Genomic DNA, 72089 nt, shown 5'->3' with positions numbered 1-72089 from the left:
AACTAAATAAATAGAAAAAGCAGTACAGGGAAAAGTGTGTTAGTGAGGGAGGGGACTGTTGTTTGCTTACCTCTGACCTTCATCTGCTCGCTCCAGTACAGATGACCAATTTTATTAGTTTTATCTGATTGCTTAGTTTCTTTACACACATAAAAATAACAGAGATTTTTTTTTTCTCTCCGGTTCATAAAAGGTGGCATGCTAGACACAATTTGCACATTGCTTTCTTAACTTCTGTTTGGCAAAATACATTATGAACAATGCAGCAGTGGACATTCCTGTCATGTCTTGTTTTTCTATTGGATGTGTAAGAAGTGGTAGCATTTTAGTTCAGGATTTTGGTCTAGGGCAGTGAGCTGAATCTCAGTGCATCTCCACTTCTGTTGCTGTGGGGTAAGTGTGTGATTGGGTATCTTAATAATTTTGTCTAGAACATAGGGAGAATGGAGTGAAGCTAACGGTATAATTGGTAAAGAAGCAGCATTCACTCATATTAGCCAGAATAAGGGGGAAGTTGGTCACTTTTGTGGTTTGAATAATGTTTTTATTTTCCCACCAAATACTTAATTATCATTTACCACATTTTTACTTCTAGGTGTTAAGATTTTCATTAAAAAAATTCTAATTTTAATAAAATTGGGATTGCATAGTTGGAGAGATTTATCTGCATTAATTCAGCTTTTTGGAATGTCATTATTAAATGTTTTGGGTTTGGGGGCACAAATTCTATGTTTAATATTTCTTACCGTTCCATAAACCAAAAACCAAACCCACTGCTGTGGGTCCGTTCCGACTCATAGAGACCCTGTAGGACTGAGTAGGGTTTCCAAGGCTGGAATCTTGTCGGAAGCAGACTGCCACAGCTTTCCCCGGCAGAGTGGCTGGTGGGTTCCAACCGCTGACCTTTCCGTTAGCAGTTGAGGGCTTAACCACCGTGCCACCAGGGCTTCTTTAATGTTCCGTAGGTACTTGAAGAAAAATTTGTTTTTAGAATATAGAATTTCATATATATCATTGGATTTATCTTACATAGCTCTGAAGTTTTTAAACTGTTTCTCATTTTTTCCACTTTATCTCCTGGAGTTGGGAGGTATTATTAAAGCCCCCCACCATGATATTTCTATCTATGTTCCTATAGTTTCTGTTTGTAAATTTTGATGCTGTGTAATTTGGTGGAGTGATAGCAACGGCATCTGAAATTCACTTTGGATTGTGTCTTTGTCATATTTAATATTTTTCCCCAGTATTCAGCTCTGTCTGATATTAAGTTGGAGACCTTTGCTTCCTCTCTGTTAGCATTTCCAGATAGGCCTTTGCTTGTATGCTGTCATCTTTCAGACCTCTTTTTCATTTCCTCTCTACAGCAGCGGAAAGCTGCATTTTGTGTTACGTTGTGATATAGGTGCTGCTTTTTTTTTTTTATATCTTACACTATATATTATGTATTTTTGCTTTGTTTTATATTCTTTCTGGTAATTCGGAAGGCTTGAGCTCATTTTTGTTTGGTGCTTTTAGTGTCTCCTTTTTAACTTTATTCTAATCGCTTAAACAATTTATTAAATTTGCACTGTGAATAATGATGAAAGTTCTATTCTTCCACTTAAAGGATTCTTTTATTTCTTGGACGTGGACGTCTGTTTTTGTTTTGCTTTGTATTATCCTTTAAACATCCTTATTTCCGTTATTTCCGTTTGATGTTGCTCACTTGTCTTAATCTGGTCTTTACTTTCGTGTTTTGGTAGTGTCTTTCCTTTCAGGAAGGTCTTCATTTCTTTGTTGCTTTTTTTTTTTTTCACTTAGGTCTGCCAATTTATTTTTCAAAAATGTAAATAGCCATTTCCTTACTCCACCTATTCATTATTTCTTCCTTGGATTCTTATATCTCTGTTTGTTTTAAGGAGTTAATTGTTTTAGTGAATTCCTTGAATTCATAGTGGGTGTGTGCCAGGTGTAACCTGTTGTCGCCTAGTTGATTCTGCTCCTTAGAAGCCTTATGGGGCAGTTCTACTCTGTCCTGTAGGGTTGCTATGGGCTGGAATTGAGTAGATAGTAACGGTTAGGTAGGTAGTATGTGCAACGTGTGGGATTGCCTTACGTGGCCTTCGTTCTTGGTTCTTTCAGGCTGGACCAACGCCTGTGATACAGTGAGCTCCCTTTAGTGGCCTTTTGCCCTTGGTGTTTGAAAATTGACCTTAGGGTATTTCCTAAGTTGTTGACTACCCCTGAGGGTTTGTTAGTTTTGCCTGGTCTGGCTAGGGAACCCCTTCAGGTAATTGAGAAGTAGCTTGCCCGTTAACTGGCAAAGGAGCAAGAGGACTAGCTCATAAAGGCCCTGTAACATGGAGGCTCAGATGGAGTTTTCTGTTTGACAAGTGCCAGGAGGCATGGTGCATCCTTTGGAACATGGAAGCCTGTCCTGGAAACCCTCCAATCTGGTTAAAAGTTGTACCAGATGGAGCTGTACTGGTTAAGAGCTGGGCAGACTGGAGAGCAGCAGGCAGCCAAGAGCAGAGAAACAGAGGCAGTGCCCAGCCAAGAGTGCTTGAGGTGGTGGCACATGGCTGAGGGTGAGGGACAGGAGGTGCTGTGCCAGGAGAGCCATCCAACGTCCTGACCGAAAGCTGGTCCAACAGAGAGCTGTCTGAGGACCTGATTGAGAGCGGCTCTGATGACAGCTCTCTGAAATTTTGACGGAGCGCTATAAGAGCTCGGAGAACTCTTAAGAGCTGCACTGGCAAGGGGCATCTCTACTCCAAGAACTGCACTGGCAGGGAGAAATTCTGCTCCAAGAGTGATACAGAGCATTTTCTGTTTGGTGAGAGTGAACATCTGTTCTTGGGAGGGTACGCATGTCCTCTTGAGATGTTGCCGCTCCGAGTTGGGACCCCTCCTGAACCTCACCCTGTGCATATTTTCAATATCCACTTCTGTTATATTAAAGCTTACCACAGGTGTGTTTCCAGAGAGCTCTGTAAATCATTCCAGTGAATTATCAGACCTAAATGGAGTAGTTGAGGCTGGTTGGTCTGAAGTAGAGGGAGTTAGGTGGACTCTGAGCTTGTGGCTGGCACTCATTGACCTAGACTGGGTGTCTAGAGATGAGCTGACCTCACCCTGGGTGACTAAGGATGAGATGACCTAGGCCTGGGTGTCTAGGGATGAGATAGAAAGGCTACCTGGGCAACTGGGGTCTGAACTGACCAGGGAAGGGAAGCTAAGATATCCAAGTGACGAGTATGGAATAGAATGGAATATACCACACAATTTGACATCAGAGGTGAGTGGGTGATCTTAGTCTTCCTGGACTAGTTTGCACAGTTGATGCTGTGAGCGGGATAGGATTGCTGAGTGCAAATTCCTGCTACACACAAAATGTTTTCCTTTTTACTGTGTGGCAGTGTATTTCCAGTGTGTTTTCTCAATCTCTCGTTTTTTCCATCATTTTTGATTATAGTGTCTTTATACACCAGGAGGTGTTTACTATTATCTTTCAGTGAGATTTATTTCTGGACAAACTGTTTCCAGTAAGTGTGTTTGGTGAGGAGTCAAAACCATGCTCCGAACTAACGTAATACCTTCCTGATTCCTCATTAAGTTCTTGATGGTAGGGTATTTTGTGTGTGGAGGTTGGTGTGTGTGGGGTGTGAACATGTAGTTTGTGAAAGAGAAAAATTAGAGCACATGTGTTCTTTTCGAGTATACAGGGAACATTTTCAAGGAAATACCAGTGTTCTAAACCCCAGAAACAGAATTAGTGCATCACAAAGAAGCAGACTATAATCTCTGAATACAATTAAATGAAAAAACCAAAAAGATAGCTTTCAGTCATAATTTTAGAAATCGAAAACCACAAGTATCGATATACCGTGTCTCTCCTGAGTGCTCATTCCCTCCTTGAATCTAGTGACCTGCTGTGTTTATGACTCCTAACTTTCATCTCCACACTGTCTCTCCATCTAGGTGACTGGTGTACATCCTTGTGTATGTTCTGTCATCTAAATCACAATATGTGCAAAATTTAATTCAGTGTTCCTTTCCTCCTTCCACATCCTTTTTCTCTAGTCTTCAGACCCATTTATGGCACCAGAATCTACACAGCTGCACAAAACTGACAACTGAGAATTAAATTTGAGTTCCTTTTTCTCATCTTCACGATTGAGATCAGTTCTGCCCTGTTAACAAGTAATACCAATTACTTCTACATCCTTGTTAATACTATAGTCTTGCTTTAGGTATTTATGTTCTCTCATGTGAATTGTAGAGTAGGTCTCCTGACCGGCCTTTCGGTCTTGCGCATTTTAAGTTATCCTCTATGTTTCAGAATAATCTATCTTTTAGTAATATATTTTTAAAGTTTTTATTCTAAAATAATGGTATATTCATGAGGGGTTGGGATAAATAGTACAGAGAGTCTCCCCTGCTCCAAACCCTGCGTCCAGTTTCCCCCAGTGCTGACATACTGTATAAATATCAAAACCAGACCTGACTCAGATTTCACCAGTTTTACATGCACTCATTTGTGTGTGTGTGTATTTGTTGTTGTTTTTAGGTGCCATCAAGTGGATTCCAACTTGTAGCAACACTATGTACAACAGAGCAAAACACTGCCCAGTCGTGCGCCATCCTCGCTATCATTGCTACATTTGAGCCCATTGTTGCGGCCACTGTGTCAGCACATCTCATCAAGGGCCTTCCTCTTTTTCGCTGACCCTCTACCTTACCAAGCATGATGTCATTCTTCAGGGACTGGTCCCTCCTGATAACATGTCCAAAGTACATGAGATGAAGTCTTCCATCCTTACTTCCAAGGATCACGCTGGCTGTACTTCTTCTGAGACAGACTTGTTCCTTTTTCTGGCAGTCCATGTTATATCTAATATTCTTTGCCAACACCGTAATTCAAAGCCATCAATTCTTCTGGGTTCCTTATTCATTCTCCAGCTTTTACATGCATCTGAGGTGATTGAAAATGCTTTGGCTTGGGTCAGGCACACCTCAGTCCTCAGAGTGGTATCTTTGCTTTTTAACACTTTAAAGAGGTCTTTTGTAGCAGATTTGCCCAGTGCGATATGTTGTTTGATTTCATGAGCGCTGCTTCTATGGGTGTTGATTGTATTTCCAAGTAAAATGAAACCCTTGACAACTTCGATCTTTTCCCCATTTATCTTGATGTTGCTTGTTGGTCCAGTTGTCAGGATTTTTGTTTTCTTTACGTTGAGGTGTAACCCATACCGAAGACTGCGGTCTTTGATCTTCATCAGTAAGTACTTCATGTCCTCTTCATTTTCAGCAAGTAAGGTCGTGTCATCTGCATATATCAGGTGGTTTATGAGTTTTCCTCCAATCCTGACGTCCCATTCTTCTTCATATAAACCAGCTTCTCAGATTATTTGCTCAGCATACAGACTGAATAAGTATGGTGAAAGGATACAACCTTGACACGTCTTTCCTGATTTTAAACCACTCAGCATCCCCTTGTTCTGTTCGAATGACTGCCTCTTGGTCTATGTGTAGGGTCTGAATGATCACAATTAAGTGTCCTGGAATTCTCATTCTTTGCAGTGTTATCTGTGATTTGTTATAATCCACACAGTCAAGTGCCTTTGCATACTCAGTAAAACACAGGTAAACCTCTGGTTTCAGCCAGAATCCATCTCACATAAGCAATGATATCCCTCATTCCACGTCCTCTTCTGAATCCGGCTTGAATTTCTGGCAGTTCCCTGTCTATGTACTGCTGCAACTGCTTTTGAATGATCTTCAGCAAAATTTTACTTGTGTGTGATATTAATGATATTGTTCAGTAATTTCCATATCCTGTTGAATCACCTGGAAACCCTGGTGGTGTAGTGGTTAAGTGCTACAGCATTTACCAGAAGGTCAGCAGTTCCAATCTACCGGCTGTTCCTTAGAAACTATGGGGCCATTCTACTGTGTCCTATAGGGTTGTTATGAGTTGGAATCGACTCGACAGCAACAGGTTTTGGGTTGAATCACCTTTCTTTGGAATAGTCACAAATACGGATCTCTTCTAGTTGGCTGGCCAAGTAGCTATCTTCCAAATTTCTTGGCATAGACAAGTGAGAGCTTCACTGGATGAATGGAAATGGGGAACCCAAGATCGAGAAGGGGAGAGTGTTGACAGGTCTTGGGGTTGGCAAACAATGTCACAAAACAATATATGTATTAATTGTTTAATGAGAAACTGAAACCCTAGTGGCATAGTTGTTAAGAGCTATGGCTGCTAACCAAAAGGTCGGTAGTTCCAATCCACCAGGTGCTCCTTGGAAACTCTATGGGGCAGTTCTACTCTGTCCTATAGGGTCACTATGAGTTGGAATTTACTTGACAGCAATGGGGAATGGGTAATTTGCTCCATAAACTTTCACCTAAAGTACAGTAAAAAAGTAAAATAAAGGTAGCCCTTGGCCATCTGCCTGAAAAACACACACACACATTTTATTATGAAAAGATTTAAATATGTACAGAAATAGAATAGTGTAAGAAACCCTTATTCCTCCATACTGTCACTCAGGTTCAGTAGTCATCAGTATTCTACCAGTCTTATTTCATCTAAAACTACTTTCCTCCTACTAGAGTTAAAAGAAACCTTAGACACCATATTTTATCATAAATACTTTTGTACGTATGTATAATAATTCTTTCCCCTTCTTTATGATTGACTTAACGAGTAGGCCATTTTCCCATATCTAAAACAACAGTAATTCCTTAATATCAATACCCAGTTTGATTACATTTCTCTAATAAAAGTACCACATGTGTCTTTGTAATGTCGGTTTGTTTTAATTAAGACCCAGGCAGGGTCCGCAGATCTCATTTGGTTAGTGTGCTTCTTTTTTCTCATTGGATGAGGAAGACCAAAGAAGAATTGATGCGTTTGAACGATGGTGTTGGTGAAGAATATTGAATATACTGTGGACTACCATAAGAATGAACCAATCTGTTTTGGAAGAAGTACGGCCAGAATGCTCATTAGAAGCAAGGATGATGAGACTTTTTCTCACTTACTTTGGACATGTTGTCAGGAGGGACCAGTCCCTGGAAAAGGACATCATGCTTGGTTGAGGATCAGCAAAAAAAAGGAAGACCCTCAACAAGATGGATTGACATAGTGGCTGCAACAATGGGCTCAAACATAGCAATAGTAGGCTTGGACCAGGCAGTGTTTCGTTCTCTTGTACATAGGGTCACAATGAGTCAGAAGTGACTCAATGGCGTGTAACAACAGCAACAATATCGAAAAGATTCCCCTTCATACTATTTATTATGTAATTTATTTATTTTATTGTGCTTTAAGTGAAAGTTTACAAGTCAGTTTCTCATACGAAAACTTATGCACACGTTGTTATGTGACCCTAGTTGCTCTTCCTATAATGTGACAGCACACTCCTCTCTACCTGTATTTCCTGTGTCCATTCAACCAGCTACTGCCCCCCTCTGCCTTCTCACCTCGCCTCCATATAGGAGCTGCCCACTTAGTCTTACGTGTCTGCTTGAGCTAAGAAGTACAGTCCTCACCAGTATCATTTTATGTCTTATAGTCCAGTCTAATCTTTGTCTGAAGAGTTGGTTTGGGGAGTTGTTTTAGTTTTGGGCTAACAGAGAGTCCAGGGGCCAGTCACAGTCAGACCATTAAGTCTGGTCTTTTTACTAGAATTTGAGTTCTGCACCCCACTTTTCTCTGGCTCCATCAGGGACTCTGTGTTGTGTTCCCTGGCGGGGCAGTCACTGGTGGTTACTGGGCACCATCTAGTTCTTCTGGTCTCGTGCTGAGGGAGCCTCAGGTTTACGTGGCCCTTTCTGTCTCTTGGGTTCATATTTTCCTTGTGTCTTTGGTGTTCTTCATTCTTCTTTGCTCCAAGTGGGTTGGGACCAGTTGTTTGCTAGCTTTTAAGACCCCAGATGCCACTCACCAAAGTGGTATGCAGAACATTTTCTTAATAAACTTTGTTGTGCCAATTGACCTAGATGTCCCCCGAAACCGTGGTCCCCAGATCTTTGACCCTTCCTACCTTTTCCCTCGAAGTGTTTGGTTGAATTCAGGACACTTCTTAGCTTTTGGTTTAGTCCAGTTGTGCTGACTTCCCCTGTATTTGTAATTTATTTTTTGAAGAAACTAGTCATTTGGATTTGGCTGATATTGTTGGTCTTGATATTGTTCAGTATGTTCCTCTGTTCTTCACATTGCCTATGAATTGAATGGTAGTTAGATCTGTAGGCTTGATGAGATTCAGGTTTGATTTTTGTTTTGGCAAGAATACTTCTAATGTGATATAATGAAATTAATTATTGTGTCATGTCAGGAGGCATGTAATAACGGGTTAACTCTTGTTGTGATGTTAAGATTGATTAGTGGGTGCATATATTATCAGCTGATATCCATTATAAGCTTCCCTTCAGCCTTTCACCTATACATTTGAGCATACATTCGTGATTATTGTCTAAATCCATCATTTCATTGTGTTGTTCAGTGCTGTCGAGTCGGTTCTGACTCATAGCAGCCCTGTGTATAACCGAAAGAAACACTTCCCAGTCCTGCGCCGTCGTTACAGTTGTTGTTATGCTCGAGCCCATTGTTGCAGCCACTGTGTTAGTCCATCTTGTGGAGGGTCTTCCTCTTTTTTGCTGACCCTATCTCATTAGGAGTTAACAAAATAATATTCTACTTCTATTCTAACTTCTTCATTTGTTAGTCAGAATCACTCTATAAAGAAGAACTTTTTCTCACCAGATACTTGGCTATCCTTCAGTACACTTATAGAAAAAAAACTTGTAGATACAAATCTGATTATCTTAATTCTTTTACTTAAAGTGTAAGAATCTGTACTTGTTCTATGATAGGTTTTCCCCAAAGCCACCTTCCTGACACATCATGCAGTCTGTTCCCCGATATACAGCACGATTTGCTGTTCCCCAGACTTACGTCTTTTTCTATCTGTAGTATTTGCTTTGTCTTTTCTGGGAAATATCTCCCCACCCTCACTCTGTATCAGACTTCTCATCTTACAGCTTAAACTCCTTCACTGTAGAGAGTGTAAACTTACTCCATGTAGAATGTACTTTTCCCTCTTTTGAGCCCTCAGTGTGCCTCACCTTTTAAAACCTAGTGAACTTGTGTCTCTTTTTTATCTTTAAACTTCAGTCTTGTTTATCTTCCAAGTCTTTTCAAGTTGCTAGAAGACTAGAAACTAATAATTCATTTCTGTGTTTCCAGGAGTAGCATAATGATTGATCCTAAATTGCTCAGAAGCTAGTATCACAGGTTGTTCATTCGGTTGCAAGAAGATGTCAAGAGATTTCAGTCTTCAGGTTTACATAATTTCGGTCTTTTTAAATTTACTGAGACTTGTTTTGTGGCCTAGGAACCTCCTAAAAGAGCTGTAACGTGGGTGGGTTGCTGTCACCCTGAAAAGAGTGACAGGCCCGGAAGGGGCTCGGCGGCAGAGTTGGCGGCTGCAGGCTCAGAAGAGGCCCTGCGGCAGAGTGGTGGTGACAGACGGCAGGGCCAAGAGAAGCTTGTCTTTTTGGTTCTCTGGCCCTTGGTTTTTCTAGCACTGACTAACCATTTGTTTGAGTCTTTGGAGGGACATAAAGATAATTTTCTCTGCAGGAAGCCTTTCCAGATTGTGCTGTTGCAAAGCCTGGGGGAAACAAAAAAACCAAACTCGTGGTAGAGTCGATTCCAACTCATAGTGACCTTATAGGACAGAGCAGAACTGCCCCCATAGGGTTTCCGAGGAGCGCCTGGTGGATTGGAACCTTTTGGTTTGCAGCCTTAGCTCTTAACCATTATGCCACCAGGGTTTCCTGCCTGTCCTGGGAGTCAGCCAGCCATTCTGGGAGTGTGTGCTGCTCTTCCCTGTCCTGTGGTGGGGCCTCAGGCAGTTCCTTGGTTGATAAAATGTTCTGATCTGATTTCATAGGTTTTAGGTATTTGGGAAAGGTTTAAGTCTCTGAAGGTGTGCTCAGAGAATCACCCTATTTTTATATCCGTTGAGTTTCAACATGTCTCTTTTGTTATGGAGCCTGTAGGCAATACGTTTCCTTCTCCCCCTTTTTTTAGTCTTGCTGGACTGGGAGGGGACTGATTTCTTCTGAGGATCTCACTTTTTGTCTCTTTTCCTGGCTCCATCCAGACTGATGTTAAGACTTCGAAATAACGGACCTAAGTTTCTCTACTGCTGTCCTAGCCCTAGGGAGCACGGTTGCCTGTTTGTATTTCACAGGGCGGTTGTTCTGCCCAACATTGGCTGTTTCTAGCTCAGAATTACATGTGGCCTGGACAGGTCATAGTGATGGAGAGAAAGATTTTCCTGCCTTGTAGTCTTGCTCTTCCGTCTGCCTTCACCCTGGTGTTTTATTTCTTAGATTAGTCACTAGAGGTCTGAGTCTATCAGTTCCACCGTATCGTTTGTGCTATTTTGTTTCTTAAATTGTTGGGTAATGGAGACACTCAACTACCTATGTCGCCATCTTGGGGGAGGAGCCTCAATCTTCAGTTTTGAACAAAGAATAATTGACTAATACACAAGGAATAGCAGAAGATGTTTCTTAGATGTCTTTATTCCACAAAATACGAAAAACTAGATATTTGATATGCATTGTATATGAAATATCATTAAAAACAATTCCTGTATTACACTCATGTATGTTTTGTCAAAACTTCAAATGGTACACTAAAGATTTGTGTATGAAAATTTTACCTAAAAAGTAGTAAGCAAATGTTAAACTCTAGTTAATGATTTGCATTCTGTAGTATTTAGAGAGAAAGGATACCAGCATCCGCAGTTTATACTGAAATGCATCAAAAAAGTAAAGTGATGGATAAAGGGATGGGTAGATGTGCGATCCGTTTTTTATCTGTCAGTTTGTTGTACTGTGGAGGCTTGCGTCCTGTTGTGATGGCAGAAGTTATGCCACTGGTATTTCAAATATCAGTAGGTTCACCCACGGTGGACAGGTTTCAATAGAACTTCCAGGCTAAGACAAAGCTGGAAGAAATGCCTGAAGATACGCTTCTGAAAATTAGCCAGTAAAAATCTTTTGGGTCACAACAGAATATTATCTGATATAGTGCTGGAAGACGAGCACCCTAGATTGAAAGGCACTATACAATAGTTGCAACAGAGTTCTCAAACATACCAGCGATTGTGAAGATGGCACAGGACTGAGTGATGTTTTGTTCTATTGTACGTAAGGCTGCCATGAGTCAGAGCTGACTTGATGGCACCTAACAACAGCAGATGTGTGTGAGTAGAGTAAAATGTTGATGATAGATCCTAGACAGTGGGTATACAGGTGTTCACTGTGTAATTCTGTTAAATTTTCTGTAACTTTGAAAGGTTTCATAATAAAATGTTGGGAAAAGGGGAGGTGAACTTTTAGTAAACCCGAACCAATCCTGTTACTGTCAAGTTGATTCTTAATCATAGCTACCCTGCAGGACAGGGTAGAACTGCCCCCATAGGGTTTCCAGGGAGTGGCTGGTGGATTTGAACTGCTGACCTTTTGGTTAGCAGCCAAGCTCTTAACCACTGTGCCGCCAGGGCTCCTGACAACAAAAACAAAATCCACATTCCATATTCGTAAATATCATTTCTCCATCCCCCAAAGACGACTGCTCACATTGAACAGGAATGTACTATTACAGGAATTAGTGTCCTTCAAGGATGTGGCTGTAGATTTCAGCAGAGAGGAGTGGCAGTACTTAGACCCTGATCAGAGAAACCTGTACCGAGATGTGATGTTGGAGACTTACAGCCACCTGCTTTCAGTAGGTAAGTAACCTGGATAGAGACGGCCTCTTGGAGAGTGCTTCCATTCTTTGTTGCTGAATGCTCTGGGGCATCGGAAGTATATGACGATTTTGTCCTTGATTTGCCCAGATTTCATCATCCCTTTGGGGAACTACCCAGAGTTAGCTGAACTGCCTGGATTAAGGGCACAGTCCTGTAGACTGCCAAGTTTGCCCAAGACTTATGACATCAACTACAAGATTTTAGCCAAACTGCATGGTTAGAGGGCACAGTGTACCGACAAGACTGCCCTTGCTTCAGACATCAGCCAGAAGTTCATGATCCCCAGGCCACCCTCACTTCAGAGCAGCTGGCCATAAATTCAGGGGTCCCTACAGACTGCCTCAGGTTTGATAATTCACTAGAACAACTTAAAAAACTCAGGAAAGCACTATACTTAAAATTAGTTTTATTATAGCAAAAAGATACAAATCAAAACCAACTAAAGGAAGAGATTCACAGGACAGAATCTGAGAGGGTTCCAAACATGAAGCTTCCATGTCTTTGGGAATGTATTAACCCTCCTAGTACTGATGTGTATCTATACACATGGAATATTGCCCACTCAGAAAGCTCACCCAAGCTGCAGTGTCTGGAATTTTTATTGAGGCTTTTTTGTGTAGGCACAATTGATTTAATTATTTCCCATGTGATTGAAATCAGTCTCCAGCCCACTTCCCTCTCTGAAGTTGGGGTGATATAATGTAGCTCAAAGTCTCAACTCTCTAATCACATCATTGGTCTTTCCTGTCTGGCCAGTTCCTACCCTAAGACTATCAGTTTGACCAGCCCTATCATGAGTCATATTGTTAGCATCAACTATTGAGTATGGTCTGAGGGACCCTCTGTGAATAACAAAGACACTACTGTCATTCAGGAAATTTCAAGGATGTAGAGGTTACCCCCCAGGAGCCAGGACAAAGGCCAGACCTCTTTTTGGGTGAAGTTAAATTCTTCACCACACAGACACAGAGTACTGTATTCCCAGGGATAAATGGTTACTTTTCCAAAAACAAAGCATTGAAGAACAAGGCTTTATTGATTGGCCTCTGAGACATATTTAGGTGGATCCAATCCTTTGTCATTTTTCATGAATAGGGTATCAGGGTCCCAAACCAGATTTCTTCACGGTGGAGCAAGGAAAGGAGCAGGGTGAGAGCCCTCATCAGAGCTGTCCAGGTGAGTGAGTGTGACCCAGGCCGATGGGAGATAGGGGAGTAAATATTAGTTGTCCTGAGAAAGGCTGCTACCTTTAAAATGCTATTAAGATGGTTTTTCTGGAAGGTTCTAAATTTTTAGTATTTCTTGAGGACCTTTGACACTGGCCTCAGATAATTAAATGCCTTCTACATGGATGACCTTTGTCATTTCCAACTTTCTTCTTGCTTTGGCTTTTTGGGTTCTGGATCACATGCCAGCCTGCCTATCTTACTTTCTAAATACCTTACTTTCTTTGTTATGCTCCTTTTCTCTAACTTTTTTTTTTCTTTCTACCTTCCCCATATTCCTACATTCTTTCCTTACACATTCAGGCAGTCATGGATCTGCTTTCTTTCAAAATTGCCATGCATCACACTCCCACTCCTGCTAAACCCTTTTCATTTCTTTCTTACTGTGCGATGCCTCAGAACTTCATCTCCAACCAGATTTTCTTTCCGTTTTCTTTGTAGCCACTGCCATGAGATTTCTCACTTTCCCCGCCTTCCTCATGCCTTTCCTCTAATCTATGGCTTAAAGATCACTGTCATGTAACCTTGGAGAGTACTTTTCTGCTGCGTTTGACATTATTGATCATCCTTCCTGACACTTCCTTCCACTGTGGCTTGAGTGATTTCACATTGACTGTGGTCTCTGGCTGGTTGGTTGATTTTTGTTATTACTCTATTTCTGTGCTTCACGTGACAAGTTTGCGTTAATCATAGTCCTCAGTTCAGGAAACACTATCATCATCAGTCTAGGTGAGGAGTCTCTCTTATTTTATTCCTTGATTTATTCCCTTTTCTCTTTGTACCCCATACCTGTGTCTCTTTCCACTGTAGGCAATTGTTCTATGAGTTTCATATGATTAAAACGTATGTATTGATAATGTGTATATATATGTTTTTTTGATATATATTTTGACTTATAAATGCTCTTATAAAATCTAAAATGATTTAGGGATATGTATCATTAGTTTAAATAATTGTTACTGTGCTGTATATTTTGTTCTTTGTTTTATTCTTTCTACTTCTGTTTGTGTTGCAATGTTTTCATCTAGTTGATTTCCTCTAACTGTTGCACTGTATTCCAGAATGTTTCCTATCACCACCATTACGACCCTTCTCATCCAATGACTCACCCTCACCCTCGTCTCTTATTTTCAGCCTGGATGAGCCATATGTACCTTCTCCTCTGGCCTTTGCTAGCAGTTCTCTAAGCTAAAATCATCTACTCCTTCTCCTTTGAGAAGAGGAATTTGGGTTTGAAACCCAGCAGCAGGGAATTTGTATAAAAGCTTCTTTCCATATTGAGAGGGAAGGTAGTAATACAAATAAGGTTTTTATTGTATCTCATTCTAGAAGAATTGCAGCAGATTGGTGACCAGATAGAGAACTATCAGGAAAAAGAAAAGAAATCTTTAAGTCATGTTGTTTTCATGAAGAAGATCTTGAATACAGAGAAGGATTATGAACATAAGGACATAAGAAAAATAATTCATGTGAGCCCAAACCTTATTCCTTCCCAAGAAGGAACCTATCAACATGACTCATTTGGAAATGGGTTGAAATGTAATTTACGTTTACACAGTCATAATAGAAACAGCACATCAAAGAATGTTAATAAGATTGTCAAGTATGGTAAAATTTCTTCAAATATGGATCATGAAAATACTCCAACAGGAGAGAAATTAGGGGACTATAATCAATGTGGAAAAATCTTCAGCTATAAACAAGCACCTTCCCAACATCAGAAAATTCATACTAAGGAGAAACCCGATGAACATGCTGAATTTGGAAAGGTCTTCACTCAGAAGTTGCAATTCAAGGTACGTCGGAAGTTTCACACAGGAGAAAAACTCTATATATGTATTGAATGTGGGAAGGCTTTTGCACAGAAGCGAGACTATATTACACACCAGAAAATTCACACTAGAGAGAAGTCCTTTAAGTGCGATGAATGTGGAAAAGCCTTTTTCCATATGTCTTCTCTCTTCAGGCATCAGAGAATTCATACTGGAAAAAAACCCTATAAATGCAGTGAATGTGGAAAAGGCTTCTTTTATAGTTCAGATCTCAGTATACATTGGAAAATTCACACTGGAGAGAGACACCATGAATGCAGTGATTGTGGCAAAGCATTCATGCAAAAGTCCACTCTCAAGATGCATCAAAAAATTCATACAGGAGAGAGATCCTTTATATGTATTGAATGTGGACAAGCCTTCATCCAGAAGACACACTTGATTGCACACAGAAGAATTCATACTGGAGAAAAGCCATACGTATGCAATGACTGTGGGAAATCCTTTGCTTCCAAATCACAACTCCAGGTACATCAACGAATTCACACAAGAATAAAGCCCTGTATATCTACTGAATGTGGGAAGGTCTTCAACAGCAGTTCCCAGCTCATTACACATAAGAAAGCTCAAATTAGAGAGAAGTCTTCTATCTGTACTGAATGTGGGAAGGCCTTTACCTACAGGTCAGAGCTAATTACACATCAGAGGATTCACACTGGAGAGAAACCCTATGAATGCAGTTATTGTGGAAAAGCCTTCGCTCAGAAGTCAGCACTCACAGTTCATCAGAGAATTCATACTGGAGAAAAATCATATTTATGCATGAAATGTGGGCTGGCCTTCATCCAGAAGGCCCACTTGATTGCACATCAAATAATTCATACTGGAGAGAAACCTTATAAATGTGGTTACTGTGAGAAATCATTTACTTCCAAGTCACAACTCCATGTGCATAAACGAATTCACACAGGAGAGAAGCCCTATATGTGCACTAGATGTGGGAAGGCCTTCGCCAGTAGGTCAAATCTCATTACACATCAGAAAACTCATACAGGAGAGAAATCTTACAGATGTCACAAATGTGGAAAGGCCTTCACTCAACAATCAGACTTGATTACACATCAGAGAATTCATACTGGAGAGAAACCTCATGAGTGCACTACCTGTGGAAAAGCCTTCACCCAGAAGTCACACCTCAATATACATGAGCAAATTCATAGTGGAGAGAGACAGTATGAATGCCATGAATGCGGGAAAGCCTTCAACCAGAAATCAGTACTCAGTGTGCATCAGAAAATTCATACTGGAGAGAAACCCCATGTATGCCCTGAGTGTGGAAAAGCCTTCATCCGGAAGTCAAACTTCATTACCCATCAGAGAATCCATACTGGAGAGAAGCCTTATGAATGCAGTGATTGTGGGAAATCCTTCACTTCGAAATCTCAGCTCCAAGTGCATCAACAAATTCACACAGGAGAGAAACCCTATGTTTGTGTTGAGTGTGGGAAAGCCTTTAGTGGCAGGTCAAATCTCAGTAAGCACCAGAAAACTCACACTGGAGAAAAGCCCTACGTCTGTTTTGAATGTGGGAAAACATTCAGGCAGAATTCAGAATTGATTACACATGAGAGAATTCATACAGGAGAAAAACCTTATGAATGCAGTGACTGTGGGAAATCTTTCACTAAGAAATCACAGCTCCAAGTGCATCAGCGAATTCACACAGGAGAGAAGCCCTACATTTGTACTGAGTGTGGGAAGGCCTTCACTGATAGGTCAAATTTGAATAAACACCAGACAACGCATACTGGAGACAAACCCTTCAAGTGTGTCATCTGTGGGAAAGGTTTCTTTCAGAAATCTGTGCTCGATGTGCATCAGAATATTCACACTTGAGAGAAACTAAGAAAACCGAGGTCAGGTCTGATTGTACATTGTTGAATTCATGCAATATAAAAAGTATGTATGTTATTGTAGGTAGAGGTGCTTCCATCCGGATGTCACACGTGACTATTCAGAAGAGGGACTCTAAGAGGACACTGAATGAGGGGGAATCTTCCCACATTGTCACTAGCATCATAAAATCTTGGGCCAGTCATCTTGGGAAGGAAATGAAAATATGGTGGATCATTATTGTCAAATTCTTCATAGAAAAGATTAAATTATGTTAATGATAATCGTGTTAGTCTAGAATGGGTACAACGCCAACAAGTGGAATGGTAGAACAATATACACAATAGGGATAAACTCTTAAGTTCTTTGGGGTGTATGTTGCAGAACATACTGTCTGCCAGAGTTGTATGTTTTCATTCTTCTGTTTAACACAGCTATGCATACATATCCAATCCCTCACTGAGTATTTTTATCAAGGAAGAGATACCACAATAAATGAAAAAATTCTTCATGTATACAGACAATACCCTCATAGTGTCTGATGACCCCAGTTAGCTCCAAGCATCATGACTTGTAATCCCCCTCATTACCCATCAGTTGGGTGTCTTAGACTTACATGAGCCCCCAGTGCATTTTCTTTTGATGCCTAATACTTCCGACAGCCAATTTCTTGTGACAATGCCTGATGCCTGCCCATTAGTGCTAAACACCATGTCTTCTTACTGCTGTTATCTCCCAGACAGTGTCTGGTGACACTAATTTAGCTCACAGCATAGTCTCTTGTGAACTACTACACTCAAGAGGGCTTCAGTGATAAAAGTATTTTCAGATCACCTGGGTCAACTGTTTACCCCTGTCTCCCTTCTGCTGTCACAGTTCTCCCAACTCATTCTCCTTAAAGTCCTGACCTGCGTAATTAAAATAACAAATCAGTAACTCAAAGCAAACCCCAACATATATTCTGTCCCTCTTCATGCCATATACTCCACAAAAACCATCTTTATGTGCTACACACAGCAGGTCCTACCGCAGGGTTTTTGTATTTGCTGTGTCCTTTATTATATCTGAGTGGTTTCCTCACTTATGTCTTTACTCCAGTGTCACAGAGGCCTTGCTGCTCTTCCTGCCTGGTTTAAAATTCCGATCATCCATGCACCCCCCCTCCTTTATTGTTCTTCATGTACTGCCATGACACCCTGCTTTGTGTCTCCCCCACTAGAACTTTTGGCCTGTTTTGTTCACTGCTTTGATCCTAGACCCATGCCTTATATACAGCAGGCACTCCATAAATGAATGTTGTGGAGTATTGACCCCTACTCATCCTGTGACCCTTCTCTGATTTTTCTATATTGCAGCATAAGAGGCTCCAGTGGAGACAACCAACTTGCCTAAAACCTACCAGGCTGTTTCACCTCCAGGCTTTACCTGGGCTGTGCCCCTTCCTATCCCTAAAGTTGAAAAGTCATTGTAAAAAGTTTGACCTGATGCCAATCCATTTAAAGAAGGGAAAACAAAGCAGAGGAAATCCCAAGGGGATGCTCAGTGTTCCAGTATCCCCATCAGGATTCCCAAATCCCATGGTCAGCTTCAGAGTGACTGGAAAAAAGGCTTTGCCTGCCCTAGAACCTCATCCTGCCTTGACCAATGTGCCCTCGGAGCCAGAGGGCAGATGGGAGTGGGCCTTCCTCAGAAGTTAGGTTGGCCCGAGACTGGAGTGGGAACAGCCTCACAGATGTGAACAGCATCTGGGAAGCTGCACCAGAAGAAGGATGTATCCCTAGGCCAGTCTGTTGGTGATGCCAGGAGTGGCATACAGGCATGCAGGATGTGCAGAGATGGTCTTCCCTTTGCTATGAACAGATAAGCAAGGTGGGTAGCTGGAGGAAAGCTACTGGTATCCCAGCATGAGATTTGCTTCCCAGCAACTCTGACAATTGTACTGAAGTAGGCACCACAGGGGAGGTAGTTTCTCCAGCTGATTTTTAACCCATTATATCATTAATCAGGAACTGCAGGTGTACAAACTTAATCTTATAGCTAGAAAATGGGAGGGAGTGTTCTTTCTGGTCATGCACCCATGTTATACTGTTTGAGTCTGAACAAAGACGCAGCAGTATGGTAACAGGATGGTCAGACCAGGTGCTGCTGAACAAAAGTCCTTTCCTCACCCCCTTTCCCTGTTCCCGTGCATTCTAAGGTAAACCCCTAGACCCCTTTGCCTCGTGGTCTTTCATGTGCAGTGTATCTTGGGGCCTTAATGTGTGCAGAAGAGATTTCCTCTGTTAACTCACCCTGAGGTCTGAGGTGGACTGACCTCATAATGAATCTTACTAAATTCATCTGTATCTTAACCCCTATGTAAGTAAGTAAAAACTTGTAATCTCATCACTGGGTAATGTCAATTAATTACCGAGAGGTACAGCCCTCTACAAACCCATTTTACATCATGGCTCACAACAGAAGTAGAGAGGGGCACAAACGAACAGTATTAGGTCAAGGGGGTGGGGCCGCAGAAGATGGGGCTAGGCATTCCCCCTAAAACACCCCCCACCATGCACAGTATCTGTCTTAGTAACACCTTCAGGCAGTGTTTGGCCACACCTTACTGGGTCCATTAACCTGCCTTAATGAGTATCTGCTGATCCATCCTTAGTTCTTTCTCTCCTTCACAGAATGTGATGATCAATCATATACCCTTTCCCACCTTTGAACAGTGTCTTAAAAAAAAAAAAAAAAACCATTGCCATCAAGTTGATTCCAACTCATAGTGACCCTATAGGACAGAGTAGAACTGCATTGCATTCATTGTGAAAAAGACCATTCCAGGATCTATCCTGAAGTACAGCAGTGTCAGTGATAGAATAATATTTATACACGTACAAGGAAGACCAGTTGTATGCCTATTCAAATTCATACACCAACCACTAAGACCAAAGATGAAGAAGTTGAAGATTATTAGCAACTTCTATAGCCTGAAACCGATTGAACATGCAATCATGATGCATTGATAATTACTGGTAATTGGGATACGAAAGTTGGAAACAAGGATAGGTAGTTTGAAAATATGGCCCTGGTGATAGAAACGATGCCAAAGATCACATAATAGAATTTTGCAAGACCAACAAATTCTTCCTTGCAAATACCTTTTTCCACCAACATAAATGGTGACTATACACATGGGCCTCACCGGATGGAAAACGCAGGATTTGAATCCACTACATCTGTGGAAAGAGACAGTGGAAAGCTCAATATCATCAGTCAGAACAAGACGAGGGGCCAATTGCTCATATGCAAGTTCAAATGGAAGTTGAATAAGAAGTCCACAAGAGCCAAAGTAGGACCTTGAGTATATCCCACCTGAATTTAGAGACCATCTCAGAAATGGATTTGACCCATTGAACACTAATGACTGAAGACCAGTCGAGTTGTTGAATGACATCAAGGGCATCATACGTGAAGAAAGCAAGAAATCATTAAAAAGACAGGACAGAAAAGACAAAATAATGTCAGAAGAGACTCTGAAAGTTACTCTTGAATGTACCTAAAGCACATGGAAGAAATGATAAAGTAAAAGAGCTGAACAGAAGATTTCAAAGGGTGACTTGAGAAGACAAAGTAAAGTATTATAACGACATGTGCAAAGACCTGGAGGTAGAAAACCAAAAGGGAAGAACTGAAGAAAAAATTCAAGCCTCGAGTTGCAATATTGAAGATTCTACTGGGAAAATTATTAAATAATGCAGCAGGCATCAAAAGCAGATGGAAGTGATACATAGAGTCACTACCAAAAAGAATGGGTCAATATTCAACTATTTCAGGAGGTAGCATATGATCAAGAACTGATGGTACTGAAGGATGAGGTCCAAACTACACTAAAGGCATTGGTGAGAGACAAGGCACCAGGAATTGATGGAATACCAGTTGAGATGTTTCAGCTAACGGATGCAGCGCTGGAAGTATTCACTCATCTGTGCCAAGAAATTTGGATGACAGCGTTCTGGCCAACCAACTGGAAGAGATCCATATTTGTACCCATTTCAAAGAAAGATGACCCAACAAAATGCAGAAATTATTGAACGATATTAATATCACACACAAGTAAAATTTTCCTGAAGATCACTCAAAAGAGGTTGCAGCAGAACATGGACAGGAAACTGCCAGGAATTCAACCCAGATTCAGAAGAGGATATGGAGCAAGGGATATCATTGATGATGTCAGGTAGATCATGGCTGAAAGCAGAGAATACCAGAAAGATATTTACCTGGGTTTTATTGACCATGCAAAGGCATTCGACTGTGTGGATCATAACAAATTATGAATAACATTGCAAAGAATGGGAATTCCAGAACACTTAATTGTGCTCGTGAGGAACCTGTACTTAGACCAAGAGGCAGTTGTTCGAACAGAACAAGGGGATACTGTATGGTTTAAAGTCGGGAAAGGTGTGTGTCAGGGTTGCATCCTTTCACTGCACTTATTCAATCTGTATACTGATCAGATAATCGGAGAAGCTGGACTGTGTGAAGAAGTATGAGGCATCAGGATTTGAGGAAGAGTCATTAACAGCCTGTGGTACGCAGATGACACAACCTTGCTTGCTGAAAGTGAAGAGGACTTGAAGCACTTAGGGATAGATTATACCTCAACCTAAGGAAAACAAAAATCCTCACAACTGGACCAATAAGCAACATCATGATAAATGGAGAAACGATTGAGGTTGTCAAGGATTTCATTTTACTTGGATCCACAATCAGCACTCATGGATGCAGCAGTCAAGAAATCAAATGACACAATGCATTGGGCAAATCTGCAGAAAAAGTCTTTGGAGTGTTAAAAAGCAAAGATGTCACTTTAAGGACTAAGGTGCGCCTGACCGAAGCCATGGTGTTTTAAGCAAGTGAAAGCTGATCAGTGAATAAGAAGACTGAAGAAGAATTGATGCCTTTGAATTATAGTGTTGGTGAAGAATATTAAATATACCATGGACTACCGGAAGAACAAACAAGTCTGTCTTAGAAGAAGTATAGTCAGAATGCTCATTAGAACCAAGGATGGTGAGACTTTGTCTTACATACTTTGGACATGTTATGAGAAGGGACCAGTCCCTGGAAGAAATCATGCTTGGAAAAGTAGGTGGTCAGCAAAAAAGAGGAAGATCCTCCATGAGATGAATTGACACGGTGGCTGCAACACTGGACTGAAGCATAGCAGGGACTTACGAGGATGGCGTAGGACTGGGCAGTGTCTTTTTCTGAAGCAGTGGTTTGGCTACGGATGGTTTGTGTGGTTTAGGTGTGGGGGGCTGGCCTCACTGTTGATAGTAATTGTGGCTTAGGCCAGGTGAGGTGCTATTTGTAGAGTTAACAGGCAACACTTTACTCTGAGTTTGTCTTTCATGTGTTTCTGTTAAATCCAGGGTACCTATGGCCTCTTGAACTGTTTTAGTCTTAGTCATCATTGCCAGTAAGGGGTACTTATATTTGGCAGGACACAACTAAGAAACAACTGGATAGACTCAGACCTCAGTTCAGCCTCCTCTGGACCTGCTTATTCATCATGCTGCACACGACCTGTGCCTGATAAGCCAATGCCAGCATTCCCAGATGATGAAGGAGATCTTTGGCTTAGGTTTATTTTTTCCAGTGGCAATCTGCCTGAGGTGTTACGAGGCTTAATGTAGCAGCCTTCCAAGCCATAAACATCAACGTCAACAAGGCACACATGGACTGAAGTTCAAAGACTCCTCTGTGGACTTGTGCAGATTCGTTTCCCGTCCCATACTATGGCAGCTGGTTGTCTAACTTCAGCTCGCATTAGGATACAGGTAGCTATCTACAACATAGAAAATATGGTTCCTGGGAAAGGTCCTTAAGGAGAGACTGGGCCTCCAAGCAAGAACCACCCTTTCTTGGCCCTCCCATTTTGTTTTTTCTGTCTTTATCACTTTGTGAGTTGTTACTGGCAGGGCAGAGGGTAAATTATCCCAGTCACTATTATGGTGAGATCATGAAGTCTCTTCTTCAAGGGAATTAGCAAATATTTTCCCAGTCTAACCTATAAGTTGAAGCTGCTATCTCCTCTCCAGGTGGTATCTTGGTGAGAAGTGGCCACAAGCAGCAAGGTCCAACATGCTTCATGGTTTGGACCACTTGTTCAGCAGGACACTAACGTTTTTTATAGTCCTGGGAGGAGAAGGATATAAACTTCTTTGCCTTTAGGAACCTTAAGTAACACTTAATCCTGTTTGGCCCAGGAGTTGGGGTCTTGATATCCCTTGTGGGAGAGGCTGAAACGATGCTGTCTGCAGCAGCAGATATGAGTGTGAGAGGAACAGAGTCATGCTAAAAACCAAACCCGTTGTTGTCAAGTAGATTCTCACTCATACTGACCCTATATGACAGAGTAGAACTGCCCCACAGGGTTCCAAGGAGCAGCCAGTGGACTCAAACTGCCGACCTTTACGGTTAACAGCAGAGCTCTTAACCACTCGCTACACCACCAGGGCTCCAGAGGCATGCTACCTGATTGTAAAGATGGCTGCCCCAACTATGCTGATGAGACCGGCCTCTGCCTGATGCTTCTGCCTTCTTGGCTCCTTTGCCTGCTATAATGGTACTAAGGGACGAGAATGTCCTCTAGCCTTGGAGTACAACAAATCATCAGCAGGTCTTAGGGAGCTCCTCTAAGTGCACTATGGGGTCAGGGGCAGCCCACCCTCCATCCAGAGGCATGCACTCCTCCCCATTTCTGTTTGGGCCCACAGATCTTAAAAGTCCAGTCCGTATCTAGCGAGGGCCCCAGGCAGGTGGGCTGACCTCCCTTCCTGGATAGCGGGGGACTTCTGACCTCAAAAGTCAGTTTTAATGGTATGGGTTTACTCAAAACACTGGTGCTTTGGGGAGGCCAAAGAGGTTACAGGGGTATATTATGAAAAAGACCAAATGCAGCACAGCAAAGAGCAATGCCTTGACAACCTCATACAGAAAACCGAAAAACCAAACCCACTGCCATTGAGTTGATTCCGACTCAGCGACCCCGTAGAACAGAGTAGAAAAGGTGTTACAAATTTTGAGTCACAGCCACTTGAGCCCATCCAAGATTTCTTTGCCATTTGATTGTCCTCCTGACCAAGTGAACCCCATATAAAGTTTGTGATCATCGCTGAAATCTTCTCATCCTTGTCACCACTTTGAAGTGAGTTCGAGGGACTAGGGGGCTGATGAAGGAAAAGATAAGACTGAGCTGGCAGGAGCTTATAATGAGCTTTATGTGGGTAATACTTTGATAGGTTTGCATTTGGGGGAAGTTCCTCACAGCATAAGACCTTCCAAAAGAAGGGGCATGTGGGCAACCCAGAAGGAAAAAGGGCAAGGGAACTCCTCAGGGAGATGGGGATCTAAGAGCGGACCCACTTGTCTAGATGATGTCACTGAGTGGCAACGTGGGGAACCTCTGGGTCAGAGGGCGCCAAAGGGCAATAGGAGTTTGAAGTCTTTTATAGCCCCAGGGTTTATCCTATTTATGGCACTGGTGGTGTGGTGGTTAAGAGATTGGCTGCTAACCAAAAGGTCAGCAGTTCAAATCCACCAGCTGCTTCTTGGAATCCTTATGGGACCCTACTCTGTCCTATAGGGTCACTATTAGTCAGAACCGACTCGATGGCAATGGTCTTTTTTTTTTTTTTTTTCTAAGGCTAGCAGATGTTGGGTGCAGTTTTGTGGGGTATACAAAACAGGCAGGCTCGAAATAACTGAAAATATAATTATCTGGGCTGTTTTTTAAATTATATTTTTGGCGAAAATATACACAGCAAAACATACACTAATTCAACAACTCCTATATTGTATAATTCAGTCACATTGGTTACATTCTTTCTCATTCTGGTGTTATCACTCTGGCTTGGATTCCCAGTACAATACTGAATAAGAGTGGTGGTAACAGGCATCCTTGTCTCATTCCTCTCAGTCTTGCTCCGTTGAGAATCACGCTGGCTGTTGGTTTTGCATATATGCCATAGATTATGTTGAGAAATTTCCCCTCTATTTCTATTATGCTGAGAGGGGTTGGATTTTATCAAATGCCTTTTCTGCATCAGTTGGTACAATCATTTTGTTTTTGTTTTGCTTTGTTTTATTTCTGAGTGAATTACACTGATTGATTTTCTAAGGTCGAACCACTCTTGCATTCCTGGTATGAACCTCACTTGATCATGGTGTATGATTTCTTATTTTGTTTATTTCTCCTTCTTTTTTTCTTTTGTCAGTCTAGTCAGTGCTTTGTCTGTTTTACTGATCTTTCAAAGAACCGGGCTCCGGTTTTGTTGATTCTTTCTGTTGTTTTTCTGTTTTCCATTTCATTTGTTTCTCCTCTAATCTTTATTACTTCCTTTCTTCTGGTAACTTTGGGCTTCTTTTGCTGTTCCTTTTCTATGTTTTCAAGTTTTTAGTTTAAGTTACTGATCTTGGATCTTCTTTTTTAATGTAGGCATTTATTGCTATGAATTTCCTCTGAGCACTGTGCCAAAATTTTGATGTCTTTTCATTTTCACTTGATTTGAAGTATTTTTTAAGTTAACTTTTGGTTTCTTCAGTGACCCAGTAGTTTTTTAGCAGCGTGTATTATTTAGTTTCCATTTATTCATCTCTTTATTTTTCCTGTTGTTGATTTCTAGCTTCATGCCCTTACGGTCAGAGAAGATGGTTTGTATGATTTCAGTCTTTTAAAATTTGTTGAGACTTGTTTTGTGGCCTAGCGTATGGTCTGTTCTGGAAAATGATCTATGTGTAATGGAGAAAAATGTATTTCTGATGATGGGTGCAGTGTTCTAAATATGTCCATTAGGTGAAATTGGCTTATGGTTTTATTTAAGTTGTCCGTGCCTTATTGATACTGTTTTTATATGTTCCATCTAGAATTGAATGTGATGTGTTGAAATCCCCAAGAATTATTGTGGAGTTATCTATTTCTCCTTTAACATTAGTCAATATTTGTTTTATGTATTTTTTATTTTAGAACATTGACGTTAGGTACATATATATTTATAATTATTATGTGTTCTTGATGGATTGACCCTTTTATTATTGTGTAATGTACTTCTTTATCTTTTTTAATGGATTTTTACTTGAAGTCTATCTTATCTGATACCTGTATGGCTGCCCCTGCCCTTTTTTGGTTAGTGGTTGCATGGAATATTTTTTTCCATCCTTTTATTTTCAGTCTGTGTCCTTACATCTGAGGATTGTTTCTTACAGGCAGCAAAAGGATGGATCATGTTTTTTTAAAACCGTCATGTCACTCTCTGCCTTTTGCATGGGGAGTTTAGCCTATTTACATTTAAGGTTATTACTGAAAACGAAGTATTTACCTCATTAATTTTGCTAATTTTTTGAATGTCATATATTTTCTTTGTCTTTTTACTTTCATTTTCTTGTGTTTAGCTGCTGTTTTTGTGATGAATCTTTTTGAGTTTCTTCTTTCTTTTCTCCTGTGTATTTTTTTTAGGAGTTTTCTTAGTGGTTACCACAAATATTACATAACACAACTTACAATTGGAACAACATTTAACATACGAACAACAAGTAACATACAACAGTAAAATACCAAAACTATTCCTGTTTTGCTTCTCCCTCCCCCTTTTCTGTTGGTGAGTCGCCATTGACATCATTGTAAATCCTATATCTGATGTGTTTAATTTGTACTTATTTTTGACACACTTAGTATTATATTGCTTGGGGAACCTAACTATTGCTTAACTATTGAGTTTATTCCCTGAAAATATCATATACTTGGTCCTTTTATTTGCCCATGCTGTTAGGTTTTTTGGAGATCTCTCCACACACCCCACCCCCCTTAATTTCCCTTGTGTATATTCTAGTATTTGTTTAATGTTCTTTCTCTTCCATTTGGTGAACTTTCTTAAGTAGTACTTGCAGAGCTGGTCTGTTAGTGGTAGGTTCCCAGAGCTTCTGTTTATTTGGGAATGCCTTGACTTCCCCCTCATTTGTGAATGACACCTTTGTTGGGTAAAGAATTCTTGGTTGGTAATTGTTTTCCTTCAGTATTTTATATATGCTGATTTATTGTCTTCTGGCCTCCAGAGTTTCTGGAGAGAAGTCCACACTAATTCTTATGATGGACCCTTGATATGTGGCCAGTCGATTTTATATGAGACTAAAATGTCCATCCAATGTGGAAAGAATAGTTTATTTAATAAATGATGCTGGTACAACTGAATTTCCACAAGCAAAAGAATGAACCTTGCTCCATACTTCACACTGTATACAAACACTCTCAAAGTGGATCAAGGACATCAATGTAAGAACTAAAACCTTAAAAGTCTCAGAAGAAAACAGGGATAAAAGCACAAGTCACAAAAGACAAAATAGCTAAATGGGACTTCATCAAAATTAACAACTTTTGTTCATCAAAGGACTTTATCAACAAAGTGCAGAGACAACCTATGGATTGGGAGAACATTTTTAGGAACCATGTATCTGATAAGAGTTTAATATCCAGAATATATAAAGAACTCTTACAACTTAACAACAAAATGACAACCCAGTAAAAAAATAGGAAAAGGATTTGAATAGACATTTAACCAAAGAGGATATTAAAATGGTCCAACAAACAAATGAAAAGATGCTCACCACCATTACTCATTAGGGAAATGCAAATCAAAACCACAATGAGGTATCACTTGACATCCACTAAGATGGCTATGATTAAAAAAAAATAGAAAACAAGTGTCCACAAGGTTATGGAGAGATTGGGACCCTCATCCTTTGCTGGTGGGATTGTAAAGTGTACAGCCGCTGCGAAAAAACAGTTTGGCAATTTCTGAAAAAATTGAAACAGAATTATCGTATGACCCAGCAGTACTCCTAGGAATATATCCAAAAGACTTGACAGGAGGAGTGCCAACAGATACTTGTAACCCAATGTTCCTTGGAGCACTATTCGCAATACACAAGAATGGAAACAGCCTAAATGATCCGTCAACACATGAATGGATAGACAATATGTGGTATATAAGTATAATGAAATATTACTCATCCATAAAGAAAAATAATTCCTGATACATGCTACAACATAGAGGAATGTTGAAAACATTATGCTAAGTGAAGTGGCAGACAAAAAAGGACAAATATTGTATAATCTAGAATAGGCAAATGCATAGAGACCAACCCAACCCATCTGTCATTTTGTCATACTGTGGTGGCTTGCATATTGCTGTGATGCTGGAATCTATGCCACTGGTATTCAGATACCAGTAGGGTCACCCATGGTGGTCAGGTTTCAGCTGAGCTTCCAGACTAAGACTAGGAAGGACCAGGTGGTCTACTTCTCAAAAAATTTAGCCAGTGAAAACTTTATGAATAGTAGTGGAAAACTGCCTGGTGCAGTGCCAGATTTGAGCCCGTCAGGTTGGAAGGCACTCAGAATAAGACTGGGGAAGAGCTGCCTTCTCAAAGTAGAGTCGACCTTAATGAGGTGGATGGAGTCAAGCTTTTGTGACCTACATTTTCTGATGTTGCATGACTCAAAATGAGAAGAAATGGCAGCAAACATCTATTTAATCGGAACATGGAATGTACGAAGTATGAATCTAGGAAAATTGGAAATCATCAAAATGAAATGGAACACATGAAGATCGATATCCTAGGTATTAGTGAGCTGAAGTGGACACCATGGTATTGACCATTTTGAATTAGACACTCATATGATCTACTAGGCTGGGAACGGCAAATTGAAGAGGAATGGCATTGCGTTCAGCATCAAAAAGAACATTTCAAGATCTATCCTGATGTACGGTGCTGTCAGTGATAGGGTAATATCCACACGCCTACAAGGATGACTGGTTAATATGACTGTTACTCAAACTTATGCACCAAACCACTAAGGCCAAAGATGAAGAAATTGAAGATTTTTAACAACTTCCGCAGTCTGAAATTAACCAAACACGTGATCAAGATGCATTGGTACTTACTAGTGATTCAAATGTGAAAGTTGGAAACGAAGAAGGACTGGTAGTTGGAAAATATATCCTTGGTGATAGAAATGATGCTGGAGATTGCATGATAGAATTTTGCAAGACCAACGACTTCTTCATTGCAAATACCTTTTTTAGACAACATGAATGGTGACTATACATGTGGACCATGCTGGATGGAATACACAGAAATCAAACTAACTACATCTGTGGAAAGAGACAATGGAAGAGCTCAATATCATCAGTTAGAACAAGGCCAGGAGCTGACTGCTGAACAGACTATCGCTTGCTCATATGCAAGTTCAAGTTGAAGCTGAAGAGAATCAAAACAAGTCCAAGAGAGCCAAAGTACAACCTTGAGTATATCCCACCGGAAGTTAGAAACCATCTCGAGAATAGATTTGACATATTGGACACTAATGACTGAAGACCAGACGAGTTGTGGAATGACATCAAGGACATCATAAATGAAGAAAGCAAGAGGTGCCTAAAAAGACAGGAAAGAAAGAAAAGACCAAAATGTATGTCAAAAGAGACTCTGAAACTTGCTCTCGAATGTCAAGTAGCTGAAGCAAAAGGAAGGAATAATGAAGCAAAAATGCTGAACAGAAGATTTCAAAGGATGGTTCACGAAGACAAAGTAAAGTATTATAATGACATGTGCAAAGACCTGGAGTTAGAATACCAAAAGGGAAGAATACGTTCAGCATTTCTTAGCTGAAAGACCTGAAGAAAAAATTCAAGCCTCGAATTGCAGTATTGAAGGAATCTGTAGGGAAAATACTGAATGATGCAGGAAGCATCAGAAGAAGATGGAAAAAATAGCGTCACTGTTCATTCCAAGAAGAATGGGTCAACGTTCAATCATTTCAGGAGATGGCATATAAACAAGAACTGATGGTACTAACAGAAGAAGTCCAAACTGCATTGACGGCACTGGTGAAAAACAAGGCTCCAGAAATTGATGGAATGAATACCAATTGAGATGTTTCCACAAATGGATGCAGTGCTGGAAGTGCTCACTCATCTATGCCAAGAAATTTGGAAGACAGCTACCTGGCCAACTGCCTAGAAGAGATCCATATCTATGCCTGTTCCAAAGAAAGGTGATCCAACAGAATGCGGAAATTATCGAACAATATCATTAATATTACCCGTAAGTAAAATTTTGCTGAAGATCAATGAAAAGTGGTTGCAACAGTATGTCAACAAGGAATTGCCATAAAATTCAAGCCAGATTCAGAAGAAGATGTGGAGCGAGGAATATCGTTGATGATGTTGGATGGATCATGGCTGAAAGGAGGGAATACCAGAAGGGTGTTTACCTATGTTTTATTGACTATGCAAAGGCATTCGACTGTGTGTGGATCATAAAAAATTATGGATAACATTGAGAAGAATCGGAATTCCCGAACACTTAATTGTGTTCATGAGGTAGCTGTTTGAACAGAATCCAAAGGATCGAAATATTACAAAGCATCTTTTCTGACCATAAAGTCATAAAAGTAGAAATCAATAACAGAAAAAGCAAGGAAAAAAAAAAATCAAACACATGGAAACTGAACAATACCTTGCTCAAAAACTACTGGTTTATAGAAGAAATTAAGGATGGAATAAAGAAGTTCACAGAATCCAATAAGAATGAAAACACATCCTACCAAGACCTTTGGGACACAGCAAAAGCAGTGCACAGAGGTCAATTTATAGGACTAAATGCACACATCCAAAAAAGAAGAAAGGGCCAGAATAAAAACATTAACCTTGTAACTCAAATGAATAGAAAGAGAGCAGCAAAAGAAGCCCCGGGCACCAGAAGAAAGCAAATAATAAAAATTACAGCAGGATTAAATGAAATAGAGAGTGGAAAAACAATTGAAAGAGTTAACAAGATCAAAAGCTGGTTCTTTGAAAAGATCAACAAAATCAATAAACCACTGGCCAAACTAACAAAAGAAAAACAGGAGAGGAAGCAAATAACCCAAATAAGAAATGACATGGGCGATATTGCAACAGACCCAACTGAAATTAAAAGAATCATAACAGAATAATATGAAAAATTGTACTCTAACAAATTTGAGAACCTAGAGGAAATGGATAAATTTCTAGAAATACACTACCTACCTAAACTAACACAAAGAGGTAGAACAACTAAATAAACCTGTAACAAAAGAAGTGATTGAAGAGGTGATTAAAAAAACTCCCAACAAAAAAATGCCCTGACGCTGATGGCTTCACTGGAGTATTCTGCCAAACTTCCAGAGAAGAGTTAACACCACTACTATTAAAGATATTTCAGAACATAGAAAAGGATGGTATATTCCCAAACTTATTCTATGAAGCCAGCATAACCCTGGTACCAAAACTGGGTAAAAACACCAGAAAAAAGAAAATTACAGGCCAATATCCCTCATGAACATAGATTTAAAAATCCTCAACAAAATTTTAGCCAAGAGAATTAAAAAATGTATCAAAAAACGCATTCACCATGACCAAGTGGGATTCATACCAGGTATGCAGGGATGGTTCAACATTAGAAAAACGATCAGTGTAATCCATCACATAAATAAAGGACAAGAACCACATGGTCTTATCAATTGACAAAGAAAAGGCATTTGACAAAGTCCAATACCCATTCATGATAAAAACTCTCAGCAGAATGGGAATAGAAGGGAAATTCCTCAACATAATAAAGGGTGTTTATACAAAGCCAACACCCAACATCATCCTAAATGGAGAGTCTGACAGCATTCCTCTTGAGAATGGGAACCAGATAAGGATGCCCTTTAGCACCACTCTTACTTAACATTGGGGTGGAGGTCCTAGCCAGAGCCATTAGGTTAGAAAAAGAAATAAAGAGCATCCAAATTGGTAAGGAAGTACCTCTATTTGCAGATGATATGGTCTTATACAGAGAAAACCCCAGGGAATCCACAAGAAAAGTACTGGCACTAATAGAAGATTTCAGCAAAGGATCAGGATACAAGATAAATATACAAAAATCAGTTGGATCCCTCTACGCCAACAAAGAGAACTTCGAAGAGGGAAATCACCAAATCAATATCATTTACAATAGCCCCCAAGAAGATAAAATGCTTAGGAATAAATCTAACCAGAGATGTAAAAGACCTATACAAAGAAAAGTACAACATAATAGTACAAGAAACCAAAAGAGACCTACATAAGTGGGAAAACATACCTTGTTCATGGATAGGAAGACTCAACATTGTGAAAATGTCAATTCTACCCAAAGCAATCAATCTACAGATACAGTGCAATCCCGATCCAAATTCCAACATTTCTTAATGAGATGCAGAAACAAATCACCATCTTCAAATGGAAAGGGAAGAGACCCAGATAAGTAAAGCATTACTGAAGAAGAAGAACAAAGTGGGAGGCCTCACACTACCTGATTTTAGAATCTGTTACATCGCCATGGTAGTCAGAACAACAGCAGATACATAGACCAGTGGAACAGAGTTGAGAATCCAGACATAAATTCATCCACCTATGAGCATCTGATATTTGACAAAGGCCCAAAATCCATTAAATGGGGAAAAGACAATCCCTTTAACAAGTGGTGGTGGTATAACTGGATATTCCTCTGCAAAAAATGAAACAAGACCCATATCTCGCACCATGCACAAGAACTAAAAATGGATCAAAGACCTAAATATAAAATCTAAAATGATAAAAGATAATGGAAATAAAAATAGAGACAACATTGGGAACCCTGATACGTGACATAAACAGAATATAAAAGATAACTAGCAATGCTCAAACACCAGAAGAGAAACTAGATAACTGGGAGCTCCTAAAAATCAAACACATATGCTCACCAAAAGACTTCACCAAAAGAGGAAAAAAGGCAATCTACAGACTAGGGAAAAATTTTTTGCTGCAGCATATCTGATCAGGGTCTAATCTCTAAAATCTCTAAGGTACTGCAAAACTTCAACAACAAAAAGACAAATAATCCAATTAAAAAATGGGCAAAGGATATGAACAGGCACTTCACCAAAGAGGTGGCTAACAGTTACAGAGGAAATGCTCACGATCATTAGCCATTAGAGAAATGCTACAATGAGATACCATCTCATCCCAACAAGGCTAGTATTAATCCTAAAAACACAAAATAATAAATGTTGGAGAGATTGCAGAGAGTTTGAACACTTATAAAATGCTGGTGAGAATGTAAAATGGTACAACCATTTTGGAAATCTGTTTGGCACTTCCTTAAAAAGGTTGAAATAGAAATATCATATGATCCAGCAATCCCACTCCTTGGAATATATCCTAGAGAAATAAAAGCCATCAAATGGATAGATACATGCACACCCATGTTCCCTGCACTACTGTTCACAATATCAAAAAGATATCGTGCCCATCAAAGGACGCATGAATAGACAAATTATGGTATATTCACACAGTGGAATACTATGCAACAATAAAGAACAACGAGGAATCCACGAAACATCTGATATCATGGATGAATCTGGAAAGCATTATGCTGAGTGAAATTAGTTGCAAAAGGACAGATATTGGAGGTGGAGCCAAGATGGCAGAATAGACAAGCTTCTGTTGAGCCCTCTTTACAACAAAGACCCGAAAAGACAAGCGAAACGAGTATATTTGTGACAAGCTGGGAGCCCTGAGCATCAAACGCAAGCTTAGACAATGAACTGAGGGGCAGGGCGAGGGAGAGGCCGTTCAGAAGTGGAGAGGGGTTACCGGACCTGAATCGTGGGGAGCCCTCAGGCACCATTCCTGAGCAGCAGTGGCGGCAGTGGGCTGGTACTAGCGTTTGGCCGCAGTTTCCTCAGGAAGAAGCAGCCAGCCACACAGCCCACTCACACCTCCGGAACCTGAGGAGAACCGCGTGCTGTTGGCAAAAGCTAAGTACTTGCATGTATTTTACCGCGTCTCCCCCGCCCCAAGCCAGCTTCAGCGGCTGAATTCCTGGGCCTGAGATAGACTGTGGTGAGGAACTAGAGCCATCCTCCTGGCCTTGGGGAAGGAAAAAATTTGCAACTGGGGGGAAAAGAGAACTTGCTAGCCCCATTAATTGGGGGAGCTCAGGACAGAAGCGGCTCCTGTCCAGGCATAAACCATCCGTGGACCTTGAGCACCTTTCCCTTCTATATGGACCTGTGTGGGTCTATTTCTGGAGAACAGGCCCTTGTTGGCAAACTCCCAACCATTTCAGCTGTGCGGTGGAGAGGTGGGTGTTTGACGTTTGACATTGCTTTGCGTATTAAACAAGGTCCTCGCCTACCCACAACAGGGACCTAAGGAGTGGTAGCTCCACTCAGGTCACCCAACCACCCACGACAGCGGTCCAGAGATAACTGGTACCTCCCAGTCCTTACAACAAAAACTTTGGGTGCCCATGGTCCGTCTGGAGAACCCACCCACCAGCACGTTCTAGGGAACAGAGATGCGTTTTCCTCAGAGACACTTGGGGGTTGGTTATCAGCCCCCTGCCTTGTTTAGAGCATGACCCCCTGTTGCAATCAGATACTGGTATATATGCCAATCACCTCTGCCCCTCTAAGACTGTAGGACAAAGCCCGTAGCACACACTTGATATCAGCTACCTGGAAACCTGAGCTGAATTCATACAAGAAAAAACTGAATGGACTCCTAGACTGATAATACCTGATAACAGCTCTAGCCAGCTGGGGACAGGACACCAGAGCTCCAAAGGTGAAAATAATCAAGGTAGCTTACTCAAGCAACCCATAGGGGTATACCAAAACAAAACAAAGCAAGCAGTTATGACACAGTAAGCAAGCATAAACTAATACAATAACTTATAGATGGCTTGGAGACAACAGTCAATATCAAGTCTCATAAAGAAACAGACCACGATCACCTGAACAGGCTCTCAAAACAAGGAATCCAGGGATCTTTTAGATGAAAGTGTATTCCTGGAATTACCAGATGAAGAATACAAAAGTTTAATGTACAGAACCCTTCAAGACTTCAGGAAGGAAATGAGGCAATACGCAGAACAAGCCAAGGAACACATAGGTAAAGCAACTGAAGAAATCAGAAAGATTATTCAGGAACATAAAAGTTTAATAAGCTGGAGAAATCCATAGACAGACAGCAATCAGAAATTCAGAAGATTAACAATATAATTTCAGAATTAGATAACAGTAGAAAGTTAGAGGAGCAGAATCGAGCAAGTAGAAGCTAGAATTTCTTAACTCGAAGAGAAATCACTTGGTACTAATATATTTGAAGAAAAATCAGATAAAAGAATTGAAAAAGAATGAAGAAACCTTACGAATCATGTGGAACTCTATCAAGAGAAATAACCTACAAGTGATTGGAGTACCAGAACAGGGAGGGATAACAGAAAATACAGAGAAAATTGTTGAGGATTTGTTGGCTGAAAACTTCCCTGATATTGTGAAAGTTGAGAAGATATCTATCCAAGATGCTCATCGAACTCCACATAAGGTAGATCTTAAAAGAAAGTTACAAAGACATAATCAAGCTTGCCAAAACCAAAGATAAAGAGACAATTATAAGAGCAGCGAGGGATAAAACAAAAGTCACCTACAAAGGAGAGCCAATAGGAATAAACTCGGACTACTCGGCAGAAGCCATGCAGGCAAGAAGGCAACGGGATGACATATTTAAAAAATTAAAGGAAAAAATTGCCTGCCAAAAATCATATCCATCAAAACTGTCTCTTAAATATGAAGGTGAAATTAAGACATTTCCAGATAAACACAAGTTGAGGGAATTTGTAAAAACCAAACCAAAACTACAAGAAATACTAAAGGGAGTTCTTTGGTTAGAAAATCAAATAATATCACGTACTAACCCAAAACCAGAACACTGGGCAGAGCAACCAGAAGTCCACCCAGACAGGGAAATAAAAAAAAAAAAAAAGCTCAACACAGGGTAACAGCGATGGTATTATATAAAAGAAGACAACATTAAAATAATAATGTAATCATACACCTTCCATACGGAGACAAAGATACGGCGATACAAAGAAATAAAAGTTAGTTTTAGTTTAGAAAAATAGGGGTAAATAATAAGGTAACCACAAAGGAGACAAACTATCCTACTCATCAAAATAAAATACAAGGGAAAAATACAGACTCAGGAGAAACAAAATCAAGAACAACAAATATGAGGACAATATAGAAAGAAAACCTACTCAGCACATAAAATCAAGTGGGAAAAAGAAACTATCAACACACAAAAAAAGACATCAAAATGATAGAACTAAATTCATACCTATTCATAATTACCCTGAATGTAAATGGACTAAGTGCTGCAATAAAGAGACAGAGAGTGGCAGAATGGTTTAAAAAACAAGATCCATCTGTATGCTGCGTACAAGAGACACACCTTAGACTTAGAGACGCAAACAAACTGAAACTCAAAGGATGGAAAAAAATATATCAAGCAAACAACAATCAAAAAAGAGCAGGAGTGGCAATATTTCTGACAAAATAGACTTTAAAGTTAAATCCATCAGAAAGGAAAAGGAAGGACACTATATAATGATTAAAGGGACAATATACCAAGAACATATAACCATATTAAATATTTATGTACCCCGTGACAGGGCTGCAAGATACATAAAACAAACTATCAGCATTGAAAAGTGAGACAGACAGCTCCACAATAATAGTAGGAGACTTCAACACACCACTTTCGGTGAAGGACAGGACATCCAGAAAGAAGCTCAGTAAAGACACGGAAGATCTAAATGCCACAGTCAACCAACTTGACCTCGTAGACATATACAGAACACTCCACCCAACAGCAACCAAGTATACTTTCTTTTCTAGTGCACATGGAACATTCCCTAGAATAGACCACAGATTAGGTCATAAAGCAAGCCTTAGCAGAATTCAAAACTTCGAAAATTAGAAAGCATCTTTTCTGACCATAAGATCATAAAAATGGAAATCAATAACAGGAAAAGCAGGGAAGACACCACAAGAAAAGAAAATTATAGACCTATATCCCTAATGAATGTAGATGCAAAAATCCTCAACAAAATTCTAGCCAATAGAATTCAACAACATATCAAAAAAAAATTCATGACCAAGTGGGATTCATACCAGGTATGCAGGGACGGTTCAACATTAGAAAAACAATTAATCCACAACATAAATAAAACAAAAGACAAGAATCACATGGTTTTATCAATTGATGCAGAAAAGGCATTTGACAAAGTCCAACACTTATGATAAAAACTCTCAGCAAAATGGAATAGAAGGAAAATTTCTCAACATAATAAAGGGCATTTATACAAAGCCATCAGCCAACATCACCCTAAATGGAGACAGCCTGAAAACATTCCCACTGAGATTGCGAACCAGACAAGGATGCCCTTTATCACCACTCTTATTCAACATTGTGCTGGAAGTCCTAACCAGAGCAATTAAGCTAGATAAAGAAATAAAGGGCATCCAGATTGGCAAGGAAGAAAATCAAACACTTATGCTCATCCAAAGACTTCACCAAAAGAGTAAAAAGACTACCTACAGACTGGGAAAAAGTTTTTAGCTATTACATTTCTGATCAGCGCCTGATCTCTAAAACCTACAGGATACTGCAAAAACTCAACTGCAAAAAGACAAATAACCCAATTACAAAATAGGCAAAGATATGAATAGACACTTCACTGAAGAAGACATTCAGGTAGCTAACAGATACATGAGGAGATGTTCTTGATCATTAGCCATTAGAGAAATGCAGGTCAAAACTGCAATGAGATTTCATCTTACTCTAACAACCCAGAAACATCGATTTGGCACTTTTTTAAAAAGCTAGAAATAGAACTACCATATGATCCAGGAATCCCACTCCTTGGAATATATCCTAGAGAAATAAGAGCCTTTACTCGAATAGATATATGCACACCCATGTTTATTGCAACACTGTTATCAATGGCAAAAACATGGAAGCAACCAAGGTGCCCATGAACGGATGAATGGGTAAATAATGGTATATTCACACAATGGAATACTACGCATGAATAAAGAACTGTGAGGAATCTGAAAAATTTCATGACATGGAGGAACCTGGAAGGCATTATGCTGAGTGAAATTGTCAGCTGCAAAAGGACAAATACTGTATAAGACAACTAGTGTAAGAACTTGAGAAATAGTTTAAACTGAGAAGAAAACATTCTTTCGTTGCAACGAGAGGGGGGAGGGATAGAGGGTGGGAGAGGGGCATTCACTAATTAGATAGTAGAGAAGAATTACTTTAGGCAAAGGGAAAGACAGCACACAATACAGGGGAGGTCAGCACAATTGGACTAAACCAAAAGCAAAGAAGTTATCCTGAATAAACTGAAAGCTTCGAAGGCCAGCGTAGCAGGGGCAGTGGTCTGGGGACCATGGTTTCAGGGGACATCTAAGTCAATTGGCATAATAAAATCTATTAAGAAAGCATTCTGCATCCCACTTTGAAGAGGGGCGTCTGGGGTCTTAAACCCTAGCAAGCAGCCATCTAAAATGCATTAATTGGTCTCAACCCACCTGGATCAAAGGAGAATGAAGAACAGAAAGGACACAAGGTGATTACGAGCCCAAGAGAGAGAAAGGGCCACATGAACCAGCGACTGCATCATCCTGAGACCAGAAGAACTAGATGGTGCCCGGCTACAACGGATGACTGCCCTGACAGGGAACACAACAGAGAACTCCTGAGGGAGCAGGAGAGCAGTGGGATGCAGACCCCAAATTCTCATTAAAAGACCAGACTTAATGGTCTGACTGAGACTAGAAGGACCCCAGTGGTCATGGCCCCCAGACCTTCTGTCACCCCAGGACAGGAACCATTCCCAAAGCCAACTCTTCAGACATGGATTGGACTGGACAATGGGTTGGAGAGGGATGCTGGTGAGGAGTGAGCTTCTTGGATCAGGTGGACACTTGAGACTATGTTGGCATCTCCTGCCTGGAGGGGAGATGAGAGGGTGGAGGGGGTTAGAAGCTGGTGAAAGGGACACGAGAAGAGAGAGTGGAGGGAGGGAGTGGGCTGTCTCATTAGGGGGAGAGTAATTGGGAGTGTGTAGCAAGGTGTATATGGGTTTTTGTGTGAGAGACTGAGTGGATTTGTAAACTTTCACTTAAAGCACAATAAAAATTATTTAAAAAAGGACAAATATTGTATGAGACCAGTATTATAAGAACTCAAAGAGTTTAAACACAGAAGAAAATATTCTTTGATGGTTATGAGGGTGGGGAGGAGGGAGAGAGGAATTCAGTAATTAGATAGACAAAAATTAGGTGAAGGAAAGGACAACATGCAATACAGGGGAATTCAGCAGAAATGGACTAAATCAAAAGCTAAGAAGTTTCCTGAAAACAACCAAGCATTTGGAGGGACAGAGTAGCAGGGGCAGTGGTCTGCGGACCATGGTTTTGGGGGTTACCTTAGTCAATTGGTACAACAAAGTTTATTGTTAAGAAAATGTTCTGCATCCCACTTTGGTGAGTGGCGCCTGGGGCCTTAAAAGCTAGCAAGTGGCCATCTAAGATGCATCAATTAGTCCCTGCTGACCTGGAGCAAAGGAGAATGAAAAACACCAAAGACACAGGAAAATATGAGCCTAAGAGACAAAAAGGGCCACGTAAACCAGAGACTCCATCAACCTGAGACCAGAAGTAGATGGTGCCCAGATACCACCAGTGACCACCATGATAGGGAACACAACATAGAGTTCCTGACAGAGCAGGGAGCAGAATTCAAATTCTAGTAAAAAGACCAGACTTAATTGTCTGACTGAGAGTAGAGGAACCCCAGAAGACATGGCCCCGGACTCTCTATTAATCCAGAACTAAAACCATTCATCAAGCCAACTCTTCAGACAAACATTAGACTGGAGTAAAAGACATAAAATGATACTGTTGAGGAGTATTTTTCCTAGTTCAAGTAGATGCATGAGACTAAATCGGCCGCTTCTGTCTGGAGGCAGGATGAGAAGGCAGAAGGGGATAGGATCTGGTTGAATGGACACGGGAAATCCAGGGTGGAAAGGGGGAGTGTGCTGTCACATTATAGGGAGAGCAACTAAGGTCACGTAACAATGTGTATATAAATTTTTGTATGAGAAACTAACTTGAGCTGTAGGCTTTCACCTAAGGCACAATAAAAATATACATATATATACAAAAACTACAACAACAAAGTTTATTAGTGGTTATCATGGGCACGTGGAGGGGAGGGAGAAACGGGGACTTCTCACTTAGGGGACGCTGAGCTTCTGTTAAGGATGATGGAAAATTTTGGAAACAGTGGTGTTGGCTAACCATATAATGAACATAATTAGTTTTACCTGTAAAAAACATTGAATTGACAATTTTTTTTAATATCTGTATTTACCACATACACAAATATAGTGAGAATCATGGATTAAAACTCATTTAATAATAATCCAAAAGACCACACTGAAAAAAATAAATAAGAAGGGAACATTCTTCCATATGGTAGAATTGAAGTAAAATATGTGGAAGGAATGATAGGAATAGAAAATGACTTTTTGGTAAACTCCATGGTAATAATTGTTTCAGGCAGTAATCATCAATGAATGCTAAAGTTAGTGGGCAGAATCATGGTGAGACACTGGGTGTCCACGTACCGTCAAAGTAGCTCCCCCCCCAGATACTTCATCTTCTCCGAAGTCACCCAGCAACAACTAGAAAAACTAGAAACAACACAAACTCCCCCTTTGATGATGAAACTTGGTCACATCTCTAACCCAGTGCAATAACTACATATGTTAAAATACGATATGATATAATATGATGCAATACCAACTACCAAATTCTGTAAAAATCAAATGGGGGTGGAAAAAAATGCTGAGAGAAAATATTCATTACACAGATCTCAGACAAAGATGGTGGAGTATAGGTGTCCAATTAAGTAGTATATATCAAAAGGCAAAAATCAGCATATTTTGCTGTGTATATTCTCAAAACAAACGTTTTAAAAAAAGGAGTTAGATCCCTCATAATCACTGGGGATACTTCGAGGAAAATGCCATACTCCTAGGAGATGACTAATTCAAACCAGCTTTGGACTTGGTGGTGTGAGATAAGAAGAATAATTACTGACATAGGAAGAGATAGTCATACATGATCCAAAGTTTCTCTGAAGGTATACCTTGCCAGTCAAAAATGGAATCTCAAATTTCCAGCATCTCAGCGTGAAATGTCCCAGATATCCTTTAACCTACCTGACAAGTCCAGGGAAGAACTGTTCAATGTATTTGTCAAGTATAAAACCACAATTATCATTGTAAATTCCCGCAATAAAGCAACTCAACTCTTAAATGAGGATTTGTTTTAGAGCCTTACAAAGAAACGCTTGCTTTCTTCTCAAAGTAACATTGCCCAATTTTACGCGATAAATAGCAAGTCATCCCAGACCTACTAGCCAGAATCCTTTTGTCCAAGACTCTCCTGCCCTAACTGTTACAGCGCTTTCTCAGTGGGGAGGGATTTGGGGGATGTATCCTCCAAGGATGGGTTCTCATTTCCACCACTTCTGCTTGCTTTCACACACCCCTGCTTACTAGGATCCTGACTTGGGTGCACCTTTCAAATCTTCCAGGGTTTGGGGATGCGGAAAAATGCTGCTTGGCTTGGAACTTTATTTCAGGGGCTCACCGTCTTGTCCTCCTGACTGGGCAGTTTTCTCAAAGCTGGGCTCTAATTAAATTTGTAAAGCCAAAAGTTGAAAACACCAGGAAGAGGAACCCAAGAGCTATCTGCTGCAAATTACAAACGGCTTTGGTACAAAGGAGTGTCCCTGTACAAATGAACCTAATAACCCTTCCGTGCCCGGGATTACATTAAGTGCAAGTAGAAAAAGGGATATAAAAACGGGATGACACAGACCGCACCAGACTCAAACGGTAAGCCGAGGAGCAAAGGAAGGATGCTACCCCGCCTGTCAGAGGTAAACTCCTGCAGCGTCTGGGACAAGAACACAGTTACAGAAATGGTCGCCCCCAAAGTCAGCCAAAGTCTCACTCACACACCCACACTCACTCTCATTTTTCGGCGTGACACACCCACAGTCTTTCACGCAACGACCCCCAATCACAGGGACGTGATTTAAAATGCCGACGCTCACTGCACTGACAGAACCACTGCCCCCCACGATGCGCAAGCACAAAGATGTGCGGCGAAAGATACACCGAACGTTCAGTCACAGTCACGCACACGCGCAGCCTCACTGTCATAGTTACCCACCGTCACTTCGCACAAGGTAACCGCGTACCGGCATTGTCCGCCGCGGCCGCCCGTAGCACAGACGCCGAGTGGGAGGTGGCCGCTGGACCTTCTGGGAAATGTAGTTCAGCGAAGAAGCCCGCGGCGCGAAGCTCGTTTCCCGCGCGCCAGGGTCCCCGCCCTGCTCCATAGTGCTCCTCCCCGCGGGGCATTCTGGGAGGCGAGGTCGCAGGTCCCAGGTTGCGGGGCCGGATGCCGGAGCCGTGGTTCCGGGAGGTGAGGTGGACCCGGCCGCGAGCTACAGCAGCAGGCCAGGGCCAGGCTCGGGCGACGGGCAGTGGCGGGGATGGGGACCTGGCGGGCGCTGCCAGGGAGACTGTGTGAGAGTGTGTCACCTTGTGTAGGGCTCCGTGTGTAACTGTGAGGCTGTGGATGTGACAGGATATGATTTATGTCACTGTGTGTGTGCGATTGTGCGTGACTGACAGTCTGGGTCTGTGTATGAATATGTGCGTTTGTGTGTGCAGCTACAACTATGCTATTGTATATGGGCGTGAGAGACTGCGCGTGAGACTGTGTGTGTATGTGTCGCAGTGTGAATGTGATTGTTTGTCCACGTGTCTCTGCGGATATAACTGAATGTAGCTGACAGGTGCGATTTTGTGTGACCATGACTATCTCTGAAGGTATAATTTTCGTGAGTTGTGTGACAGAATATATGACTTTGTGTGGTCTGTCGCTGAGTGTGCGTGACTGTCGCTCTTGGAGTAATTGTGTGTGACCATTTCCCTGTTTTCGTGCTAGAGTGGTGTGTGTGTGAGACAGTGAGAGAGAGAGATTATGGTTGTGATTGTGAGACTGTGTGCTATTGGTTGAGAACTGAAATGTGTATGTGCGATTGTGGGCTTCACTGTGTGAGACGTAGTGTGTGATAGTGAAGTACAGAAAGATCAAAATTACTTGCCCAAGTTTACACCGTTAATAAGTGACAGAATGGGGACTTGAACAAAGGCAGTTTGGCTTCAGAGTCCTTGCATTTAATTACTAATCTCTTTGATCTTTCCCACATTGTGAGGGTGAAAACTGAGTGCCCTGGGCCCTGAAGGTATTGGAGGGGATTTTTCCTGGTCTTGGACTAGGAACTTAATCTGGATCTCTTTCTTCAGTCCTCTTGCGAGTAACAGGACCCAGTCTAAAAGACACTGTAGTGAGAACATCCTCAAACTGGCTGCCCCTGCTGGAGGAAAGCCCAGCCTGAAGCCCAGTCTTCCTCTGCTTAGGCCATTGAGTTGGAGATTTTAGCCTTGTCCTTGTCAAAACTTTTCCATTTTGGTGCTGACAGAGGTTGGCTTCATGGCTTTATTTCTTATGTACCAAGTAAGCTAAGTTTCCAGGGCTGACTCTCAGTAAAGAAAAATGTCCTCATTTTTTCCCCAAATGTTTGTGTAGAATCTCAATGGGAACAAGGGTGACACTTTTTGACAGTGAATAAAGAAAGGTTCTGAGAGAGAACTTGCCCACAGTTATGTAGTTAATGAGAAAAGAGTGGAGAGTCACCTGGGTCTGGGGGCTATAAAGCCCAAGTCTTTTTATCACAGTTTGTTTTAGAGGTTGGTGGCTCATCTCAAATACAGAGACATATCTAAGGAATACACAGGTATTTGCAAACCGAGACTTAAGTTTCTTTTAGGCCTGTACTGTTCAGGGCTGCTGCGTCCAAATGCCGGGAAGACTGCACTGATTCTCCTCAGGTTGCACAGGCAATAGTGGGCAATTTCAAACTGCACTTCACTAAGGAAACAACTTCCTAGAGACTGAGTTGGCTAAGTGTGAAGTAGCTCAGGACGAATCATGTAGCCTCAATTCTAGGTCACACAATTATCCCCGTTTTCAGAATGAAGAAATCTTGCCTCTGAGTGGACAAGGACTTGTTTCATGCTGCACAGTTTGTTGTTGATTTAGAATTAAAATTTGCTGCGTCCCTCAGGGTGCATCTTCTGTGGGGTAATAAAGGTAATGTCTACCATCTCTGAAGATGCTTCTTTAAGGAATATATGGCATTGATTCCTCAGGTTTTGTTGAATATTTCCCATTTAGACATTGTGGCTTCTTGAAAGAGGACCAGTTTCTGAGTCATATCTTGGTTGGATGCTTGTAACTTTGGGTTCATTGCTTATGGTTTTTGAACCTCAATTTGGCTTATTTGTAAAATGGGGAAATGGGGATATCTACCTTGGGGAGAATTAAATGAGATAATGATATACGCAACATGTGTAACATCATTATTTATATTATGGGAGGCACAGTAAGATTTATTTATTAATTTACCAAATATTTTTTGAGCACCTACAACAGTTCCAGCATTGTTCTAGCACTGCAGTTATACCAGTGAACCAAACGTATCCTAGATCTCTTTGATCTTAAGACTTTGTGGGGGTGGGGAGGGCGTGGAGGAGACAGATGAGAAATGAAAAAGAATATGTAACATGTCAGATGGTAATAAATACTAAGAAGAAACATAAATCAGGGTAAGGAAAAGAGAGTTACTGGAAGGGAAGTTTTCCTTAAGTAGGATGTTCCAGGAAACCCCTTTCGGGTAGTAGCATTTGAGCAGACGGGAATGAAGAGAGGGAGTGAGGTATGCTACTACTGGGGAGAAGAGGGTTCCAGGCAGAGGGAAGCACATGGAGCAGCAGCCCTAAAGGAGGACTGTGCATGGGGTGTCTGAGGAACACCAAGGAGTCCTGTGTAGAGTGGGGTAAGCAGGGGGCGATTGGTAAGAAATGGGGCCAGAAGGCATCCAGAGGTCAGATCATAATCAACCTTGTTGGCCATAGGGTGGACGTTAGATTTTGTCGAGTTCAGCCTGCGTGACCTTAGTACCCTCCAGGATTTCAGAGGTCAAGTTTAGTTTTGGCCTCTTACTCAGGTCTTGGAAGGGCTGGTACTGCCCCATGTAATGAGGATGTGGACACCATAAAGGGAGAATAGTTCTATCTTTGCCCATCTTGAACCAACAAAATAGGGCTGGTCTGCCATTTATTCTTCCTTAACTCTCCCTTCCCAGGATTTTGTTCTTCTCCCAAAGAGAAAACTGAAGAAGGAAGGAGAAATGGCTGTTGGACTTTGTAAAGCCATGTCCCAAGTAAGTTGATGTTTTCATTTTGTTTGCACAAATTCCACCTTATTTTTCTGGACTTTGAGACCACAGGGAGAGTCACAGATGGTCTAGTGAGCACCTTCTCCACTTCTCTCTCCACCTTTTGTTCATATAGTCCTTCTACAAAACACTTAGTATCTTTTTTACTTAGTGTTATCCTCAAACGTGTAATGGAAGAGGAGTGTCTTCTTTGGTTGGATTGTGGTTTGTTGTGCGAGTTAAATAAAGGCATAGGGTGTGACTGTGGAGTGCCTTATGGAGTAGAGAGGTCAGGGACAGCCTCTGAGGAGATGACATTTAAGCAGAGGCCTCAGTGAAAGGGAGTAAGTTTTGGGGAGATCTGGGGATGAGCTTTAAAAGCAGAAGGAACAGCAAGTACGAAGGTACTAAGGTGGGGGCGTGTTTGATGTGTCCTAGGAAAAGCGAGTAGCCAGTGACTCACGAGCACGAGGAGGTCAGAGGAGTAGCTAGGGGCCAAGTTACATAAAATTATGAAGAGAACTTGGAGTTTTGTTCTAAGTGTGAGGGGAACCATTGAAGTGTTTGTGATGTGATGTGATTTTTATTTTAAAAGGGTGGGATACGAGAGGCCAGTCTGGAGACTAATACAGTAATCCAGATGGGAGGTGATAGAGGCTTGGACCATGGTGGTGGCACTGGAGGTGGTAAGATTCTGGATATATGTTGGAGACAGAAATTACGGGATTTGATCATGGATTAGCCCTGGGGTGTGAGAGGAAAAAGAAAGTCAAGAATTACAAAGGTTTTGGCCTGGACAACTGCATAAATGGTCATGCTACTTACTGTGATGGGAAGACAGAGTTGGGGTGGGAACAGAAATTAAGAATTGAGTTTTCAGTATATTAGGTTTAAGAGACTTGTTGGACATCCACATGGAATGTGAGTATATATTTGGAATTCAGAAATGAGATCAAGACTGGAGAGGTGAATTTGGGAGCCATCAAGTATTTAAAGCCATGGCATAGGATGAAATTATGTTTTTTAATTGTTTTATTGTGGTGAAGGAAACCCTGGTGGCGTAGCGGTTAAGTGCTACGGCTGCTAACCAAAGGGTCGGCAGTTCAAATTTGTCGGGTGCTCCTTGGAGACTCTATGGCGCAGTTCAACTCTGTCCTATAGGGTCGCTATGAGTTGGAATCGACTTGACAGCAATGGGTTTGGTTTTTTATTGTGGTAAAAATAAATATAACAAAACATTTACCAAGTCAACATTTTATACATGTACAATTCAGTGATACTGGTTTTGTTCATCATGTTGTGCGACCATCACCACCACCCTTTTCCAAATTGTTCTACCACCTTCAATAGAAACTTAGTGCCCACTGAGCTAACACTCCCTCTTCTCTCCTCCCTCCCACCCCCGGTAAGCACTAATAACTTTTTTCTCTTTGTATTTGCCCATTTCATATAAGTGGGATCACACATTATTTGTCCTCTTGTGACTGACTTATATAAGTCAGCATAATGTTTTCAAGGTTCCTCCGTGTTGTAGCATGTATCAGGGCTTCATTTCTCTTTATGGCTGAGTAATATTCCATTGTATCTCTGTGCCACATTTTGTTTATCTATTCATCTGTTGATGGACGTTTAGGTTGTTTCTGTCTTTTGGCTGTTGTAAACAGTGCTGCAGTGAACATTGGTGTACAAGTTTCTGTTTGAATTCCTGCTTTCAATTCTTTTAGGCATATACCTAGGATTGGTATTACTGTCACATGGTAGTTCTATGTTTCACTTTTTGAGGAAATGTCAAACTGTTTTCCACAGCAGCTATACCGTTTTGCATCCCTACCAGCAACGGATGAGGGTTCTAAGGATGAGACTATCTTGAGGGTGGGGTTGTGGTGAATGTAGATAGGGAAGACGTTCAAGAGCTGAGCTTAGGGGATTAGACATTTAGAGGCTGACAAGAAAAAGGAGGTACCAGCGAAAGAGACTGAGAAGAACTAACTACTGATATAGAAGGAAAATCAGGAGACTATGGGTCCTGCAGTTCAAGAGCAGAAAGCGTTTCAAGGAGGGGTAATCAGCTGAGTTAAATTCTGCTGAGAGAGACTGAGGAAGATGAAGACTGAGAACTGACCATTGGATTTGACAGACTGGAAGTTGCTGATACCCTTGACAAGAGCTACTTTATGAAGTGTTTGGGATGAAAGTGTCATTATAGTGGGCTAAAGAGAGAATGGAAGGTAACGGAGACAGTGATTCTAGGTCTGTGCTGGCCAACACAGTAGCCACTAGTCACAACTGAAATATGCTGAAAGTGTAAAACACATACTGGATTTTGAAGACTCGGTACAAAAAAAAGAATGTAAAGTGTCTCATTAATTTTTTGTATTGATTACATATTGAAATGATAACATTTATGTTTAAAAAAAAAAAGTTTCTTGCCATGGAGTTGATTCCAACTCATAGTGACTCTACAGGACAGAGTTGAATTGCCCCATAGGGTTTCCAAGCAGCACCTGATGGATTCAAACTGCTGACATCTTGGTTAGCAGTGGTAGCTCTTAACTACGCCACCAAGGTTTCCGTACATATATATATATATATATACACACACACACACACACACACATACATATACATATGTGTGTATATATATGTATTAGTTAAATAAAACCTAAAACCAAACCAAACCCATTGCCGTCAAGTCGATTCCGACTCATAGCGACCCTATAGGACAGAGTAGAACTGTCCCATAGAGTTTCTAGGGGACACCTGGTGGATTCAAACTGCCGGCCTTTTGGTTCGCAGCTGTAGGCTCTTAATCACTATGCCACCAGGGTTTCCAAACAAACTCATTGCCATCGAGTCGATTCCTACTCACAGTAACCCTACGGGACAGAGTAGAACTGCCCCATAGGGTTTCTAAGGAGCGGTTGGTGGATTCGAATTGTGACCTTTTGGTTAGCAGCCATAGCTCTTAACCACTCTACTACCAGGGCTCCATAGTTAATAAAATATATTATTAAATTAATATTACTTATTTTTATTAAAATTTTTAATGTGGCTACTGGAAATTAAAATCATATATATAGCTCACATTATAATTCTATTGGACACTCTTTGGAAGTGTTTTGTTATTAAGAGGAGTAGAGAAATGGAGCAATAGCTAGAGTGAGATCACGGAAGAGAATTTATGTATTTACTTATAAGATGGAAGGTACTGTATCAGTTCATATGCTGATAGGAATAACCCAGTGAAGTGAGAAAGGTTGTTACTGAATTGTGACACTACAAGGGAAAGAGGCGACAATGTCCTTAAGTAGGCAAGTGGAGGAGTTAGTCTTAGATAGGAGCTTAGAGGTTTATCCATAGTAACAGGGAAGGCAAAACATATGAGTACAGATGCAGGTAGGTAAGTAGATACAATGGCAGGAGTCTGAGGAAGTTCTTTTCCTATTGTTCTTATTTTCTCAGTGAAAGGAGGACCAGGGTCAGCAGCTCAAAGCAAGAATGGGAAGAGGATTGGTGGTTTGAGAGAGAGAGAAGGTATGAAAGAGTCATCATGGGAATGGGAGAGTGAATCTATTAGGGAAGTGTAGTAGAGTTGTCTAGCAGTGATTTTCTGGGATCTCTGGTCATATATTCTCGAAGTACATTGGGTCAGCAGGTGTATCAGTTGGTTCTAGCAAGAAACTCAAAGGGGCCTATTTGCCAGATATGATTAGGATATAGAGAAACCATAAAGGATAGTACTGTATTCTGGGCCTGTAAGAGCAGAGTTCCCTTATTAACCCTGTGTCTCTACCTACAGACAGAGAGTCCTGTGTGGAGAGGGCCTCTTACAGTCAGTATGATCTTTGATTGAGGGACAGAGGTTACCCAGAGTGGCACAGCTGGGAGGGAGCCAGGGGAATAAATACTGTGCCTTCACTTGCCTCCTTCTCATCTCTTACTTGTGACTGAAGCTAGCTGAAAACGGGGTAGGGAAAAGGAGTGTACCGACGTAGTCAATGCAGATCAGCCTCCCAGGACGCAGACAAGGATAGAGGAGCACACGGAAGTCACACAATTACTGGCCATAGCTCCGCTATGGAGAATAACTGTATTTGACAGTTTATTATTTTTAATAAAAAGACCATATCCTATAAACTGGAACTCTGGTTTTTAAGCATTGACAGGTCTTATAAAACATATACCCTTCCGCTTATACAGCACACAGCCTAGTGGTATAGTCTACACTCTCTTTTTGGACATGAAAGCTTTTTTCTGTTTTTCATATAAACTTCCAGTGAAAGTTCTGTTTATATCTTTTCACATATACCTCTTTATTTATTCAGGATACATTCTAAATTCAGACCATATCCTTTTGTTAAAGCTCAATTCAAGGTCTTTCTTCACTACTGTGTACTACACACATTCCAGTTTTAGGAATATAAAGGAATTCTGTATAAGAGTTTCTTTATACTTAGTGTATATAACATACAATTTAGTCCTTGCTCATATACTATTTAATGTTATAAGCTAGTTTTTTGTCTTTTTCACAAAAATTAATGTCAAGGGATGAGTCAGTTTTCAATCTTTCTCCCTAAAAGTATTTGAAAAACCTGGGCTCATAATTGTTTCCTAATAATTATTTTCTTTGAATCTCTTAGAACTTTGAACTCTGGCAGAATTCTTTTTTGCTAGAACCAGATGGGGTCTGGGTGCTTGGCGAAAAATAATTTTTTATTTCAGGGAATGGTGACCTTCAGGGATGTGGCTGTGGACTTTTCCCAAGAGGAGTGGGAAGGGCTGGACTCATCTCAGAGGGATTTATACAGAGATGTCATGCTGGAGAACTACAAGAACTTGGTATGGCTTGGTAAGGATGTCTCTCCCTTGTAATTCAAAATCTTCCCTCTGGGGTGTTTTTGTTTCCTCCATTGGGAATATCTAGGGCATATCTAAAGTGCTTAGCTGAATTTCTACTTCCTATTTTATTCCCAGGAAAGGAAACCCTGGTGGCGTAGTGGTTAAGTGGTACAGCTGCTAACTAAAGGGTCGGCAGTTTGAATCCGCCAGGTGCTTCTTGGAAACTCTATGGGGCAGTTCTACTCTGTCCTGTAGGGTCGCTATGAGTCGGAATTGACTCGACGGCACTGGATTTGGTTTTGGTTTTAGTTTTATTTCCAGGAAATGGAGGGAGATAGTTTGATAGAGTTGGAAGTCATCAGCTCTCTTTTGTAGAATGGTGCTTTGGAATGGCCGTATCAGCATGACCTGGGAATTTGTTAAAATGCAAGTTATGGGGCCCCACTCTCTAGAAGCTCTCTGGATGAAGTATTTAAAAGTCTGGAGTTAGAAAAAAGGGAAGACCACGATCAGCATTTCTCAAGCTGAAAAAACTGAAGAGAAAATTCAAACCTAGAGTTGCATTATTGAAGAATTTATGGGCAAAAAACTGAATGGCACAGGAAGCATCAAAAAAAGGTGGAAGGAATACACAGAGTCAGTATAAAGAATTGATTGACTTTAACCATTTCCGGAGTTAGCATATGATTAAGAGCCGCTGGTACTGAAGGAAGAAGTTCAAGCTGCACTGGAGGCAAAACAAGGCTCCAGGAATTGACAGAGTACCATTTTAGATCCTTCTGCAGACTGCTGCAACACTGGAAGCACTTTTTCATCTATGTCAAGAAATTTGGCCAACTCATTGGAAGAGATCCATATTCATGCCTATCCAAAAAAAGGCAATCAAATGGAATGTGGAAATATTGAACAATATCATTAATATCATGTGCTAACAAAATTTGCTGAAGATAATCACTGAAAAATGACTGCAGCTGTACATCCACAGGGAACACCAGAAGTTCAAGCCAGATTCTGAAGAGGACATGGATTCAAAAGAGGATGTGGAACAAGCAATATCATTGCTGATGTCAGATATATCTTGGCCAAAAGCAGAGAATACCAGAAAGATGTTTACCTGTGTTTTGTTGACTATGCGTAGTAATTCGACTATGTGGATCATAACAAATTATGGATAACATGAAGAATGGGAATTCCCGAACACTTAACTGTGTTCACGTGGAACCTGTACATGGATCAAGAGGCAGTCGTTTGAACAGAACAAGGGGATACTGTGTGATTTAAAGTTGGAAAAGGTATACATCAGGGTTGTATCCTTTCAGTTACTCAATCTATGCTGAACAAATTATCCAAGAAGGTAGGTAGACTATCTGAAGAAGAACACAGCATCAGGATTGAAGGAAGACTCATTAACAACCTCTGATATGCAAATGACACAACCTTGCTTGCTGAAAATGAAAACAACTTGAAGCACTTACTGGTGAAGGTACAAGACCACAGCCTTCAGTATGCATTACACTTGAATGTAAAGAAAATGAAAATCCTCACAACTGGCCAGTGAAGAAATTGAAGTTGTCAAGGATTCAGTTCTACTTGGATCAACAATCAACACCCATGGAAGCAACAGTGAAGAAATCAAAGGACATATTTCATTGGAAAAATCTACTGCAAAAGACCTCTAAAGTTTTGGAAAACAAAGATGTCACTTTAACGACTAAGGTGCACCTGACTCAAGCCATGGTCTTTTCTATCACCTCATATTAATGCAAAAACAGGACAATGAAAAAAGACAAAAGAAGAATTGATACATTCAAATTGTAGCATTGCAAAGAATATTAACTATACCATGGACTGCCAGAAAAATGAACAAATCACTCTTAGAAGAAATACAACCAGAATGCACCTTAGAAGTGAGGATGCCAAGGTGTCAGCTTGCTTACTTTGGGCACATCATCAGGAAAGACCAAGTGCTAGAAAAGGACATCATGTTTGTTAGAAAGTCAGTGAACATGAGGGAAACCTTCAATGAGATAGATTGAGAACAGTAGCCACAGCAGTGGACTCATACATGCGTACTATCGTGCAGATGACGCAGAACCCGGTACCATCTTCTGCCATTAGTTGGAGCTGACTAGACAGCAGCTAACACCGACACTCTGTAGACCTACAGAATCAGAAATTCTGCAAATGGGGCCTATCATTCTGGGTTTTAATAAATCCTCCCAATGATTCTGGTGCCTGTTAAAAGTCTGAGAACCATTCTTGTTTCTAATTCAGTAGGTCTGAGTGAAGGCCTCAGAATTTGCATTTCTGAAAAGTTCCCAGGTGATGCTGCTGCTGTTCAGTGGACCACACTTCGAGAACTGTTATGGAAGAAGCTTCGTCTTCCTCATCCTCGCTATAAGCATCATTCCATTCACTGGCCCTTCCTCTAATGTGTTTTCTTGGCTAATGACCAAGAGGTTGGATCTGAGTCCTGGGACAGCTGTGACATGTTGATTTGTCTGTCTGTCTCACTCTTGCTCTCAATTTTATTCCCCTGGAAACAGGACTGTCCATTTCTAAGCCAAACACGATCTCCTTACTGGAGCAAGGGAAGCAACCTTGGATGTTGGAAAGAGAGACGTCAGATGCTCAGTGTGCAGGTAAGTGACGGAGAACTGGTAAGTGAGGGCTGTTGGAAGGTGCCAGCCCAGGTAGTCATGAGAAAGCTGCTCTAGTCTTCAGGAGGCTACCCTGGGCTAAGGGAAGGAGCTGAAATCTCTTCAGCCCAAGCTTGCCTGAAACTTTACCTATACCCTGGGGTTTTGTCTCCCTACTTCTATCAAATTATATTATCTAGAATTCTATCTATACCCTGAATATCAGACCTTCCCAGCTCTTCTTTTTGCTTTATGGTCAGAATTGTATACATTTATAGTTTTTTTTTTTTTTATCATGCTTTAGGTGAAAGTTTACAAATCAAGTCAGTCTCTCCTACAAAAACTTATACACACCTTGCTGTGTACTCCTAGCTGCTCTCCTCTTAATGAGACAGCACACTCCTCCCCTCCACCCTGTGTTCCCCATGTCCATTCAACCAGCTCCTGTCCCCCTCTGCCTTCTCATCTTGCCACCACACAGGGATTGCCCACATATTCTCAGGTGTTACAGATTTCTTTTTAGAGTTTTATTTCCATCAAAGTTATTATCAAAATCATGCATGCACTTTGTGTGACGCTGCTGTCCTTGCTGAGTGCGCTACTAAGGGAGAAGGTGTGTGAACCCTGCGTTTATTACTAACTGCACGGCAAGGGTCAGCACGAATGCTCTTCTGACCTGGAAACGTCTCAGGCTTCACCTTCCTACATCTCCAAGATCCTTGTCACAAGCCACTTCTTCTAGGGCACTTCCTCTCTCACCCTAACCATCCAGAGTTAGGCCAGGACATCTCTGGCCACCCAAGGCCAGGTCATCTGGCACCAGCTGTAGGCTCAGGAGTCTGCACAATTCCCTGCACTTTAGATCACCCAGCCCCATGGGGCTAGGTCACAAGGTAAAAGGACCCTGTCCTCATCAACTGCCCATGGAGCCTTTCTCTATTGTTTAGCTGCCCAAAGCTGGTTCCTCATGAGTTAGAACTCGGGCCTTATGACTACCTGGGTAGCCCTCATGAAGAGCTTGAATCAGTAAACAGAACCTCCCATCAAAGAAAAATCCAGGTCTAAATGGCTTCACTGGTCAGTTCTACCCAACATTTAAAGAAGACTTAACTCCAGTCCTGAAACTCTTCCAAAAAATAGAATAGAACACTTCCTAAATCATTCTGTGAGGCTAGTATTACTCTGATACCAAAGCCAGATAAAAACACCCAAGAAAAGAAAATAATAGACCAATATCCTGTATGAATATAGATGCAGAAATCCTCCAGCAAAATACTAAGAAACCAGATCCAACAGTGTATTAAAAGGATTATATACTCTGACCAAGTAAGATTTATTCCAGGAATGCAAAGGGTGGTTCTATATCAGAAAATGAATCAATGTAATATACTGCATTAATAGAATGAAAGAAAAATAATCCTATAAAATCATGTCAATTGATGCAGGAAAGGCATTTAACAAAACCCAACACCCTGTCATGATAAAAAGACTGGGGAATCTAGGAATAGAAGGAGACTTCTTCAACATGACAAAAGACATTTATAAGAAACCAACAGCTAACATCCTACTCAAGATTTAAAGCCTTCCCTCTAAGAGCAGGAAGAAGACAAGGATGCCCACCTTCACCAATGCTATTAACATTATACTGGAAGTTCTAGGAGTTTGTCCATTCCATCTAGGTAATCTGATTGTTGTTGGCATACAATTATTTGTAGTATTCTAATTGTTGGCATAAAATTATTCATAGTATTCTCTTATAATCCTTTTTTTTTAAATTTCTCTAGGGTCAGTAGTAATGTCTCTAACTTTTATTTCTGATTTTAGTTATTTGCATCTTCTCTTTCTTTCTTTTGTCAGTCAAGCTGAAGGTTTGTTGATTTTATTGATCTTTTCAAAGAACCAACTTTTGGTTCCATTGATTCTGTTGTTTTTTATTCTCTACTTGATTTATCTCTGCTCTAATTTTAATTGGAGCCCTGATGGCGCAGTGGTTAAGAGTTTGGCTGCTAACCAAAAAGTCGGCAGTTCAAATCCACCAGCTGCTCCTTGGAAACCCTGTGGGGCAGTTCTACTCTGTCCTAAAGGGTCATTATAAGTCGGAATCGACATGATGGCAATATGATTGGTTTTGGTTTAATCTTAATTATTTTCTCCCTTCTGCTACCTTTGGGCTTAGTTTACTCTTCTTTTTTTAGTTCCTCAAGCTGTAAAGTGAGGTTATTGATTGGACATCTTTATTTTTTTTTTAATGTAGAGATTTACTGCTATAAATTTCCCTCTAAGCACTGCCTTCAGTGTACCCCATAAGCTTTGATACGTTGTGCTTTCATTTTCATCCATCTCTGAGTATATCCTCATTTCCCATGTGATTTCTTCTTTGACCCACTGGTTGTTTAAAAATGTGTTATTTAATTTCCACATATGTGTGAACTTTCCGTATTTCCTTCTGTTATTAATTTCTAGTTTCCTTCCGTTGTGGTCAGAGAAGATACTTGGTATGATTTCAATCTTTTTAAATTTATTGAGACTTCTTTTGTTACCTAGCATGTGGCTTGCCGTGGAGAATGATCCATTTGCACTGGAGAAGAATGTATGTTTTGCTGCTGTTAGGTGAATGTTTCAGTACTTCTCTATACGGCTGTAGGTCTTGTTGGTTTATAGTGTTTAAGCCCTCTGTTTCCTTATTGATCTTCCAAGTGTTCTATCCATTATTGGAAATGATATATTGAAACCTCCAACTATTATTTATCTCTCCCTTCAATTCTGTTAACATTTGATTCATGTATTTTTGGGTCTCTGATAGTAAGTGCCTATAAATTTATAATTGTTATATCTACTTGATGAATTTAACTGTTTATCATTTTGTAGTGATCTTCTCTGTTGTAACAGATTATTAATATAGCAACCCCAACTCTCTTTCGGTTACTATTTGTGTACAATATTTTCTTTCATCCTTTCACTTACAAACTTTTTGTGTTTTTTGATCTAAATGAGTCTCTTACAGGGGATATAGTTTAGATCATATTTTTTAATCCATTCTGCCTTTCTCTGTTTCTTTTTTATGCATATCTCTGTTTTTTGATTGTAGAGTTTAATCAGTTTATGTTTAAAAATAATTATTGATAAAGGAGACTTACTTCTGCCATTTTGGTATTTGTTTTGTTTGTGTCTTATTCCTTTTTTTTTCTTCCTCATGTCCTCCAATACTTCCTTTGTTGTATTTAGTTTTTTTTTTTTTAGTGAACCATTTTAACCCCTTCTCTCTTGCTTTTGTTTGTACTTTTTAGGTGTTTTTTCATGATTACCATGGGGATTACACTTAACGTCCTAGATTTATAACAATTTTGAATTGATGTCAGTTTAATTTCAATAATATAAGAAAACTGTTCCTATACAACTTCCTCCCCTTACGTTTGTTTTTGTCACAAATTGCATCTTTATACTTTATGTGCCCAATAACATAAATTTTTATTTCTTTTTTATACATTTGTCTTTTAAATCATGTAGGACATAACAGGTGGAGTTACAAACCAAAAATACAATAAATCTGGTCTTTAGATTTTCCCATGGAATTACCTGTACCAGAGGTCTTTTTTTTTCATATGGCTGTGAGTTACTACCTGGTGTTCTTTTATTTCTGATGGAAGGACTCCTTTTAACATTTCTTGTAGGGAAGGTCTGGTGGTAACAAGCTCCCTTGGCTTTTGTTTATCTGAGAATGTCTTAATTTTGCCCTCATTTTTAAATGAGTTCCTGGGTGGTACAAATTGTTAAGTGATCAACTACTAGCTGAAAGGTTAGCTGTTTGAACCCACTCAAAGGTGCTTTGGAAGAAAGGCCTGGCTTCCAAAGGGTCACAGCCTTGAAAACCCTGTGGAGCACAGTTCTACACTGCAAAATATGGGGTGACCATGAGCCAGAATCGACTCACCAGCAACTGGTTTAAAGGACAGATTTGTTGAATATAGAATTCCTGGGTGACAGTTTTTTTTCATTCAGTACTTTAAATATGTCATCGGATTATCTTCTGACCTCCATGGTTTCTGATGAGAGCTCAGTTGTTCATCTTATTGAGGATGGACATGATGATTTGCTTCTCTCGCTGCTTTCAGTGTTTTCTTTTTGACTTGGATTTTCAGCAGTTTTATTACATTATGTCTAACTTTGGATCTCTTTGAGTTTATCCTACTTGGAGTTCACTGAGCTACTTGAATGTGTAGATTAATGTCTTCCATCAGATTTTGGAAGTTTTCAGCCATTATTTCTTCAAACATTCTTTCTGCCCTTTTCTCTCTCTCTTTTCTTTCTGGGACTCCAGTAATGCATATGTTGGTCCACTTGTTGGTGTCCCACAAGTGCCTTAGGCTGTGTCACTTTATTTTTCTTTTTGCTCCTCAGACTCAAAAATTTTCACTGGTCTATCTTCATGTTCACTGATTGTTTCTTCTGCATATTTCAATCTGCTGTTGAATTCCTCCAGTGAATTTTTCATTTTTGTTATTGTACTTTTCAACTCCTGTATTTCTGTCTGGCTCCTTTTTATAATTTCTCTTTATTGGTCTATCCATTTTGCTCATGCATAGTTTTCTTGTTTTCCTTTAGTTCTTTGAGCATATTAATACCATTGTTTTAAAGTCATTGTCTAGTACGTCCATGATGTGGTCTTACACAGGGACAGTTTCTGTTGGTTTAGTTCTTCTGAATAGGTGATGCTTCCCAGTTTTGTTTTATGCCTTGTGATTTTTGTTGTTGTTGAAAACTGGACATTTGAATATTGTTGTTAGGTGCCTTTTAGTTGGTTCTGACTCATAGCCACCCTGTGTATAACAGAATGAAACACTGCCCAGTCCTGCACCAGCCTTACAATCATTGTTGTGCTTGAGCCCATTGTTGCAGCCACCGTGTCAGTCCATCTTGTTGAGGGTTGTCCTCTTTTTTGAATATTATAACGTGGTAACTCTGAAAATCAGATTCCCCCCTTTCCTCAGAGTTTGATGGGTTTTTTAATTATTATTATTATTATTGAAGTTTGTAGTAGTCCATGTGTTTAGTGACTCCCTTTAATTACTTTTGCAAAGACACTGAAGTTTTTGTTCCTTATCTTGTGTTCAGCAAGCGTTTTGGCAGAGATTTCCTTGAACACTAGTTGAGAATAAATAAATAAAACCTCTCAGGCATTTCAGATTATCTGTGTGCTGGGACACTCCTTCAGCACTTAGCCAGGCTTGCACTGAGCCTAGGGATCAGGTGAAAGCAGTTTTCTCAAGTGTTTTCTGAGCATGTGTCTGGCCCTGTGCATGTGTGGGCTTTCTAAATTCTCCCTTATACATAAGTGCTTTTGAATGCCCTAATTTCCCAAAGAACCTTTCTCCCTGCTTCTCCTCTCAGTCTTTAAGCATCTATTATTTGCCTCAGTTGCACTCTTTAGCCCCAGGCAACTGCAGTAAGTTATAGTTTTGGGGCTTACCCATCACTTTTCTACCCTGCGTGTGTTCTGAGATAGGTCCAACAGAGGTGAGTGCCTTGCATTAGTCCTTCACTTAGGTCTCAGACAGGTTAGAACAGACAGAGACAATAATTTGCGAATAAGGTCTGCGATTCTCTCTCTGGAGCCAGGGACCAGCATCACTCTCTGAGAGTGTGGGCTGCTTCTGCTTAAGACTGCCACCAAGCCAGGGAGGGAGTGGGGCGTGAGCACATAGAAAACCAAAGCTTGTCTTTTTGAAGTTGCTTGTTTCTTGATTCAGCATTTGCTTAGTTGCTGTAAACCTCTGACTTCTGACGAAGTTGACTTTGCCGGTTTCTGCTTGTTTTCGGTGTTTCTGTGGGGGGACAGGAGCATGGAACTACATATGCTGTCATCTTGCTGACATCAGTCCCAGAATTTTTGAAAAATATTCTTGACCATTTTTCTATGTGCCTTCCAAAATAATTTTATAAGATGAAAAATAAAACCCTCCGGGTGTTCTGATTAAAACTAACCAGATATAAATTAACTTGGGGTAAGGAAGCATACATATATTATTTTTTCTTTTGGTGCAGTTCATCTCATGTTTATTTAAATCTTCTTTAAAATAATTCCTTTTTAGTGTTTTTGCTCACCCTTCTCTCTCCCAATCACATATATATTAATTGTAGTCTCCATTCACTGCCTTACTTCAAATTCTCTTTCACTATCTTACAAGCTTGCAATCTGTCTTCTACCTCTCTAGTTTGACTAGATCCAGGTGCCTTTCTTCAATTTTCACATTCCTCAGCTTAATGAGATACAAAAGATAATTCCAACCATTTTCCTTTTTCTCCGTCCAAAGCTCTGTTCTAATTCTTTTTCCCTTTAACTTGCCCCATCCCAATTTTTCTGTCTTTTCCTCATTTAATTGCAAGATTTTTGTCATATTAGCCTTAGATCTCTATCCAGTGCTGTTTAATAGAACTTTCAGCAGCGATGGAAATGATCTATGTCTGTGCTTGCCAGTACGGTAGCCACTAACCATACTTGTGTATTGAGCACTTGAAATGTAGCTAGTGTGGTTAAGGACACTGAGTTTTTCTAAATTTTATTTTAATTACTTTACATTTAAATTGCCTCATGAGGCTAGTGGCTGCCATCTTGGACAGCGTAGCTTCATGCAGTCTTTTAAAGAAGAGATACAATCTCTCAGTCTGTATGTCATTGGTCAGGCTTTTCACTGGAACATATTCTGGCTATTAGCAGTGACCTCCTTCCATTTTCTTAAGATTTACCCATAGGTCTCATCTGTTTTTCCAGGACATCCCATCAGATTCTCCTGGGTTTCATGTCAAGGATATAATGATGATTTACTTTTTCAGTTTATCTATTACCTGTTCTTACCCATGGTTGAACATTTGGGAGAGTAGATCCACAGTCTAGTTAGACCTTTACCTCTTCCAACGTTATACATTAGCATAATTAGTATACGTTTCTGATTGGATTCCAAGGTCGATCATACTTTTACTGCTAACTTCTATCCACTTATAGGTAATAACCAGTTGGAAATTACATATCTTTGATATCGGACTTATCTCCTAGATACATTCTAGACCCAAAATTTGCCTTTTCCATTGTTTTCTTGCCACTTGACAATCAGACTGTAATGCCTCATAAGACATAGAGGCCTTGGATAGTGCAAACGGCTAAGCGCCCAGCTGCCAACTAAAAGATCGGCAGTTCAAGTCCACCCAGAAGAAAGCCTTAGTGTTCTACTTCCAACGAATCAACCATTGAAAACATGAGCACAGCTCTTCTCTGACACACATGGGGTCATCACGAGTCAGAACCGACTCAACAGCAACTGGTTTAGCCAGACATAGATGTAATAATATCTTAGCCTACTACTATATATTAATTTGTTTCATTTTATCTGAAATATGAGTTATTAAATATCTGTAATGAGCCAGGCACTGCTATGAGTATGCTGTAAGTATTGTAAACTGGTGGGAGTAGTAATGTCAGTAGTGTCAGAACCAGTCTGTAAAAATGGTGTGTGTGTTGGGGGCGGGTAGGGAGCGGCATCTGACCTCTTCTAACTTCACGAAATGGAGAGAGAATCACCATCAGCATTGATCAGCCCAAGGCTGATTTCTACGAGGCAGAGGTCAGACGTGCCTCCTCTCTCCGCCATCTTTACCAGTTCTGACACCAACTGTCCCTCCCACAGCACTCTTTTCTTTTGGGTTTGATAATTCATTGCAGTGGCCGCACAGAACTCACAGATAATACTCATGATTATGGGGTTTATTAGGGAAGTAACAGGTTACAATTCAGGTTTAGGAATACTCACGATACAATTCTTTGATCAAGACAGCCTCTTCTCAGCCGTACCCACAGGCATGCTCCTCTCTGGCCCCTCAGACTCTGCCCTGCTTGGGCAAGTGTTACAAAGCTCTTTCAGTCCCTTAGCCTCTGCCCTGCTCTGGTAAGTATTACAAAGCTCTTTTAGCTCTCCCGATAAGTGCTCCAAAGTACTCCATTCCAACAACAAGCCCTGGCCCAAAGGCACCCAGCTCTAGCTCCATGGGCCAGCAAACCTAGCTCCACCAACGGCCCAGAGGCACCGTACTCCACCAGCAAGCCTCCTGTCCAAAGGTACTCAGCTTTCTGACTCCATGGGCCCAGGAAGCTCACTGTGCTCTCTTGCCTCTGCTGCTGCTGTTTCTTTGCCACTGCGTCTTGCTGTCTTCAGTGTTACAGCTCTCTGTCTCTCTCAGTTGCTTAGTTCCAAGAGCTTCTCAGTACAGGGATCCTGGGTCTAAAGGATGTGTTCCATTCCTGGCCCTTCTTTCTTGATTGTGGTGAGATCCTCTCCTTTTACCTCTGGGACTACTCATTTTAAGCCTAGCAGAATGGCAAAGCTGCCCAACCCCCTGGTGGGCCACAATTACCTTATTTGCATAGTCCCACCCAATCACTTGGGTGGGAGTTATAAGACCATGGCGAGAAAGTCCATATAAAAGTGATCCATTGCAGTGTACCATCTAACTTCATGCGGGATAATGAGAATCACGATCAGCCCATGGCTGATCCATATGAGGTGGAGGTCAGACATATCTCCACTCTCCAACCTTTTACCAATTCTGACACCACCTGTCTTAGGCTGGGTTCTCTAGAGTAAAGCATAACAAAATACATATATGTATATAGAGAGAATGAGATTTATATTCAAGGAAACAGCTTATGTGATTGTAGAGGCCGAAACATCCCAAATCCATGGATCAGGATAGAGGTTTCTCCTGATTCACGTAGCTGCAGAGGCTTGCAAACCCAAGATTGGCAAGTCAGAGAGCAGGAATCTTGCTCACAGGCTGTGAAGATTGATGAATCCCAAGATCGGCAGGTAAGCTGCTAGCTCAGGTCCCAAGAACCAGAGGTCGGACAAACAAGAGGCAGCTGCAGGATCTAGAACAAGCCAAAAAACCTTAGCAAGGCAAGCAGGAAGGAACTGGGTAGTGGAGGGCGGAGAGATGAAGGCTGAGGGGGTGATGAGCCGCCACAGGCCCCGCCCCCACTCCTACCATTCGGCATATTCCATCATGGGGGTGATCACGTATCACATTTCAACAGGGAAGTGATCTCATCATACAGCTGCCAAAACATTGAGAATCATGGCCCAACCAAGGTGACACACAGTCGTAACCATCACACCAACCATCCGTCTCACAGCACTCTCTACTTCTCTTGTGGGTTTATTAATCCACTGCAATAGCCGCACAGAACTCACAGACTGTAATTACAGCTAAGTGGTTTATTAAGAAACAGGATATAACTTGGGGTCAGGACTTACAGGCTACACCTGAGGAATCAAGATCAGGAAGCATGTAGGCAGAGCTCGCAGGCCCCCTGAGGATGGACAGGCTCCTCTAGGCCCTGCTGTCTGCCCCTGCCAGCTCTGCCACTGGGCCCCTTCCAGGCCCCTCACTGTCTTCAGTGTTACAGCACTTAACCTGTGTTTCAGCTTTTTTAGGAGGTTCCTTGCCTTCTCTCTCCCTCTGCTTCTTTTCTCTCTTTTCCTTCTGCTTCTCTTCCTGCTTTCTGTTTGCCAGTCCTCTGTAGGGCTGGCTGAATGTATATATACAACTACTTTGTCAATTTCAAGGCATTGCCCCTCCCAGCAGGGCCACAAACTGACCAGTCCACTCTTGGTAGGCCACAGACACTTTATTTGCAGAGTAGGTGCCGTTGGGCTACAATTCACCTCATTTGCAAAGTCTATTGACCAATCCCTGCAATGTGCGTACCAATCACAGGGCAGGTGCAGCCCAGGGCCAGACAAAAAGTATCAAAACCAAGTTGTTTACAGCTTGCCCAGGAAATGTCAGTGAACCTGGACAAAAGTAACAAACCCTCTGGGATAGAAAACTAGGGCAAAGGTAACTCCTCAGGGTTTAGGGGGAAGATCTCTCAAGGTGTTTTTCCAAAGGACCAAGACAAAAGGCCACATAAAGGAACTCATTTCGCCACAAGTATCTTATCTTTTATCCTTATACTATACTTGCAAGGTTACCTCATTTTGCCTAATAGGAAATTGAGGCTCTACAGGTAGGTTCATCAGTTTGTTAAAGGTAGAATAATTGGTTAGCTAGATGCAGAGTTGGAATTCAAACCCACCTCTGTCTGACCCCAAAAGCCTATGTTTTTTCCACTATACCACATAGATGCCTGTTTGATTCTCTTCCACTTTCCTGAATCTGTAACTTCACTTTTCCTTCAATCAGTTAATAATATGGGTGAATTCCCTTCTCTCTTTTGCTGAATGCCATCATGAGATCGTTGTTTATTTCTCTACTCTAGTCATAGTGAGTGTGTCTTCCACACATACAATGCTTATTTCCTGCACTATACTTCCCTTAGATGACTACTTCTTATGGAGTGTTCGTCTGCCTAAGCTCAGAATATCCTCCTTTTTCCTTTCCCTTTCTTGGAGCTCCAGATACCTCAGATCCCCCATGTGTGAAAATGTCTATAATCTTCTCCCATCAGACCTTTTTTACTCACTGTTACATTTGTTATTGCATAAAGCTTCCATTTGCCTGGAATAGAGAAGAAATATTTCTTGGTAAGAGTGAATATAGTGGCCCTAGGAGATGACACAGGAGAGGAGGTTCCAGGAGAGTGGGTGAGGGAACAGAAATAGTTGTGCTTCTGCAGAAAGAGTGAATAACAGTGTGGACCTATCAGAGGATAAGCGAACAAAGCCCTCTCAGTCCTGGGCTGAGATAGAGGCTCAGGTAAGAGAAAAATCAGGACTGTATGTAGGAGGGATTACTAGGGATGGGGGCTTTCCTTGGGTGGAGGGTGTATTGGAAAAAAAGGAAGGTAGAGGTGCATAATCTCTTCTTTTTAATTTTGTGATGATCTAATTTATTCTTGCAACAAATGGAAAACACTTATGGGGAGACTGTATCTAACCCAAAACTGCTCACATGCAGTTCTAAAATAATGCTTAAGCACATCAAAACATGCAGATGTTTTTCTTACTGAAATAATCACTGTATTTTGGGAACTTGATCATAGCCTTGAAAACCAAGATCTTATTCTCCAGGAATTATTCTTTAATTAAACTAGTGAGTTTTGAGTTTTCTTTTTTCTCACATTTTGTAACTACTAATGATCTATATCTATATCACATTAAGAAGTCTTTGATTTCGTGCCATACTGAATCATTGGACATAAAAGTTTTATCTCTCTCCTTAGAGTTTAAAAAAGGGAGAAGGACCTGTGTCTCAGATTTTTTTTTTTTTCCCTCTACTAGGTGCTGGGCACATAGTAGTAGATTCTATATAATTGAGTATAACACCAAACTCATTGCTGTCGAGTTGATTCTGACTCATAGTGGCCCTGTAGTATTGACTGATTATTGTGGGGGTACACATGAAAAGGACTTTCTCATTTTCCCTCTCTTTGAGATCACCTTTTAAAAAAATTTTTTTTTCTGCCTTACCTCAACAAACACATATATTTGTATGTATTTGTTGTAGGCATCAGTTTTTTCTCAATGCTGAGAAAAGCAGACCTCTAGATTTCTTCTAGACACTGAGAAAAATCCCAGTTGCCCTAGGCACTGGCTACAACAGTAAGACAAAAAAGAAGTAAACATCATGGGGCTTTCAGTCTTGTGAATACCAGTACAGGATGGACTGGAGGCTTTAAAGACTAGAGGCCCGGAAAGTGTGACTATGATCCAGTCAGTCAGCCTCAATCCTTTATGTTCTTGGTATTTAGCTTTATCTGCATTTTTCCAGTTTCACCTATCACTTCCTCCCCATCACTAACATACTACCTTTTCTATCAACTTTCTTTATCCTTCGTGCTTTCTTTGTATTCAGAGCTATGTACTTTTTCCCCTGTTTCACTCTACAATTAAATTCTCTAATTTCTTTGATAACATTTTCCTTCTCCTGGCAAAGGGAGTATTTATGTTCTTGATATTTTTCAGACTGGGAGTCTTGGTGTGAAATTACGGAAATATCTCCAAAATGGTACATTGATGAAGATGAAATATCCCAGGGGATGGTAATAGAAAGGCTTACAAGTCATGACTTTGAGTGCTCCGATTTCAGAGAAGTCTGGAAATATGAGGGTGAATTTGAGCAGCATCAGGGAAATCAGGAGAGGTGTATCAGGCAAGTGACAACTCTAAAGGAAATCCCTGCTGAGAAAAGAGAGCGTAAATATAGTAACTCTGGGAGAAGCAGCCCCCTGCAGTCAGTACTGTTAACACAAGACAGAGTTCCTGCAGAAGAGCCAGTACATAAATCTGATACTTACGAAGAAATTGTCCCCCCAAATTCAGTCATAATTGAACATGCAAGACTCCATGCTGAAAAGGAATCTTTGATAGATAGTGACTGTGATGAAGAATTCAACCAGAGTGTACACCTTACTAAGGATATAGAAATTCCTTCTCATGGGAAACCTTATGAAAGTAATGATTTTTCAGATCTCTTAAGTTTTCACTCATTACTTACTCAACATCAGACAACGAATTTTGGAAAATTACACCATGGATACAATGAATGTGGTGATGCCTTTAGCTGTTACTCGTTCTTTACTCAGCCTCAGAGAACTCACGGCAGAGAGAAACCGTGTGCATGCAACAACTGCGGAAAAGCCTTTAGCCATGACTTTTTTCTCAGTGAACATCAGAGAACTCATATTGGAGAGAAACCATATGAATGCAAAGAATGTAGCAAAGCTTTCAGACAGAGTGCACACCTTGCTCAACATCAGAGGATCCACACTGGAGAGAAACCCTTTTCATGCAATGAATGTGGGAAAGCCTTTAGCCGTTATGCTTTCCTTGTTGAACATCAGAGAATTCACACAGGAGAGAAACCATATGAATGTAAGGAATGTAACAAAGCCTTCAGACAGAGTGCACACCTTAATCAACATCAGAGAATCCACACTGGAGAGAAACCTTATGAATGTAATCAATGTGGAAAAGCCTTCAGTAGGCGCATAGCCCTTACTCTGCATCAAAGAATTCATACAGGAGAGAAGCCCTTCAAGTGTAATGAATGTGGGAAGACATTTGGCTATCGCTCACACCTTAATCAACACCAGAGAATTCATACCGGAGAAAAGCCCTATGAGTGCATCAAATGTGGGAAGTTTTTTAGGACTGACTCACAACTTAATCGGCATCATAGAATTCATACTGGAGAGAGACCATTTGAATGCAGTAAATGTGGGAAAGCCTTTAGTGATGCTTTAGTTCTAATTCACCATAAGAGAAGTCACGCAGGAGAGAAACCCTATGAATGTAACAAATGTGGGAAGGCCTTTAGTTGTGGCTCATACCTTAATCAACATCAGAGAATTCACACTGGAGAGAAACCCTATGGATGTAATGAATGTGGGAAGGCTTTCCATCAGATCTTATCCCTTAGGCTACACCAGAGAATTCATGCTGGAGAAAAACCCCGTAAGTGCAGTGAGTGTGGGAATAATTTTAGTTGTGCCTCAGCCCTTAGGCGACATCAGAGAATTCATAATAGAGAAACCCTCTATTATAACAAATATAGGAAAGAGAACATTTAATCATCACTACTTATTGATTATCATTTCATTCTTTTTAGATAGTAATTCTATGAATGTAGTATATATGGAAAAGCCTTCAGTCCATACGCTTTTCTTACTTGAAATAGCATGAGAAGTGGACATCTGTTTTTATCTATAACCCATTTTTTGACTTATCCCCAGCCCCACTGCATGTGATTTTGATGAAACTGATAATCATGGAGAGCAGGGGATTGGTCACAGGCCAACTTGTGATTAATAAGGAATTGGCAAACAGCCTTGTCTGGGACAATATAGTCCTTTGAGGAATTATATGGTTATTAAGAGAGGACTATTTTTTTTTCCAGAATTGCTAGCTTTGATAATTAAGTAAGATTAAAAACTAACCGTATCATTTTTGCCACTCACTACATGAGAAAAGCTTTCCCGAAGATAAAACTGACACAGAGGAAAATGAAGATGAGAGAGATATCTGTTGACATTGTTTGATCTAGATCCAGCCATGCTTAAGTCTATACCATTTATTATTTTTTCATCTTTATGAGCCAATGAATTCCCTTTTTTTGCTTAATTTGAATTGCATTTTTAACTTGGAATTCAGAGTCCTGACTCACACACCCTGTGTTTACTGTAATTGTTAGAAAGCCTTAATCCTCTTTATGGCATAATTATTTATCCTGAGGAGAAAAGTTATGATATGTCAAGTACATGAAAGTTGGAAATACAGCCTTATAAAACTGAGAGAATTGTTACATTTTATATATTGATAAGAAATTAGTATTTACTAGTCTGAGTCACAATAAAGATGAATTTTTCAAAATTCAGTTAGTAAAATCCTTAACAGGCTTCCCTTAAATAGTTAAAACCATTTGCAGAAGTGACTCACCATAAGCCTTTAAAGAGAGAATGGCAAGCTAAGAGAAGATTGGATGGATCAGTTTAATGAATGGTGCTTCATCTTAAAGGAATTATTTGTTTTTCTGCTTTCAGTGTTGATTTGAACATGTTGAGTGGTAGTCGGTAATAAGATAGGATTTTAAATGAGGTCTTCTTTTGTAGGTGGGCTGTAAGCTTGGTTGAAGAAGTTTATGGATAATTTCTTTGAAACTAGAGATATCAGACATGGCATTTTTGGCAGACAAAAAGGATCAGCCATTTTCAACTAACGGTAAAAGTAAAGCAATTGGAGCCTAAGATTTCTAGAGAATAAATCATTGCCATTCTTCAGAGTGATGAAGAACCTGAGGGTATGGGCAATATATTCCTATCTTATCTGCATAGATATAGGGAGGTAAACTTTGGTGATATGGAAACTTAGCCACCTTGAACATTCAGAACCAGTAAGAATCTTGAGCATTGTCCAGAGAGCATATATAAAAACAGATCATAACAAATGAATTAGGGAAAAAAGAAGAGCCTATATATGTGCATGGATGATGGCTACTTTCATAATTTAATAGTCAATTTAAACATCTAATAAAAATTTGAAAATTCTTAAATATTAAAACAAATTCTCTTTAAAAAAAACTACAGATATAGTAGGACTCAATACTTCAAGCCTTGAACAGAAACAAATATAATGATTATCAAACATTACCAAACTTATATCACATCTAATCTAAAATCATTAGTATAATCTTACTTCATATTATTATTTCTTGTACTTCCTGGAGATATAGGAATATTTACAGTTGATCCTCATAATTCACAGATTCCGTATTTGCAAATTTGCCTGCTCCCTAAAATATGTTTGTAATCCAAAAATCAGTATTCATGATCATTTGTGGACATGCACACAGCAGTGAAAAATGTGAGTCACCGGACACTTTCCCAGCTGAGGTTGAATGAAGTGACCTGCCGCTCTCTTGTTTGAGCTCTCATACTGTAAACAAATGTCCTTTTTGCAGTCTATTTAGTGCTACATTTTTCACATTTTTTGTTGGTGAATTCACTGTTTAAAATGGCTTCCAAGCACAATGCTGAAGTGTACTGTTTATTTTCTTAAGCACAAGAAGACTGTGATGTGCCTTATGGAGAAAATACATGTAAGCATAAGCCCAGGCCACTGGTTGATTCTCTGGTTGTATGATTAAACTTCACTTGTAACATTGAAGAAATCTTTTACGCCCATGCCTTTAGCATAGGTGTTTGTATGTTGCAGTATGGTGTTTCTCTGTGCACTGAGGTTTCGTTTATGTGCAACCCACTGTCTTGTGATAATTGACCTAATCTTTTAGTGTTACTGAAAATTTACATTTTATTAGTATTTCATACTTTCTAGGACCATGTAGAGATTCCTGTTCTAGGAGGTGAGAGTTTGAGCCTGCAGCTAATTGTCTTTACTATTAGACTCATTCATTTAGAACACACTGGTGAACTCTTTCCACTTTCTTATTGGGTGGGATCAATGGTTATTGACTCTTGGATCCCTTTTTTAATCTGGAGGTAGCATATGATAAAAAATCAATGGTATTGAAGGATGAACTCCAAGCTGCACTGAAGGCACTGGTGAAAAACAAGCTTCAAGAATTGACAGAATACCAACTGAGATGTTTGAACAAACGGATGCAGTGCTGGAGGTGCTCACTCTTCTATGCCAAGAAGTTTGGAAGACACCAACCTGGCCAGCTGACTGGAAGAGACTTGTATTTGTGCCCATTCCAAAGAAAGGTGATCCAACAGAATGTGGAAATTATTGAACACTATCATTAATACCACATGCAAGTAAAATTTTGCTGAAGATCATTCAAAAGGGGTCGCAGCAGTACATTGACCGGGAACTGCGAGAAATTCAAGCCAGATTCAGAAAGGACGGGGAACAAGGGATATCATTGCTGACGTCAGATGAATCTTGGCTGAAAGCAGAGAATACCAGAAAGATGTTTACCTGTATTTTCTTGACTATGCAAAGGTATTCGACTATGTGGATCATAACAAATTATGGATAGCATTGCAAAGAATGGAAATTCTAGGACACTTAATTGTGCTCCTGTGAAACCTGTACATAGACCAAAAGGCAGTCATTGGAACAGAGCAAGGGGATATTGCATGGTTTAAAATCAGGAAAGGTGTGCATCAGGGTTGTGTCCTTTCACCATACCTATTCAGTGTGTATGCTGAGCAGATAATCCAAGAAGCTGGACTGACCCAAGCCATGATACTTTTGATATTATATGCATGCCAAAGCTGCGAAGTGAAGAAGGAAGACAGAAGAAGAATTGACATCTTTGAGTTATGGTGTTGGCAAAGGATATTGAATATACCGTGGACTGCCAGAAGAACAAACAAGTCTGTCTTGGAAGAAATACAGCCAGAGTGCTCCTCAGAAGCAAGGATGCTGAGACTTCATCTCATGGACTTTGGACATGTTACCAGGAGGGACCAGTTGCTGGAGAAGGACGTCATACTTGGTAAAGTAGGTCAGCAAAAAAGAGGAAGACCTTTGATGAGATGGATTGACAGAGGCTGCAGCAATGGACTCAGACATAATGAAATGAGGATGGTGCGGGATGGGGCAGTGTTTCGTTCTTTTTTACATAGGGTCGCTATGAGTAGGAACTAACTTGATGGCACCTAACAACAACATTATGTATGACCTTTAGTGTTGAACACATCTTTCTGCCTTGTTACAGTGTATGCAATTTTTGCTTGTCATATTTAAGAGTTTTCTTTGTTTAGTCTTGATTAAGCAGAAGATTTGTGTTCATGTATGTGTGTCTGTGTCTATTTCATTTTAAAATTTTGTATTGAGTGCCAATTATGTGCCAGGCTTTGTTCTATTGTAGGCAATGGAGAATCAGTAGTGAACTAAACAGACAAAAATCCCTGTTTGTAGAACTAATTTCTAATGGAGAAAACAGACAATAAAAAGATGTGTAAGTAAATTTAAATAGTGTGGCCATGGAACCAAAACCAACCAAACCTGTTGCCATCAAGTCGATTCTGACTCACAGTGACCCTATAGGACAGAGTGGAACTGCCCCATAGGGTTTCCAAGGAGTGGCTGGTGGATTTGAACTGTTGACCTTTTGGTTAGTAGCTGAGCTCTTAACCACCATGCCACCAGGGCTCCGTCTATCTATCTATCTAATCTATCCATTCACATATACACAGACACAAATCTAGGCACATTTCTATGCCTCATACGCCTAACAGAAAAGAGATCCATATGTATTACACAGTACTTATTTCATTATGACCTTCCTTGTGTTTGGGCGTTTTATATCAACATTTTTCTTTTGAGTCTCATGAATTTATGCCCTTTAACAATCTTAACAAATTTTAATTAATTCATATTTTTGATGCTCATATTTCAGAACTTAGCACTGGAGGACACTTTAAGCTACCTTTTTGCAGCTGTCCTTACTTTCTGGTAGTAATAGCATATTCCAGATGCATCCTCAGTGTTTCTACCCTCCATCATAAAGTCAGGAGAAATTCAGAAAAGGAGAAAATAATCATGTACATCTCAAAGAGGACATGGCATCAGAAACAGGAGTTCCCCCTTTAAGAAAGGAAATAGTTTTTCTCAGTAAAATGCCTTGCTAGCTACATTTGGGGTAGTAAGAATAAGTCTAAGTAAGGCTGAATTTTCCTTATATGCTATATTTTCTGCTTTTTATAGTTCCTTATACCCACAGAGAAAAAGATGGCCCAACTTCACAGTAGAAGTATAAACTATGCCTTAAAAACTTGAATTTGTTTCAGAATTTGTGAAACATTTCAATTAAATAACAATGGTCGTTTGAAAATTAAGGATAATTAAAAGTTGTCTGAATTCAGACGAGAATCTAATAGTCAAAATATATATAAACCTTTCAACAACAAGTACAACAACAAACACAGTCGTAAAATGGGCAAAGGGCTTGAATAGACATTGCACCAAAGAGGACACTCGAATGGCCACCAAACACAAGAAAAGATGCATCATCAGCCATCAGAGAGATGCAAGTCAAAACCACAATGAGATACCATTTCACTCTTATTAGTAACTGACTTGATGGCACCTAATAACAGCAGTATGGCTAAGATAAACAAATAATGTTGGTGAGAATGTGGGGAAATTAAAACCCCTACCCATTCCTGGTGGGAATGCAAAATGGTACAGCTGTTGTGGAAAACTGCGTCTTGGTTCCTCAAAAAATTAAAAATAGAACTGCCACATGATCCAGCAATTCCATTCCTAGGTATATACCCAAAAGACTTAAAAACAGAGACTCGTACTTGCGCACCGATATTCACTGCAGCACCATTCACAATAGCCAAATGTGGAAACAACCTAAATGCCCATCAGCAGATGAATGGATAAACAAAATGTGGTTCATACAAAGAACAGTAATCAGCCGGTAGGAGAAATGAAGTCTCGATACAAGCTACGGTATGGATGGAGCTGAGTGAAATAAGCCAGTCATGAAAGGACAAATACTGTATGACCTCACTTCCATGAAAAGACAAGAAGCCAAAGCTTATTAGTGGTTACAAAGGGGGTGGGGTGGGGTGGGGGGAAGAGGGTTAACAGAGATGGAAAAAATCGCATTGATTAAAGGTAGAGTGGCCTGGCTGATTCTTGTAAATGCTGTCAATAAGCTGTACACCTGTAAAAAGTTGAACTGACAAAAGTCATGTGATAGGTACATTTACGACAAAAAGCAGCTGCTGAGGCTGCTTATGTACAAACACCTCATGGGGTTTGGTTCCTTGGTACGGAGGTTTAGGGTCATGGTTTCATGGGACATCCCAGTTAATTGGCCTAATAATGTGTTCAGTGCTTCTGTTTTACCTCCTAGCTCATTGCACAGCGCCTGGGGTCTTAAAAGCTTGTGAATGGTCATCCGAGGTACAACAATTGGTCTTTGTTACCTGGAGCAACAGAGGAAGACGGGGGAGTCAGGGATAGGAGGAGGATATGAAATGTGCGGCTAATTGCTCCATGAACAACTGCCTCCTTTGCCAGGAGACCAGAACTGGATGGTGCCCGGCTACCATTGCTGAACATTTTGATCTAAGATT

General features: G+C 40.5%; 2 protein-coding genes across 8 annotated transcripts in view; both read left to right on the top strand.

Moving 5' to 3' along the window:
* Positions 1 to 19450, top strand: part of ZNF585A (zinc finger protein 585A) — a 23891-nt gene extending 4441 nt beyond the window's left edge. Inside the window, exons 3-5 of one of the 2 annotated variants that reach the window (XM_010601591.3) lie at positions 11672 to 11798; positions 12915 to 12995; positions 14375 to 19450. In XM_010601591.3, coding sequence (XP_010599893.1) covers positions 11672 to 11798; positions 12915 to 12995; positions 14375 to 16713 — 2547 coding nt within the window. In that variant the 3' untranslated portion in view covers positions 16714 to 19450. The remainder of the gene's footprint in view (positions 1 to 11671; positions 11799 to 12914; positions 12996 to 14374) is intronic. The other variant, XM_023541462.2, reaches the window with a different exon arrangement.
* A 22668-nt stretch (positions 19451 to 42118) lies between these two features.
* ZNF527 (zinc finger protein 527) lies at positions 42119 to 71653 on the top strand. 6 transcript variants are annotated; one of them, XM_064293232.1, is made up of 6 exons: positions 42171 to 42199; positions 44991 to 45068; positions 48525 to 48596; positions 49785 to 49901; positions 52448 to 52543; positions 64495 to 71653. In XM_064293232.1, coding segments are annotated over exons 2-6 (1893 nt in total). In that variant the 5' UTR covers positions 42171 to 42199; positions 44991 to 45067; the 3' UTR covers positions 66102 to 71653. The 6 variants fall into 6 exon arrangements, with proteins under 6 accessions (XP_003422343.2, XP_064149302.1, XP_023397232.1 ...); XM_023541464.2 differs by lacking the exon at positions 42171 to 42199 and adding an exon at positions 42219 to 44322; XM_003422295.4 differs by lacking the exon at positions 48525 to 48596 and having other exon boundaries at positions 42119 to 42199; positions 49785 to 49911.
* Positions 71654 to 72089: the final 436 nt, after the last annotated feature.

This window comes from Loxodonta africana, chromosome 11, assembly GCF_030014295.1.
Source record: "Loxodonta africana isolate mLoxAfr1 chromosome 11, mLoxAfr1.hap2, whole genome shotgun sequence".
NCBI classification, from domain to species: domain Eukaryota; kingdom Metazoa; phylum Chordata; class Mammalia; order Proboscidea; family Elephantidae; genus Loxodonta; species Loxodonta africana.
Note: the sequence above shows the minus strand (reverse complement) of the source record. Positions and strands in the feature narration are given on the sequence as shown.

Bases quoted from the DNA above. Each gene is read 5' to 3' on its own strand.
- ZNF527 (XM_003422295.4), top strand. From the start codon at position 42,176: ATGCCGGAGCCGTGGTTCCGGGAG. The intron at 42,200-44,990 runs GTGAGGTGGACC...CTCCCTTCCCAG, and splicing joins CGGAGCCGTGGTTCCGGGAG to GATTTTGTTCTTCTCCCAAA. The intron at 52,544-64,494 runs GTAAGTGACGGA...GATATTTTTCAG, and splicing joins GTCAGATGCTCAGTGTGCAG to ACTGGGAGTCTTGGTGTGAA.